The sequence below is a fragment of the Sesamum indicum genome, linkage group LG8 (assembly GCF_026168435.1).
Source record: "Sesamum indicum cultivar Baizhima isolate 11 linkage group LG8, ASM2616843v1, whole genome shotgun sequence".
In the NCBI taxonomy this organism is placed as follows: domain Eukaryota; kingdom Viridiplantae; phylum Streptophyta; class Magnoliopsida; order Lamiales; family Pedaliaceae; genus Sesamum; species Sesamum indicum.
Genome location: NC_142664.1, coordinates 10,788,003 through 10,860,091, shown reverse-complemented (window position 1 = coordinate 10,860,091; position 72,089 = coordinate 10,788,003). Strand labels below are relative to the sequence as shown.

The window sequence follows — 72,089 nt, the reverse complement described above, 5'->3', positions numbered from 1 at the left end:
GTTATGGACGTGCTAGAACTTACATTTCAGCAAAGAATAGAGCAAGATGGAGGATTCCTCTACCACCAAAGGTGCGGCGAGATTGGGTTATTCCAACTTTCATTTGCTGATGATTTGCTCCTTTTTTGTCGAGCTGATGATGGATTCGTCCAGTTGTTCAAAGAGGATTTGGATATGTTTGCTTCATTGTCCGGGCTTCATACTAATGCTGCAAAGAGTCATATTATCTTTTCATGCTTTGCTTATCCATTTTGAGATATACTTCTTGGCATTCTTGGTTTTCAGGAGGGGATACTTCCCATCACTTATCTAGGTTTGCCACTACTTCGTCTAGGCTTACAATCACTAGTTGTAAACCGTTATTGTTGAAGATAGATAAGCGGTTGCAAGGATGGGATGCATTCCAGCTCCCCTTTTCAACAAAGATTCAACTGATAAAATCTGTTCTCATGGCCCTTCAGATCTACTGGTCGATGGCATTTATTTTTCCAAAAGGGATTATCAAGAAAATTGAGATGTTGTTCTGCAACTTTATATGGAAAGGTACATCGACCACTGGTTACCTTAAGATTGTTTGGAGACAAGTGTGTCGACCGATTGAGGAGGGTGGCCAAGTACTTAAAGACCTTACTGGACTTAACTTGGCACTTATGACTCGACACATATGAAAGGTGGTCACCTTGAACCCTGACTCTATTTGGGTTTCATGGATTAACTTGGTGCGACTGCAGGGTAAATCTATATGGATGGTGGACGCTAAGTCGGGAGCTTGGGGTTGGAGGAAGCTACTTCGTTTACATAGTAATTTGCAGCCACATATACGTTATATAGTTGGCGATGGTGAGATGATAGCGCTATGGCACAATCCATGGCATCCCCTAGAGCCTCTTATTCAGCATGTCCCTCGCGGCCCCTAACTTACTCGCACGCGAGAGGATGATCTGCTTCGTGTGGTCATTCAAGATGGGGAGTGGCATTGGCCTTGGATGAGGAATACTTTCATGCTCGATGTCATGCGACATTTACCCCTGATTAGCAATGTTCGAGTTTCTATTCTCCTTGATGGCGGGTCTTATGCCAATAAAATAGTTTATGATATTTGTCGGCATCCAGGCCCAAAGGTAGGCTGGTTTTCACTACTTATGGGCCCTTTAAGATTCCCCGAAACACCTTTATATTATAGTTAGAATTACATGAGAGACTCTCCACCATGGATCGACCATAGCTTTAGCACCTCCATGGTGAGTGTGTATTATGTTCCAGCACTTGTTCTTTTGTTGCCTTTATACTAGACAGTGTGTTCAACTGTTGCGGCGTGAGGTCCGCTTCTCTTCGACTCCTAGATGATGGACCATTGACATATTGATTGCTGCACAGAGATGGAGGGGGAAGCATGTTATTATGCTGCTTATCGCAATCTTTTGGCATCCCTTGTGTATCACATTTGGCAAGAACGGAATCGACGAAGATATCAACAGCTGGATCGTGATGCATTATCCCTTGCTCGGTTTATTCTTGATGAGATTAGACTCCATGTATTGAGTGTTAAATTACCTCATAGTATTAGTACTATTACTTTGTATAGAGTATGGCGAATACCATGGCATACTTCGATCGCTATTTGTTTTGTACACTCTGTACATTTGCTTTACTTTAATAAAATTTACCTTTACCAAAAAAAATGAAGTTAATTGTGTTAGGAGTAGAACTAAGAATAGAAATTTTGATCATAAGTTTAGAAAACTTAGTAAAAGCAGGGGTAGGAGTAAAAGTAAGTTTATGCCTAAATACAGAGAAGACGGACACAGTGAAGAAAGACAAAAAGAAAAAGATGTCATGACTGTGGTGGCAGAGCCATTTTATAAGAGACTGTAAAAAGCCAAAGAAAAATAATACTAAAGAAATTGCAAATGTAACTAAAAATAATTATGATGAAGTTTATATGATTTGTGATATTAATTCTGCTAATCATCTCTGCATATAAATGAATAGCTTATTGATTCTGGCTGTACTTTCCATATGACTCCTTTCAAGGAAATTCTGACAAACTGTAGGTCGGAATAATTAGATTCTGTTTCAATGGAAAATGAAAATTATGTGATGTTCAAGGCCTTGGTGATGTTTGTTTAACATTTGAAAATGGTTTTAAGTTAACATTAAGAAATGTTAGATGTGTCCCTGATTTGTGTTATAATTTAATCTCATATGTTGCCCTTGAAGAAGAGGGGCTAGAAGGGAGATGGGTAAGGGTGTCATGAAAATCATGAAGGGTTCCCTTACTGTGTTTAAGGCCGAAAGAAAAAGGAATCTATATGTTTGCTTTGTTAAATAAGATTTACTTGGTGCATCTATTTCAAAAACTAAAAAAACAGATTTATGGCCAAGGAGGTTAGGACATATCAGCATGAAAGGTCTTCAACTGCTTCATAAAAATGGTGTTTTAAAAGAACAATTCCATGATATGGATTTTTGTGATGACTATGTTCTGGGAAAGCAACCAAAAGTTTATTTTCCTACATCACCTTTCCCAAATCCCTCATCATCTTCCTACATACTTGATTATGTTCATGCTGATGTTTGGGAACATGTTAATATTTCTACACATGGTGGATATAGATATATTCTTCAATAATTGATCATTTTTCCAGGAAAGTTTTTGTTTTCTTAATGAAACAAAAATATAAAGTTTTTAAAAAATTCAAAACTAGAAAGTTTTAGTTGTCTAAACTGGTAAGAAATTGACTACATTAAGACAAACAATGGTCTACAATTTTGCAACCAACAACTTTCTGATGTATGCAAAGAATTTGGTATTAAAAGACATAAAACGACCCCCTATACTCCCCAACAAAATGGTGTTGCTGAATGTATGAATAAAACTTTGTTAAATAAAGTTAGATACTTGTTAACAAGTTCTGACTTGCCTAAATCTTTCCGGAGTGAAGCCATCTTAACTACTGCTTATTTGATTAATATGTCTCCTTTTGTCCTTTGCTTGGTAAATACCTGAATGTGTGTTGTCCAAAAATAACGTTGATCTTTCTACTCTTTGCATTTTCGGATGTTCTGCATTTTCTTTGCAAAATAGTGATAAACTCGATTCGCATTTTTAAAAATATATTTTTATTGGTTATCTTGAGGGAGTTAAAGGATACAGACCCTGGCTTTGAAACCAACTAGGCTTAAAGTTATAATTAGTAGAGATGTCATTTTTAATGAATCTGAAATGCCATGCCTTTCTAAATCACCTAGTAAAGATGACGAATATAACATAAAAAGCACCTTTAATAAGGTGGAGGAAACAATAGAAGATAACCAACAAGAGGAAGAGGTTAGGGAAGAAAATCAACAAAATACTGAAAATGAATCTTCTGAAAATAATGACTCTAGCATTAATCATTATCAACTAGCTAGAGATAGAGAAAGATAAGAATCTAGCATTCCCTCTAAGTATAGAGACTTTCACTTAGCTCGTAATACGGAAAGTTTTGAACCATCCTCTTATGAAGAAGCTTTAAAATTTGTTGATTCTAAACAATGGATAAAAGCTATGAATGAAGATATTCAATCCTATCATAATAACAAAAATTGGGTCCTTGTTCCAAAACCTAATAATACTTCTATTGCTGACTGTAAATGAATTTTCAAAGTCAAACAAGAAAATGATGCAACTCGTTTTAAAGTAAGATTAGTTGCCAAAGGATTCACTTAAAAAGAAGGAATAGATTACATGAAACTTTTTTCTCCTGTTGTGAAGTATACTACCATAAGAATCATTCTTGCTCTTGTTGTACACTTTGATTGGGAACTAAAATAAATGGATGTTAAAACTACTTTCCTGCTTGGTGATTTTAATGAACAAACTTATATGCATCAACCTTGTGGTTTCATTGATAAGAAAAAGTCCAAATTGTGTCTTTTTGCTTAAAAATCCCTTTATCGTTTAAAACATTCACCAAGAAAATGGAATAAAAAATTTGATCTCTTCATGCATTCTTTAAAATTTCAGTGTACTTATGATCGTTGCCTGTACTTCAAATATGATAATCATGTTCCTGTGTTTCTTGTGCTCTATGTTGATGGTATATTAATTGCTAGTCATATCATAAATCTAATTAAAGATTTGCAAAATAATTTATGCAAAAACTTTGAAATGAAAGATTAGGTGATGCTAAGAAAATTTTAGAAATGACCATTGACAAGATAGAAGTAACTCTACAATTTTTCTGAATAAAAAATTCTATGTCAAATCAGTGTTAGAAAAATTTTTAATCGTGAATTCAAAACCTACTTTTGTTCCTTTAGCTGCTCATTTTCAACTTAATAAGAATCAAAGTTCTAAAACTAAATCTGAAAAAGAACAATTGAAAAAAGTTCCTTACTCAAATGTTGTTGGATCTGTAATATACTTAATGGTTAGTACACTGCCTGAGATTGCCTATGTTGTTAGCTGCCTAAGTAGATATATACCAAATGCTGGTCTTCCTCACTAGGAGGCTTTTAAATGGTTACTTCGAACTTGAATGGTTCCATGAATATTGGTATAAAAGATTTTCTAAATGTGCTAAAGGTGCAAATTTAGTTGGATATGTGGACTCTAATTATGCTAAGGATAGGGATCGTAGAAATCTACTACTTCTTATATGTTTACTCTATTTGGCGCATGTGTTAGTTGGAAATCACAACATCAATATATTGTTACATTATCCACAACTGAGGCTGAATATATTGCTACCACTGAAACTTTTAAAGAATGCATTTAGCTTGAAGGATTACTAAAAGAAATTGATTTTTCAAAGCAAAAAGTCACGATTTTCTCTGATAGTCAATCTAGTAACCCACTGTGTAAAACTCCAGTATTTCATGATAGAACTAAACATATTGATGTAAGGTATCACTTTATTAGAGATATTGTAGGCAAAGAAATTATTACATTAGAAAAAATCAGCTCTGAAGAAAATCCTGTTGATTTGGGACTCTAAGTGTCTCCCTATAGATAAATTTAAAAATTGTCTTAAAATACTTAACTTAAATTAATTTAGCTTCATCTTACAGCTGCATAATGGTCTTTCTCTCCTCTGCTTAGCAGGAACTACTTTCAAAGGCCCAGGTGTTTTTTAGCAATGATGTTGCTTGTATCCAGCATCTTAGATTTGTCCATGTAGAGATTGTAAATGAAATCTTGCCCAAATCCACTTTAGGCCCAGTCCATCTCACTGGATGGCTGGATCCGCATAGCCACTTGCTACTTGGCTCATATCTTTTGCCCTGGCCGATTTTCTTTACCCAGTCCACCTGTCCAACCCAATTCATCTTTTAAGTACGATGTCTCTTCCTCTCTCTTAGTCAAAACCCTAACCCTATTTTTCGAGCCTCGATTCTCTTTGTTTTCTCTCTCCCCATTTTTTCTGGTGTTTATTTTACTGCGCCGTTTTCGTTCTCACTTCACCGCTTTTTTTCCTCAATCATCCCTTCCAACAATAAATGGGTTATCACTATATATATATCTGGTTTCAGTTTGGCTTTTCAGGAGAACCAAAAAACATTTTCCTCTCTCTGATCTCCTTCTCTGTATCTTAAAGTTCTTCATAAACAAAACTTTTGTGGTTGACCGATCCTATGTGGATCTTTGCTTTTGTGGCCCTGGATTAATTGATAGCCTTTATGGCACTGTGTTGATAAGAATTTGTGGCTCTGTGTTTCTAAGCAACCGTGAGTTAGTGTTGCAAGCCTTTGTGGCATTTGGGTTTACAGAATCTGGATCTGGCTTTCTGACCCTAACTTCTGTGAACCTATTTTGATATCTATTTCTTCCTTCTTATTCTTTATCTGCTATATTATTTACTGTACATTTCAGTATGTACTTTTTATAGATCTGTAATTCTTTATACTGTAAAAATAATTGTATAAGGGGTTTTTTAGAACCCATTGATATTATGTAATAGTTGATAGGTTTTGTTGGGCTTGGAATTTTCTAGAGAGTGATACCTTACACACATATTCTCAACAAAAATTGCAATAAACATATATTGCAATTATCAATGCATGCATAAATATAATGAGAGCCTCATTATAATAAATTGGTACAAAAAATATTGTAATAAAATGGACATATTGGCATAATTGCAATCAATGCATGCATAAATGTAATAAGAACCTCATTATAATAAATTGAAGAAAAAATATTGCAATAAAATGGACATATTGGCATAATTGCAATCAAAAAATGTTGCAATCAATGCATGCATAAAATGTAAGAACCTCATTATAATAAATTGAAGAAAAAATATTGCAATAAAATGGACATATTGGCATAATTGCAATTACAAAATATTACAATAAATAATTATATGGGCATACTTTAATATAATGAGAGTGCTCATTAGCATATTCATGTCACAAAAAAAATATGCTAGCATAAATTCCAATCATAAGAATATTGCAAATAAAACAATCATATTGACATAAATTGCAATTACAATATATTGCAATAAAAAAATGAAGGCACAAATTGCAATCACAAATATTACAATAATAAATAGTCATAACAGGATATGTAGCAATCACAATATATTGCAATAGAAATAATAATATTATGAATTGCAACGACAAAAATATTGTAATCACAAAATAATTTGTGAATGTAGCCTTTAACCACCAATCTTGGTTTGTAGCGTACGTTATCTTGGCCAAGAAATCCTTCTTTGCATATACTCATTTTCAGCCAATTGCCTTCTTTCCCTTTGAGAGACTGACTAATCTCAATATTTGATTCTTATGAAGAGAACTTATTTCTTCATTCATTTCAATCCTCTACTTATCTTTTTCCAACTTTTAAGCAAGTTTCAGTATCAGTGATAGGAATGTCATTAGTTGCAATTGAAGATGCACAAGCCACCAAATCAGCAAAGCGATCAGGTTTTCTGATAATTCTTTTTGGCTTGCTAATTGCAATCAATTTATGTCACTGTGGGAGGTTATGGGGTCTGGGTTTCCTCTTTATCTGAATCTCCTTCTGATATAGAAGAATTTTCATCAGTTGTTTCATTTGCTAGAGTTACAATATTTTCAAACTCTACCTATTTGGGAGCACCATTTGTTTGCTCAGTATATATCTTATTCAATATAGTAGATTAATTAAAGGTTACATGCCTACTGAAGATTATTTTCTTAGTCTTCGGGCACCATAGACGATAACATTTTATGCCTGAGGTGATCCCCATAAATATTGTCTTGTTTGCTCTTGGATCCAACTTTGATTCCTTAACATGATAGTATGCAGTGGAACCAAACATATGTAAGGAATCATTAGTGCTTACCAAACCATTTCTTCATTGGTTTTTTTTCCATCAATAGCAGTAGATGGTAGACGATTTACGAGATGGCATGCGTATGTCACAGCCTCCTCAGCTTAAAATTTTCTACCCAACCCAGCATTGGATAGCATACATCAAACTTTCTCCAACAAAGTTCGATTCATACGTTCTACCGTTCCATTTTCTTTCGGTATACACCTGACAATGAAATATGTGACAACGCCTTCATTTTTACAACTTTTTCAAATGAATCATCTCTGTATTCTGCATCATTTTCTGTATGGAGATATTTGAACCTTTTTCTTGTATGAGTTTCCATCATCTTTTTTCCATCTAGGAGTACTCCTACACTTCTTCCTTTGTCTTCATGGTGTACACCAAAATTCTCTTGGAGTAATCATCACCAAAGGTGACATAATAGTGTTTACCTCCTAAAGAAATTATTTTCGAGGGACCCCATACATCAGAATGAACATAATCCAGAATACCTTGAGTGTTGTGGATAGTTGTTCCAAATCTCACCCTTATTTGTTTCTCTTTGATGCAATGCTCACAAAAATCCAATTTGGAATATCCCACCCATTTTAATGAACCTTGTTTTATTAGCAAGTTCAAGGATTTTTCATTTGCATGTCCCAAGCGCAGATGCCATAGTTTGATCCTTCTAATTCCCGACCATCTATAGAAGTCGTTGTGGCAATCCCAATAACTGTACTACAAAGATAGTGGTACAAACTGTTGTTTATTTTTAATTCTAATGTTCCCCCGAAAATGAGTTTTTTCTTTAAGTTTGGTACGTACACTTGTTAAGGTTATAACTGGTCCATCTTGATTCTTCAAATGGATAGAACTAATTCCATGTGGTAAGAGGAATATTGTTTGTTGTATAAACAACTCCACCATTTGATTCTTTATAGTCAAAGAACCATTCTTGATGAGGACACATATGATGACTATATGCACAATCCAGCACCCAAAGGTCAGAAGCTCCAATTGACAAAGTAGCTAGTGAGAAATTTGAGTTTTCATCACCCTCAGCGACATTTGGTTCTGCTGTGGACTTTCCTTTATCAGAATTACCTTTACATTTTAACTTCGGGCAATCTTTTTTCCAATGGCCTATTTCATGACAAAAGGCACACTCGTCTCTGCTTGGTCTATACTTTGACAATAGAACTTGTTTTGGTTACTTTTCTTTAGAACTTTTTCTTCCAGTGCTTGTGTTCTCCTGATAGAGACGAACAAATTGTAGCACAAACTAGTTGACTAATGTTGTTCTAATCTTTCTCCTCCATGTTATCTGATTTTATTTCTTCAATGGCAAAATCCAGCACTTACTAACATAAAGCGTCTAGCACTTCACTTTGACACATACTGAAATGAATGGTGCCATTAAAAATCTCCACTACTAATCCTGTCATAGCAGTTCTCATCCAAACAGATGATAAAGTTGTTGTTGACGACGTGGATGTGGAACCCTTTCTGATATCCTCCATTTCGATTACAAATATTTTTTTCAATAGCTCACAGCAGACACCAAATAGCCCAAGGAACTCTTTTCTGATGCGGAAGATCAGATTAAACTGCAACCATAGGGTATACAAAGAATGACCTTAGGCTCCGAGACCATTTGTTGTGATACCAATGTTAGTAACTCTCTCCAATTGCTATTGAAAAATAAATAACACAAATAAATAATACCAAATATAATGAGGTTCGGCCAAAAATATGTCTACATCCTCGAACACCAAAAATATATTTGAGTGGAGAAATATTACAAGAGAGAAGCAAACAAATTGCAAACACATTTGATATACAATTGTTGTGGGATGATAAAACCAATTGCTTTTCTTATGTTGGATAAATAGCCTAATGAGCCACATCCTCACACATAGGGGGCAACGAGTCGAGCTCGAGTCGAGCTTCTGTAATTTTGAGCTCGAGCTCGACGACCTCACCAGTTCGAGCTCGAGTAGGAGTCGAGCTCGAGCTAGAGCTCGAACTCAAGCTCAAGCTGTTTTTTTTTAATTTTATTTATTTATTATTATTATTATTATAAATTATGAAAATCACTAATTTTTTACATAAATTATAAGTAATAAAATAAATTATATAATGCATACTATAGTATTGTTATTATTATTATTAGATTAAATAATTGGAATCACCAATTTTTTACATAAATTTATAAGTAATAAAATAGATTGTATAATGTATACTATATTATAAATATACCAAAATATAGTATGAAATTCTAATTTATTGTTATAAATATAAACTACTGATTAGTTTAGTAGTAATATAATTAGTAAATTGTACAAACAACAAAAATCATTCTGAACAGTTTAAAGTTCATGGGAAAGTATCAATTGTTTGAAATAATGCAATTGAAATGCATAAAAATATTTATAATTAAAATTAATATATGTTCACAATCTGCAAAATTTATATATTTATAAATGTTAGTGTTACATTGATGTAACTATCATCTTATATTGTTGAACAACATGGGTTAATCGGGCCATCAAAATTTGGATCAGACTGTTAGATATGATAAAACTTATAGAAAAATACATTTGGTAAAGTTTTAGACTTATTTAGTCAATTCACAGCCACAACGATACGAAAGGACTTCTATTGAAACCCACACAGTAGTAGGGCAAATGAAATATATGTTTACCTTTCCTATGGAGGGATGCTACAACTGATTAAAAGTGTCTTATCATCTATACCTGTTTACCTACTCCAAGTTCTTAATCCTCCTATAGGAGTCAATAAAAAACTGGAGCAACTTTTTCCCTAATTCTTCTGGGGCTCTTTACCGAATAAAAAAAAAATTCACTAGACATAGTGGCTAATTGTATGCTATCCTACTGAAGAATGAGGACTTGGAATTAGAAACATCAAAGATGTTATTGTAGCTTTCTCTCATAAACGTTGGTGAAAATTGAGACAATATACTTCTTTGTGGCTAAATTTATTCACAGCAAATACTACCGAAAGTCCTCACCTGCTATTACCAAAGCTATCAAAGAGGATTCCAATATTTTGAAAAGGCTTTGTAATATCAGATTATTATCTCAGGACAATGTATTTTGGAGTGTAGGAACTGGTGATGCCTCTATTTGGCACGATTATGGATCCTTGAAGACATCCTTCATAACCTCATGAATTAGCAAACTTTGCTCACTTCCCAATTAAACATTTATGGACTGATTCCCAATGCGACATCAACAAACTATAGCAAGAAGTTCCACAACAGATCATTGACTTCATCATTCTTTTTCCCACTAATCCTAATTACAGAGATTTTATGCATTGGAAACCTTCCTCTACTGGAGCCTTCTACAGCTTCAGCCTAGGACCTTTCAAGAGGCCATAAGCCACCAAATATGTTGCTCAGATCTTTATGGTCTCCACTTGTAAGGAGGAAGAAATTGTTGCTCATCTCTTCTTGCGGAGTAAAGTGGTTGTGGAAGCTTGGGGCTTCTTTGCAGAAAATTCCAGTTGACACTTCCTGATACTGATAATATCTCTACTTTCTTACAAGCTTGGAAAATTAACCATCACTCAAGTTCACATTATAGATATTTTACCTATCTTGATTTTGTGGAATATCTGGACCCTCAGAAATGTTGTAAAAAATGATGGGGCTTCTTTGAAATCTAGTCCTACCATCTTCGAAGCAGTTCACTATATTTATTTCTTCTAAAAGACTAAATTACTTGAGACAACTCATTGGAAAGGGACAGATTCTCCGCCTTTCTACTTAAAATCCCTTTTCTTTCCATAAGCTGGTCAACAAATGCAAATTGTTGTACTGGGAAAAACCGCAAGAAGGTTGGTCAAACTTAATACAGATGGATGCGCATATGAAGGAAGTCCAGGCATCTGAGGAGCTGGAGGGATCATCAGGAATCAACAAGGATAAACTCTTTCGGCATTTTCTGAACCCCTTGAAAACATGTCTAACATAGTGGCTAAGCTCAGAGTTATTCTTAGAGGACTTCAAATCTGCATTGTACAGGACTTTCATAAGATTTGTATTGAAACTGATGCTTTCTTCATTCTTAAACTTCTCTCCTCTTTCCCTCAAGGAGCTTGGTATCTTCAAAATCTCCTTGTTAAAATGAAAATTCTTACATTGCAAGTTGAAACTAAAATCTCATATATCTATAGAAAGGGTAATCAAGTGGCAGATTTCTTTGCTCAAGGTTGTACCTCACAACCACTCCAAATCCTTGAAGTAGAGCAAATATCAGGTATAGCCAAAGGTATGATCAGACTTGATGGTAGCTAGCTCCCTTACATTAGGTTCTAACTATGTTTAACTCTTGGCTGATAATTGTTTTAAGCCTCTCTACAATTTTTTATCTAGAGGAGAAATGTAATGTTTTTACTTTAGGGGCTACCTCCTTCCATTTTGGGAAGCTATTCTCTCTACTGTCTCTTCTCCGAAACTACTGATAATGTGCCTAAATGGCGGGTGTTGGCTTTAGAATGCTGCTACTACTTTATATTTGGGGGAGATGTTCTCCCTCTTTCTTGCTCCAAAAACTGCTTTTTCAGATTTGGGGATGTTGTATCCTTTTTGGCATTCAGTGCTATTTACTCTGAGGTCTTATGATGCTTTATTCCTTAGTAGATTCCTGTCTATTGTGTTATTGTTATACTGTTTCTTTCTTTATGTGCTGCACAATCCCTGTGGAACACTTATTGTTTATATGTCCAAGAGACAAGATCCTTTTGATGCACAAAAAAATGGCTTGCTCATACAGTTTTTCTCTTTTGACCATAGGAGTAGTGCTTCTCATGCTAATATTTTAAACTATGGTACTGAGCTTTTCTTTATGCGATTTCTTACTGCAGGACACAAGTTGGATGATTTTTGTATGATATTAGCAAAGTGGCAGAATATTTTGATTCGCCATATTGACTATTAGAATCAATACGTTTTATTTTTTAATGTAGGGAGTAGTACTCCTTGTTTTTGCTTTCCATGATTATCATTGTAAGGTAGTAATACTCCTCATTTACACTTTTAATTATTGTAAGGGAGTAGTACTTCTCATTTATGCTTTCTTTGGGATATAAGTAGTTGGTACTCCCCATTGTTTGACCAGCTCATGATTCAGTAAAGGACGAGGACCTCGAAAGCTTTTCCGACCCTTGGCTGGTTAAATTTTAAAAAAAAGTAAACTGCTTGAAAAATAGGCCTGAAACTGCTAAAATTTGGACTGTCTGAAAATTTTATGAAACTTGACCAAAAAGTAGCCATAAACCTAAACCAACTTCTCAAAGCTTATTGGACTCTTAGAATTCACTTTGTTCTCTGACACACACTAAACACACTGATAACAACACAAAACACATCTCTAACACTAACGATGGCGGAGGTGATGATGCGTCGGAGGAGGCAGGCGATGAGTTCTTTGAAAGGGAGCGGATCAGGCCCGGGAAGGCAGCGGAAGCATGGAATGCAGTAAATTAAAACAAAAATGAAATTAAAATTGAATTAGAGGTGTGTACCCTTTGATCATTCCGTCCGTTCAGTGCAAATAAAACACAGTAACCATATAAAATAAATATGCATTATCAACTAGCAAAGGATAAAGGAAAGCAAACACAAAAATAACCACGAAAAATACCCTTTCTTCATTTTCTGTTTGGCTACTTGCATTGAATCTTCTCTTTTGTTTAGGACCGTTCACTTAAAGGGTTCATGTGTACAACCCATATAAAGCTAGTCCACACCACACCTTGGGAGATGGATCTAACCCTCTTGCCAGAAAGGATTAGATCTAGCGGAAGAAATTGAAACGTTTTGCACTATCGGTTAGTATAAAGGATTTCTTCTTGTTCTCAACTTGAATCTAATTCAAAGCTGAAAATTTCATGACTTTTCAGCTCCAAGAGAGAGAGAGAGAGAAAGCTTGATGTGGAGAGAGAAAGGCTTTTGACATAGTGTTGTAGTATGTTTAAAAGATCTAATCTTTTAAACTTCCACACACTTAATATTTGGACCGGGCTCCTTTTAATTTGTCCAACAAATTAAATCAAGCCCACTAATAATCTATTGAGCTTATTGTTTAATCTAATTAAATAGAATACTGAATAAAAAACTCATGTGAATATTTAATCCAATTAAATATACATAGGCCGAATAATGCTTAATTAATAAATTTAATTTATTAATCAAGCCCAAACAATTAATTAGTCCAACTAATTATTTTAAGTCTATATCTATTAGTTAACAAATCCAATCCATTAATTAAACAAACACATCTACTAATTAATTAATGAATCCAATCCACAAGTTTATCAGCTCAAGCCTATTTTAAATTAATCTAATTAATTTAAAAAGTTAAGCCCAAAATTTAATTAATTAAATTAATTAAATTCTTGGGCAATCCATCTATTGGATTATTCCAAATAATCGATCCAATAATTTATTTTTCTCAATGAGTTAATTTAATCCAATTAAATTAACTTGCTTCTTTCATAATCAATTTCAAATTAATTCCATCACTTCTACAGTGATTTGTGTATGATTCTTTAGGTTCACCCTCAACTAGATTTTATCTTATGACCAACAAAATTAAATTAAATTAAATTAAATTAATTATTTATGATTATCCTAAAACCAGAAATGCCCATCACCATAGGTGGGCGTTTAGCAATGGTCTATGACACTAGAGACTCGGTGAATGGTGGTGTGGATATTAAGACTCTAAATTCATGCGAGTAAAGTCTTTCTACCGATCGTCTCCCGGTTTTAGTCTAAAGACATGGAATTTAACGTCGGTTCCCATCCTAGACTAGGCATCGATACTTATAACTCGAGTCCTCGTTTATTCTATTGATTGAACCGAGAAACCTATTATGTTCATTCAGTCACCGTGGCCATAGATGTTTAGGGCATAAATAGGTCTCAGAGTGTGTAGGAGACAATGTTGTCACAATACAGACAGGGGACAGATTCTATCTTGGAATCCACCATACTCGCTACATCCGACTGCACTAGATAAAGCTTATGATGATCATGCCTCGTGAGGCAACCACTGCTCACCATATCCAAGATACAGTCTTCGTATGCACGCGACTACCATGATTCCTCAAGTTCGAGGACTGACTCGTACTATCAGAATTGATTATCCTAATCATACCGGTCAAGACCTTAAGACTTTCATATGAAAATTGGCGCGAGTTAGTTTAGTCATTCGATTACCTTACAAACTAACCAAAAGAAACTACAAAGAAGACCTATGTCTCATGCTGACAAAACACGACTACAGTACTTAGTGCAAGTCTTAATAGGACCCTGATGCCCTGTCTCGAGATCCTCGACTAGGAACATTTCAGACTGATGCTTAAAAGTTGGTTTTGCTACACCTATGCGCAACTCAACTCCATGGGTTTAACCTTTTGGTCTGTGGACATTTTGTTGTGAGATTGAAACCCCGCTTAATGCATGTAGTAAGCACAACAAAATACTATGTGAATTTGATGAATTCTTACCGTATTTATCAATTCAAAATTATTCTAATAAAGATAGTTTAATAGAAATCAATCAATCCAATTGGCTTTTGGTCACCTATTCCAACTTTCTTTATGTTGGTTAGGGAATGTTTTAACTTCATGGAATTCTGTAACTCAGCTTCTCGTGTTTTAGACGATGATACTTCCTTCATGGAAGCATTGGTTTCACTAAAGGGTCGTTGGACCATTAAGTTCGTAGATGTTGGTACACGTCTATCTACGCCAACAACATTAAAACCAATGATGGAGAATATTGTTACCCCTTTTAGGGAGGGCCACACCTACCTAGGATTTTTTCTAATCTGAATATTATCCCAATCAAGCCATCAAGGCAGGTGGATACTAGGGTTTCAAAATCAAGAGATGAGGGTTGTTGGGGATAAGACCTCGAATCAGGATGGCAACCACTACTCCTTTTTAGTGATTGAAAATTCTAACTCTTCGTAGCATGGTTTGCATGCCATTGATAAGCAAAAAGACATGAGTTCAAATACGGACAATGAATGTGATGTTTTCATTGGTAATGTTAAGATGAACACAACACATGAATAAAAATTTGTAGATGTTCTTGTTGATGCCTTTCAATAATTTTCTCATAAGACTTTGCATTATTTTCCACTATAATGCAACATGGTGAGATTCGGGTTAGGCCTTCAGTGGGAATAGTGGAAGAGGGATCCAAATAGCGGCAATCTACTGCTGTTGGATATTTGATAGGTAAGAAACCGTATTCCCATCACATGGAAGCCTTTATGAAATCCAGTTAGCTATGGTGAGACAACTTATAGCAATGTCTAATGGCTTCTTTTTCTTCCAATTTAAAACAATAGCTACTAAGGAAGAACTGATTGAAGGAGAGCCATTGTCATTTCGGTGTCAACCCATTGTGCTCCAATTCTAGGAACTAGGTATGATACTTTGCAAAACTAAACATACTCAAATGCCAGTTTGGGTACATTTGAAGCATTTGCTGGTGGAATACTAGACGGATGATGGTTTGAGTAGTGTGCCAAGTGGGGTTGGCAAACTATTATACATTGATCCAGTAACAAAGGAATGCTTGTGCTTAGATTATGCTCGCGTTTGTGTGATGTTAGCCTACAATTTTGTTTTATAGAAACATCTAGTGATAATTCATCCACGCCTATGTTATGGCAAGAAAATTCCTTCTCGAGTTGATGTAGAATATGATCGGCTTCCCCAACATTGCAAGCAATGTAAATCTTTGGGTCATATTGCTTCGAATTGTCCTAAAAGCAACAAGTAGTCAATGCCTCTTGTTTCAAGTTTTGTTAAAAATTCCAGGTCAACTACTACAATTGACCCAAGTGCTAAAGTGGGTGATGACAAGGAGATTGAAGTGGCACCCATGGAGTCAAATTGTGGGATTGACTATCTTGGTCAATTGAGACAAAAAAGTTCAAATGCTAGTGCTTTGTCAAAAGAGCAAAAACATGAAGCTCTAGTTGCCATTTCTTAGCCCTCCTCCAAGGGCAAAGAGATCGTTATCTAAATCCCTTTCTCTATTTTGGAGTATGATAGTTGCGTCGAAGATGCGAGGGATTTGGTAGCCATAGATGACTTTATTTTGGGCCCTAAAACATGCAACCCAGTTATCGATGTTCCATGATTAAGGTCACGATTTGGAATATGAGGGGGCTCAACAGCATTGGGCATTAGCTTGTAGCTGAGAAATTAGTTAAGGAGTTCAATCTGAAATTGATGGGGTTGGTTAAGATCAGGGTTGGGTAACTAAAACTAAAGCAAGTGCAAGTGAATGTGTTGCCTAATTAGGTCTTGTTTTCATAATACAACAAGCTAGGTAATCACATTTGGCATGTGTGGTGTAAAGATGAGGTTCAGGTCGAAGTTTTGCAGGTGGAGAATCAATTTATTCACTTTAGGTGCTGAATCTAAAATTGCATGCCAAGTGCTTGTTCACTGTCCTCTTTTGGGATAATCAACATATGAGAAGAAGGGATCTTTAGCAAGGTATTTTTTGTTTGTCTAACTACATTTTAGAGAATCCTAGGATTCTTTTAGGATATTCAATATGGTAATGGATTCCAGTGAATGGAATCGCCAGGCAGGGAAAAAGCTAAATGGTCCAACCGTAAATTTCCTTCACCATCATTACATGTAGATGGTGGTTATCTAAGAATTTTCATAGATCTTATGAGATTTCAAGCCCAAAGCTTTTCCCAAACCTTGTTGTTTGCATCCAAAGCTACAACAACCTCGACCATGCTAGGCACCACATCCCTCCAATGGATACGGTTTTTCGATCCAAACTACTTTCCAAGATTGACTTGCAAAAGTCGTCATACACTCGACTTGTAAGATGGGTCGGCCACTTGAAATCCCTTCAAGTTACCACACTCTCCATCAAGTCCGAACATGCCTATACTTTGAGGACTTATTTATTGTTTATATAAACCTGGATGCTAGTACCACTTAGCCTTCATTAAATTAACTCTCCACAAATCGTCAAGAACACCTCTTTGTTGAAGCAAGAAATCATCTTGCAGCTACAGAGATAGAAGACTGAAGAAGAAGTCTAGTGCAATGAAGAACTGAAGAAGAGATCACGAGGAAGAAAGAATGGAAATTGCTGTTTGCTTAAAGAAACGTGTTTTTTGTACTAGCAACTCTTAGTATCCGTTAGTTAGTTATTTCTAATATTGGTCTCTTTCTCTTTATAAATAGCTTGTACGTACAGTTGCAGAGTATTGAATAGAGAAGTGTTCTCTTTCTTGATTCTTGAATAATAAAGTTTCTGACGGCTTTCTTGTTCTCTTTTTCTGTGCTTCAAGAACGGGTAAATTATATTTTTGGTCCCATAAGTGGACCCGATTCCAATTTTAGTCCCATACTAAGGGCAATTCGCACATTTGGTCCTATAAGTAGATTTTTTTTTCAATTTCAGTCCAGGTTGGGGATTTCCATTAAAACTTAACGACAGCTGCTGAAATCCGTTAGGTGCTGTTAAATATGGAGGGAAAGCATGTAGAATTGGAGGGAAAACATGGAGAATTGGAGGGAAAATCAACAACTTGGTGGAAATTATACTATACCCTCTTCCTTCTATTTAAATGAAGAAATGGGATTTAAATTACACAAGTTACACACATTTTCAAAAAATTACACAAAATTAAATTCCAATTTTTTCCCCTAATATTCATAAGATTATAGAAAAACTAAAATAAAATTTAAAAAATACATAAATATATAATTATAGAAATTACCAAAAAAAAATTCAGAAAAATAAATTCAAATTTTTTTCAGAAATTACACATATTTTCTTAAATTAACACAAATTATAAAACAACACAAATTACACATATTCATAAAATTTACACAAGTTATACATATGCATAAAATTACACAAATTACACATACTTTCTAGAAATTACGTAAATATAATCCCAACTTTTTTACCTAATATTCATAGGATTACAGAAAAAATAAATAAATTTAAAAAATTTTAGAAATAATTTAAAAAATTTAGGAATTTCAGAAGAAATGAAATAAATTGCAGAAATTTCATAAATTTTCAGAAAAAATTCAGAAAAATAAATTTAAAAAAATTTCAGAAACTCTTTTCAACAATTTTCCATAAAATATAAATTTTTAGAATTGCATCATTACAGAAAAAATTTCACATTAAGTTCAGACATTTCAAAAGTATTCAGAATATCATATTTTTTATTATTTTCAGATATTAAATATCACATTAAACTATATTTTTCATAAATTATAGAAATTAAATAAAATTAACACTGATTACATAAATTTAACATACATTACAAAAATCGAAACATATTTTCAGACATTACACATAGCTTCAAAAATAAAATTGCACAAATTACATAAAAATAGATCCCAATATTTCTTTTGAAAAATTACATTTAAATAGAAGAAAAAGGGTATAATGTAATTTCCACCAAGTTGTTGATTTTCCCTCCAATGCTCCATGCTTTCCCTCCAATTCTACATGCTTTCCCTTCATATTTAACAGCACCTAACGAATTTCAGCAGCTGCCGTTAAGTTTTAACGGAAATCCCCAACCGGGACTGAAATTGGAAAAAAAAATCCACTTACGGGACCAAATGTGCGAATTACCCTTAGTATGGGATTAAAATTGGAATCGGGTCCACTTATGGGACCAAAAATGTAATTTACCCCTTCAAGAACTTCAACATGGCATCAGAGCCATGAAAACCCTTTGAAAATTTTCTCCCTTCTTCTATCTCCCTGACATACCAAGAAAAAGAAACTTACACGTACCAAAATGGCAGAAAAGAATGCCATTGAAACAAGCAACACAGATGACTACAAAATTCTAGAAAACTGGAAATTTCAAGGGAACGATCACCTTGGCATAAGTCTTGTTAAAGTCCCATTGAACGAAAACAATTATCTCTCATGGGCAAGATCCATAAGACTTGCTTTGGGGGCCAAACAAAAGGTTGGCTTCATTGATCGATCTTGCCAAGAACCTGTTGAAGACAAAGCAGCGACAGAGCTATGGAAAAAGAATGATTCTATGATAGCTTCTTGGATCTTGAATTCCATATCCAAGGACATTGCATAGGCCTTCTTGTACGCATATTCTGCTAGAGACTTATGGCTAGAACTTGAAGTTAGATTTGGTGAGAGCAATGGACCATTGCTCTACCAAATACAAAGAGTGATCTCCTCAATATCTCAAGGAAATCTCTTTGTAGCTGTGTATTTTACAAAACTAAAGAAATTATGGGATGAGTTTTCTAGTCTCGACCCACTGCCTCCATGTACAGGTCGAACAAGCAAGAGAATGGTTGAAAAGGCATCATCCAATCAGCTTATCCAGTTCCTTATGGGTTTAAGTGATGCATATGATCATGTGAGGAGTCAAAATTCTCCTTATGGATCCCTTACCTTCTGTGGGAAAAGCCTACTTGAGGATATTGAGGGTGGAGAAGCAAAGGGAAGCTTACTCTGGGACAATTGGCTTAGATAAAGAAGGTATTATGGTTGCGCAAACAAGAGATCCAAGAAAGCAGTTATTGAACAAACATTCCAACAAGAGAACAGGATTTCTTGATAAAAGGATGATGACTTGTGATCATTGCAAGAAGACAGGCCATCTGAAGGATACATGTTTTGAGATTAAAGGTTTTCCAGAATGGTATAAAGTTCTTGCAGATCAAAGAAAGAAAGCTAGAAAATTCCCAATCTGAAAGCCTTGAATGTTGATCTCAAGAAAAAAGACAGTGACCTGCAATCATCTCTATCAGATTTCATTAAAATGAAAATACAAAGGGCCCTCCATACCCCAGACCACAGTCAACATAGCTCAAATTTAGCTGACCTTGAAGACTATGCAGGTACTGCCCTCATTTCTATTGGTATTATGAATGAATGCAACCATCATGGATCATTGACAGTGGGGCTTCTGCCCACATTTGTGCTAATACTACAGCTTTCGCATATATGAAACCTATTAATGATGAAATAACCATCAGGTTACCTAATGGAAATACACAGAAAGTTGATTTTGTGGGAAATGTTCCACTATCTAATAACATCATCCTTAAACATGTTCTTTATGTACCTGCTTTCAAATATAATTTACTATCTGTTAGCAAACTCTGTAGAGATGAAAACTTCCATATAACATTCACCAAAAATGACTGTGTTTGTGCAAGCCTTTCACAATAATGAAATAATGGATGTAGGTAAGCAACAAGGGAGACTATATGCACTTAGTAAAGACTCGTATGTCAAGAACAAGAATCACACTTCAGCTATTGTGAACAACACAGAAGGATCAGTTTTTGTAAATAATTCTCCAGGAATAAAATTGAAGGACATGAAGAACAGCCAACTATGGCACCATAGGCTAGGACATCCTAGCAAAGATGCAATAAGACACTTGCACTTACGTAACAATGAATCACTAGATGACATGCTATGTGAAATTTGCCCTTTCGCTAAACAGCAAAGATTTCCTTTTCCAGCATGTGATTTGAAAAGTAATGCTTCTTTTGAATTGATACATGTGGATGTTTGGGGGCCATACAGAGAGTATTCTTTATCTCATTGTTATTACATGCTCATTATTGTGGATGACTACACTAGGGCTACATGGACTTATATGATGATCCATAAATCTCAATCATGCCAAAAACTGGAACAGTTTTACAATATGATCCTTACTCAGTTTAATAAGAAAATTAAACAAATCAAAACTGATAATGGCACTGAGTTTGTTAATAAAACAAAATTGAGAATAAATGAATCATACACCAAAGAACATGCCCCCACACACCACAACAAAATGGAAAAGTAGAAAGGAAACATCAACACCTACTCCAAGTGGCAAGATCATTAATGTTTGTGTCAAAGTTACCTTCAAAATTCTGGACTGAGGCTCTGTTAACTGCCACCTATTTGATCAATAGACTTCCTACACAAACCTTAAAGTGGAAAACTCCTTATGAAGCCCTTTTTAACAAAATTCCTAATTATGATCACTTAAAAATCTTTGGTTGTCTATGTTTTGCTACTAATGTCACTCCCTTTAAAAGAAAATTTGAACCTAGAGCTCTAAGGTGATTATTCCTAGGCTATGCTCATAATAGGGGAGGGTACAAAGTCATGGACTTAGAAACTGAAAAGATTCTCATAAGCAGGGATGTAGTGTTCCATGAACATATTTTCCCTTTATCTGATACTCCAAAACCTATGTCTGTTTGTCCCATGCCTAAACCTGATCCCACCATTAATTTAGAAGAAGAAAGGGTTGTTACTGACATTCAGAGTGATCTAGAAAATACTACAGAACCTCAAGAGAATACACAAACCAGAAGGTCCAGTAGGATCAAAACTAAGCCTACTTGGATGAAGGATTTCATCTGCGGAAATACACATGATACTTGTTCACCTACTAATGTTGTTTTAACTCACAAGTATGGTTGTTTTGTGGATAGTCTATCTTCTATTTAGGAACCAAAAAGTTTCTCTGAAGCTCAAAAAAAGGCTGAATGGAGAGAAGCTATGCAGCAGGAAATCAACGCTCTTGAGAGGAATCAAACCTGGGAAATCTCATCATTGCCTCAAGGAAAGAACACAGTGGGTTGTAAGTGGATTTATAAGCTTAAACTTAAACATGATGGCTCACTAGAAAGGTGTAAAGCTAGGCTTGTTGCCAAGGGCTATAGCTAAGTTGAAGGAGAAGATTACAGTGATTGCTTTGCAGCTGTGGCAAAAGCAGTCACTGTAAGACTCTTCCTAGCCTTGGCTGCAGCTAAAAATTGGTCCTTACACCGTTTTGATGTTAATAATGCCCTCCTCCATGGGACATTAGATGAATAAATTTATATGGATGCTCCTGATGGATATGAAATTCCAATTAACAAAGTCTGCAAGCTAAAGAAATCTTTGTATGGATTAAAACAAGCACCAAGACAATGGAATTATGAATTCACTAATAAAATCACTGATTATGGTTTTACACAATCTGAACATGACCATTGTCTTTTTATTAAAAGGGAAAATTTGGAATTCATTGCACTCTTAGTGTATGTTGATGACATTCTTGTCACAGCATCCACTGAAGAGTTGATTTAACATCTTAAGGGATATCTTCATGAACTTTTTACTATAAAAGATTTAGGAAGTGCTACCTACTTCCTAGGCCTAGAGATTGCAAGATCTCAAGAAGGTCTGATTATTACTCAGAATAAGTACATCTTTGATATAATAAAAGATACAGGCCTTGAAAAAGGCAAAATTGTTGTCACCCCTTTACCTGCTGGTCTTAAACTTAGTCCAAGAACAGGAGGGAAACTCAAGGATCCTGCTGTCTACAGAAGATTAATAGGCAGATTGCTTTATCTTGGGTTCACCAGACCTGATATCTGCTATGCAGCCCAACAACTGTCAACACCTTCAACAACCTAGCCAACAACATCTTGAAGTTACAATGCACCTGGTGAGGTACTTGAAGGCCAATCGCTCATCATGTCTATTCTTTCCCTCCAGTAACAATCTCAAGCTGAAGGCATATGCAATGCAGACTGGGGGACTTGTCAGACAACAAGAAAATCTTTAACTGGATTTTGTATATTCATGGGTGATAGCCTCATCTCTTGGAAGACCAAGAAACAGACGACTATAGCTAGATCATCTGTAGAGGCAGAATACAGGAGTATGGCCTCTACTACGTGTGAGGTGACTTGGATAATGTATCTGCTTAGTGATTTAGGAATTCCAGTAAAAAAACCTACTCCTTTCTTCTGTGACAAGAGGATTGCTATGCATATTGTAGTCAATCCGATTTATTACGAAAGAACGAAGCATCTTGAAATTGACTGCCATATAGTGAGGAACAAGTATAAAGATGGCACAATTCTACCAACATATGTTGTGTCCAAACAGTAGGTAGCTGACATTTTCACAAAGAATCTAACTGGTTCTAGTTTTAGTTTCCTAAGGTCCAAGTTAGGCTTGGTTGCTGTCAACCTAAGCTTAACTTGTGGGGGGAGTGTTGAAGCAAGAAATCATTTTGCAGCTATAGAGATTGAAGACTGAAGAAGAAGTCTAGTGCAGTGAAGAAACAAAGAAGACATCAGGAGGAAAAAAGAATGGAAGTTGCTATTTACTTAAAGAAACGTGTTTTTTGTAATAGCAACTCTTAGTATCAGTTAGTTAGTTATTTCTAATATTGGTCTCTTTCTCTTTATAAATAGCTTGTACGTACAGTTGCAGAGTATTGAACAGAGAAGTGTTCTCTTTCTTGATTCTTGAATAATACAGTTTTTGATGACTTTCTTGTTTTCTCTTCTTCTGTGCTTCAAGAACTTCAACACTTTAATCCTTATTCAGGTAGTAAGAATTGTTCTTAAAACTGTCTACTGCATCATCAGTGTATTCCTTATATCTATTGTGTCATGCCCAAAGCAGTCACAACATCAGGTCTAACACAATGAACTAACACTTTCGTGTTGCCTATGGAAAAGACATAGGAATGTTAGAGACATCTAAACTTTCTCATCAGTTAAACGCAACTGAGTCTTCAACAGCTTAACCTTTCTTATCAGTCAACCATGACTGAGTCTCCAACAGCTTGAGCTTTCTCATTAATCACCCATGACTGAGTCTTGAACAGTTTATCCCTTTTGTTTAGGAATCTAGTTCCTTTTATGGAGAATTTTCTTTAACCATTATGCTTGTGTCTTAGTGTTTCCCAAACATCTTAACCTCATTCTAAATGGGAAAGATGTTTATGCACTATCCTAACATGATCACCACTAAGCCTAACTCAATCCCTAGTCTTTGAGCAACAGCCCCGCTATCGCTTAGCTTAGGACCTTCTCGTTTTGGTTTTTTCTACTCCTCATCACCACTTGCCAACTATTTTCAGATTATGAATTATTGGTATCGATTACCAAGAGTAGAATAGTGATCATGTTAATACTCAATTTAAGATTTACCTTTATCAGAGAGGAGCTCACTACCTCTTCCAATGGCCTTTTTCTCAGTAATAAAGGCAAACATTATTTGGAATATTTTACTGGCAAACCCTCTTCCTCTTTCCTTTACCCCCGCCTGGCGGTTACCCGCAACACTTGAAGTGTTAGCAACAGTTAATGATGTTTCATCTTTCTTCCTCTTCCCGCATCCGGCATCCTTGCGCTTTGCTTTAAAGGTTAAAACCTCTCCCACTAGTACCAACAACACAGATTTTTCAATCATTGCCTCATACTAGATCAACACATTAATCGACTAATGAAGACTTTTTTTCAAACCCATTCATGTTGTAGTTGATAATAAACTGATCAAAAGAGGGAGGTAGAGATTATAGGATCATGTCAATATATGTTTCTTCCTTCTCGAAATCAGCCTGGAGGTTTTTGAGCTTTCCCACTAAGGATAGCATCATTACTCCTTACTCTCGTACAGACGATCCTTCAACCATTCTGGCACCAAAAAATGCTTTTGTCATAGCATATCTATATGACAGTCCGGCACTGCATAAAGCTCTTTCATGCGAAGCATTATTGACCAGACATCATCATACCTCTCGTACTGTTTCTAGATCTCATTAGTCATCAAGCCCAATAAGATAGGGGTACTTTTTGGTTGTCCTCATGCCACTGTGTAAATTTCTTGAACATCAAACGTTCTCCAAATATGGACCTTTCCGACAAGTCCAAGGTAGAGACTTAGCCAGAATATAAGTCTGGTTCTCGAAATCGATGACTTTCCTCAAATTTCTCAGTCAATTAGCATAGTTGGTTCCATCAAATTAATTTGCCTCAAGGATTAAAGTTAGTGGATTCTTAGATATCTATAATTAAGAGAAAAAGATTTAGTAGATTACCATAATATTGTGTTTAAGTTAAGGACTTGGACTTCAGTCATTAACCCTTCCACTATTTCTATGATAGCCCATCACTCTCTAATGGGGTTTCATGAAATCTTTTCCCAGTGAGTTTGAGGTCCTTAAGCGAAATTCTCCACGCCCCACTTTTACGATTCATATGAAAATAACCTCGTGGGAGGTATCTAATACCATTCTCGACTTACGAGATCCCCAAGATATTTTGCTTCACCTTTTTCACGTGATTCCGAGGATTCCAAACGAATTACATTACTTGGCATTAGACCCGACCCATCAACCGAATCAGAGTGCAAATTATCGCCTCCCCCCCCCCCCCACCATGACTCGCGAGATAGGAAAATAGAAGTGTATTCACTTTGTTCATAATAATAGTGTACCTTCATTTTGGTCTAGACGTGCTACAACTCGTGAGGCCACGTATGGGTGAAATCAGCTTCCTCACTACATTACTGTAGATGGAAGGCATGGAAAAACAACCTTTTGTTTGGATTCTATTTTAGGGTCTAATATTTTAACTTGGTCCAACCAAGTGAGTGTTATTAGATTTTGACCGAGACCTCATCACATAATCAATATCTTGCATGCTAAATATTCAAAATATTTAAACGCATTAATTAAAATGCATCTCATGTAAAATAAAAGTCTAGCACACCCCTATTGGATGATCACAAGTCCAAAACCTATGTGACCAACTTAGCCCGCAGTGGATCTATGGTCAATTGAAGGGTAGGCCTACACTATTACAAGTTAACAACCCATTAACACATCATGGGCCTTTTAACACCTCTATTTATTTTCTTGATCTCCATCCTGGGCTCCGTCCTTTGGGCCTCTTCTCCATGGATCTCCGTGGGCCAATCCATGACCTCTTCCAAAGGCCTCCATCGTCTGGGCTAGCTCTTTACAGTTTGCTTTACAACAAAATAAACATCTCCAACCTATCTACTCTCATTACAACTTAAAAGAAACCTCAATCAGAAGTTAAGGGGAATACATAAATAGGGAGAAAGTAAGCCTTAAAACACTTAGGCTAAAAAACAAAGAGATGAGAAAAAAAGGGGCACATAGGTCCCCAACCCAACAAAAAGAAACCATCCATACAGTCCAAGGGCTTTATGATCATCCCATGCTAATTCAATTAATAATATAGCACATTTGTTTCCAAAACAAACATGCACCACATATAACGCAAGTCAGGCATTATAAAAGTGATCTTTAATATCATAAATATTAATTGACACAATTATATGCAGAAAAATACACATTTAATATTGCAATTAAAAAAATGAATATACCCCGTACATCCAATGTACAAATTTTTTTATTTGAAAATAATTTCCAGATTAATTAGGCACATTTAATTATGTAAAAAATCCAACTTCAACCAAAATAATAATTCAAAAAAATCATAAATTTCAGAAAATACAGAAAAACAAAAAATCAATTTTTTTCGGGAAAAGCGGACCAAAATAATCAGTCAACTGCCCTATTCTGACAAAAACCCTGTTTTTTTTTTCTTTTTCCTACAAAAAATTGAAATCATATATTTTCAAAAAAATATAAACATCCAAAATTTTAATTTACAAAATTAAACTACGTTTAAAAACACATAGCCATGCAATTAACAAATCATACTTTCCAAAAGCAATCAAACATGTAAAACATGTTGCAAACACATAATACATGTTAAATATAATGCCACAAGAACCAACTGAGCTCTGATACCTCTAAAATGGAGCAGATTGGACAAGGAACACGGCGAAAATACTACTTTGACGTCACAACAGATGCCCACAAACCACTTAATGATCAATGTAGTTGGACTGCACATTGGATGGCGGCTATAAAACCAACTTTTGAGGGCTAGTCTAAAATGTTCCAAGTTGACGAACTCGAGATAGGGTATCGTGAGTCCTACTAAGACTTGCATTGAGTATTGCATTCATTGGATGTGTGCCGTGTTTCATCGGCGACAAACTTTGGACGCCCATTCAATTTCAGTAGGTTAGTTGAAAAAATGGTCAACTAATTAAATTGACCAGCGGAGGTCATCATATGAAAGCCTTGGAGGCTTGATTGGTACGACTAGAATCCTCGGCTCTCAGATTATAGGAGTAGCCCTCAGACTTGAGGAATCATGGCAGTCACGTCCATATGCGAGAGGTGATTGTGTCACAGACATGATCATCATAAACCTTGTCAAATATAGTAGGAAAATGTGGCGAGGATGGTGAATTCCAAGCAGAGGATCCGTCCCCTCTCAGTATGTAGCAGAGGTATCTCCTACGCACTTGGAGATGCGTTCAAACTTTATGAACCTGTGACCACAGTGGTTGATCGAATAGGAAAAGGAGGTTTCTATGTCGAGAAACTTGATGGAACGCGATCTCATGTATTAAGCATAGACGCCTAGTCGAGGATGGTACACCTAATTCAATGCCCTAGATTAAGACCGAGAGACAGTAGATGGAAGGACCGTACCCGTATGCACTCGGGAGCCTAAACGCTCACACAAAAACTTACCTAGTCTTTAGTGCCATGGACCCTTGCTAGACGGCCACCCATGGTGATAATTTCATAAGGTGTAAGTAATTGAATTACTCACACATGAGGGTCTATTGGACGGATAAACCCAAGTTTAAATTAATTGAATTAATTTAATTGGGCTTGTCTTTATTTAATTAATGAATTGAATTTCATTAACTAATAAAAAATAATTTTGGGCTGAGTATTTAATTGGATTAAATTCCCAGTGTGCTCAATTAAATGGATTTTATTAAATTAGATTTAATTAAAATTCATTGGGCCTTGAATTTATTTTACATAAAATCGGCCTAATCATTAAGGCCCACTAGCAAAATTGATGGAGGGAAAGTTGACCAAAGAATTGCATTTTTTGGAAAGTGCTAGCTTGGTCATAATTAGACTCTTCTCTATTTGGAATGGATTGAATAGTTGTCTTATAGATAATAGAATGGATTCTTTTATATTCTAACTTGAATCAAGTTCAATAAATAACAAAAGCAGAATAATTTTGAGAGAGAAATGTGATCAAATCCGTGGCTTGTGTGTTTAGTTAGGTAGGATGTGTATTGTTTTGTATATTGCATACAATAGAATTCAGAATTCAATAACTATCAAGTTTGCCTCCAATGCAACCTATACACATAAATGCATATAACCTTCAGCCATGATGAAATAACCACTCCATCATGTTCATCATGAGTGGTTATTTCATCATGGTGAGTAGTTTCAACTATTTATTAACTTCCCCCAACTTTCCTCAAATGGGCTTGAACTTTAAGTATGCACCGGGGTTGATATAACCAAATTAAATCAAGCCCAACCAAAGTCCATTGGACAATAATTAATTAAATTAATTTTAGCCTAACTAAGTCCAAGGATTCATTTAATTCAATTAAATAAATCTAAGCTCAAAAACTAATTAATTGATCCAATCACTTAATTAAGTCAAACCTAATAAATTAATCCAATTAATTTAAAGATGTTAAGTCTAAAAATTAACTAATTCAATTAATTAATTCTTGAGTCATCCGTTAAATGAATTATTGATAAATGATCCAATCATTTATATATTCTACTTGAATTAATTTAACCCCATTAAACTAATTCGTTTCGAATCGAATTAATTCCAAATTAACTCCACCAATTCCATAGTGATTTGTGTGTGATTATTTAGGTTCACACTCAGCTAGAATTGGGTATTCTATCCAACATAAATAATTAATTTAATTTAATTTAATTAAATATTTTCAATTAACCATTAATCGAAAACGCCCATCACCATGGGTGACCGTCTAGCAACGGTCCATAGCACTAGAGACTAAGTGAATGTTGGGGTCCATATTTAGGCTCTCGAGTTCCATACAGATACGGTCTCTCCATTGACCATCTCCCGGCCTTAGTCTAAGGCATCGAATTTGACGTTGGTTCCCATCCTGAACTAGACACTATGCTCGATAACTTGGGATACGTTAACTCTATTGATCGACAAAGGAAACAATTTCCTATTCAACCAATAGTTGTAGCCATAGCCTTAGAGAGTTTAAACCATCTCAAAGCGCATAAGAGATATATCCATCATGTACTGATAGGGGACGGATTCTATCTTAAAATATATCGTCCTCACTCCATACTCCGACTATACTGGACAAGGCTTATAACGACCACATCAGAGACACAGTCATCTCTCGCCAGATCCAAAATATAGCCATCATATGCATGCGACTGTCATGATTCCTCAAGTACAAGGACTAATCATGTATTATCGGAGTTAGAAATTCAAGTCATACCGACCAAGCCTCCACGGCTTCCATATGACGATTCCCACGAGTCAGTTCAATCAGTTAACAATATTGTCAACTAATCCACCAAAATTGCGTAAACATCCCATGTCTGTAGCTGATGAAACACGACACTCATCCAATGAATGCATTACTTAGTGCAAGTCTCTATAGAACTCTCGATGCCCAATCTCCAGATCCTCAACTTGGAAATGTTTCAAACCAACCCTCAGAAATTGATTCCATAGTTTTTATCCAATGCACAACCGAACTACATGGGTTATTCAATTGGTCTGTGGGCATTTGTTGTGACGTTAAAACACAATTCAACGTAAACAGTAAGCACAACAAACACATGGTGCCACAGATGAATGCTTACACATTCATCAAGATAATATCATATTCATAAAGATTGTTAAATGGTTTCCAAAACCTCCAATCCAATTGACTTTCTAGTCGCCTATCCTAATAGAGGCACGCGGAGACCAGCCTCAAAATCAGCAAAAATTAAAGTTCTACACTTGAACGAAGGAAGGTGTATACAATCATGGGGCAAAGAATTAATGATTTCATAATCATCATAATATGAAACCTAGAACTTAAAAGATCAACATCTGCACCACTTAGAACAGAAGACAAAGTGAGAAAGGGATATTCAGATTCATTACAAAATAAATCCATATTCTCACGATTTATGAACGAAAACTCATACATGGCTTCTCTACTCTATCAGGACCAAATAAACCTCCGGGACCACTGGTAATTGTTCTCTCACTCGAAGAACTAGATTGCGACATAGCTAAGGATGAACCAGAAATTCAAAGAATGGACAAAGATGGAATTGAACTGATTAAAGGAAAGGAGTAAAGGGTGGCCCCCGAAAGCTAAAGTTTTCACGAACAGAAGAAATTTGAAAGACAAAGGGTTACTTAACATGAAAGAATTGGTATGTATAGCATTGGATGGGCGCGGAAACCCAAAAACATATGTCGCTTCGCATTGGGCACGACTCTGCAGAAAAGAGACCACAACAGTGGCACCTGTTGACAAACGAGTGGACTGTAGAACCCAGTACTCAGTAAGTGAGAAAAACCTACTGAACACTTTTCTTGAATTTTGCCGCCTAAGGGCAAAAACTCGCGACAAAGGACACGACTGGAAAAATAGAGCTTGAAGGTCTCATAGCTTCACTTACCCAACTTTAGTATGTCCACTTGGTAAGTTAGGGGACTTCTGATGTGGGGATATTTCCAACATCCCTCATGGGACCTTCCTATTACTGGACGGGACCTATAAAAGGTTAGGACCTGCAATAACTCAAGAAGGTATCCACGAGATAAGGAAAAACCTTGGAGAAGTTGAAGTAAGAAGGTACTTGAAGGTCTCTAGGGACCTTCGCACACCAAGGACAGAATGTCAGAAAAGGAACTGTTAACGCCACAAGCATTGTTTTGCATGCACAGTCCTGTCCCCTGGACCACCTTCTGTCGTTATCAACCAAAATATGTCTGGACTATTATCATCAGTTAGATCAAAACATAATCCAATAGATCACCTGAATCCGTGCAATCTACCCTTACATATAAATATGGCGCCCAGTTTCCAATACCAGGTCCGGACATTCACACACATAGTGACTAAAACTTCACTTGGGATTCTTACTAACCTGGCTGTTGGAGGGCCATCGCCGGAATCCCTTCGCTTTAATGAGTTCTCCTTTGCAGTTCATCCTAGTTCCCTTAAACTTCAGCTTGACACACCACTCAGATACTTTCAAAGTCCTTCTGTATAGCAGCAGTACCTTCGGCACTTCAAAGGTACAACAATTTAAATAGTAAAGTAAATTTTAAAACTTAAAATTGTTTTTAATTATTTAATAGTCGGACAATTTATTTCTAAGAAAGATATTCTAAAATTTTTATATTCAAGGAATATAATCATTGATACAATTATAATGAACTTTAAATTTAAAATTTAAAATTGTACTGTTGTCAATTTATTGAATTATTATTCTAATAAAAGTATTCTTGAAATAATATGAAACTCTTATACTTATTTGATTTTAAACATTCACTATAAGTGAATGTGTATATGTTATTGAAAAAAATAAAAAAGTAAAACTGCATGATTGTTTGTTTTAATAAATTTTTTGGAAGTACATGCCAAATTGCAGAATCCATCCGAATAGTTTTGAGTTCTGAAAATTATTTCGTAATCTAAAATTTATATTTTAAATAAAAATAAATGAGTATAGCAAAGAGATGAAGCGAGTACAAAAATCTATTCTGCAAATAAAAGTATGAATCTCTCATATATTTGTTTTTATTGTAAAAAGATATTTATATTCTTATTTAAATAAATTTTTTAAATGATAGATTAAAATTAGTTCTAAAAGATAAAATTGTATCAAAAGAAGACTATTTAAGAGTCTTAAATCTTCTAAACTACTTGGACATTAATAATATATATATATATATATATCCAACTAAAAATAAATGAAAAGGCTAATACTATTTCTATATGATTAATTTTTGGAAGCTATTTTTAAGGGTAAATTACGACTACCTTTCCTAAGGCTTGGCATAAGACGAATATCCCCTCGTTGTTTGAAAAATTACATACACCCCATCATATGAAAAATAACTATGTAGTCCCTAGATGGTAAAATGGACATTACTATTTTACTCTGGTTGTTTTCTCTAAACATAAAAAAATATTTAAAAAATATAAAAAAATTGAGGGTATGTGAAATAAATAACTTATAGGGAATACTAATTCATAAAAATATTTTAAAAAATAATAAAATATATATAAAATTATAATTTATAATTCAAAATGGCATTTTGGTAAATTTATTATAAAAGTTGGATGAAAAGATAACGGAAATAGGCTAGTTGTAGACGGACGTTAAAATCAATGGGGTATTTGTAATTTTTCAAACAACGAGGTGGTACTTGTAATTTTGCTCAACCTCAAGGGAGGTGGTTGTAATTTATCCTATTTTAAAATATTAAAAATATTAATTTAGGCAGAGTAAAATTTAAAATGATTAGCATTAAAATAATATATAAAGTCCTATTATAAACTTCAAAAATTAAATATATAGATATATAAGAAAGAATAAGTATCATGAAATTTTAAATAAAAATTATCAATCCAATTAATTTAGAAATACTTTTGAATAATTTAAAGTAGGTGACTTTTAACTAATTGATTTTAGAAAAGAATACATTTTTTATCGCATATGTTAGAGTCTTTTTTAATTTAATCCTATTTGTTATGATTTTTTCATATTGCATCTCATAAGTTGAAAGTTTCTCAATTTTAGTCCTCACGTATATTTTTCGGCCAATTATTAGAGGAGTGGTTAGCATTGTTCGTCCATTTTTTCATTAATCATTTGGGCCTTTTCAATTTAGTTCCATTTATTGCCATTTTCTCACATTACATCCCATAAGTTGAAACCTTTATTAATGTTTTATTAGCATTTTTTGTACATTTTATTTATATTTTTCGTTAATTATTGGATAAAAAATGCACGTGAGAACTAATATTGAGAAAAATTTTCAATTTATGAGATGCAGTTTTCTCATAAAATCATTACAAAAGGGACTAAATCGAAAAAAGCTCTAACATATGCGACCAAAATACGATTTTCCCTTGAATTTATTTTAATATGAATAGTAGAAATTTATTTTGAAATTGTACTTGAATTCACATACTTTTGATTTTTATCATAGTATAATACAAGTAAAATAATACTAATAAGTGCAACTTATCTTTAAATATAAATACTGAGAATTTCTTACGCGTTTATTTTTATTGTGAGAAAACATTCGTACACTCAATGGGGTATTCGTCTAGATTTTGATACTTCCATTATATATATTAGTAATCATTACATAACTGTATCAATATTATCCCATACTAACATATCACACAATATATATTAACAATCATTACAAAATTTCACTCCTTATTATTAAAATATATTACTTTTCAATTTCTTATCAAGGAAACAAATAACCCAACATAATAAGCATAATATAAGTTGACTATTTTTCCCTTGGAATATACATTCAAATGAATTATCCCAATCACATTGTATCATGAGAGTATCGTGTATAGAAAAGTTTTAATTTAAAATATGAACCAATTACACTGCAAATATAATATATTTGTCATGTAATTGATTTTACAATTTACGAAGAGTGATCCATTATATGTCAAATATATTATATTTATTGTATGATCTGTGGCATTTTGACCGAACCTGATTTAAATAAAATCTTTTTTGTTGTACATATGTACAAATTTGAGTTCTTAAATCTATAACAAATCATCATTCTATGAATCTAATTTTTCCTGCTTGTAGTGGCACTAACTCAAAGTTGACAACTTAGAAATTTAGGGATAAAAGTGAGGAAAAAGAAATCTAAGCTTATCATTTTACCCTCAATTATAATATGATCAGAGGGATCAATTTGAGACAAAGATAAAGCTTAGAGATGTTAAAGTCAAGAAATTAACTTGAAAAATTAAAGTGTAACTAAATAAAAACTTAAGGAATAAACTATAAGAAAATGAATTACTAGGGCATAGTAAAATTTAAAATGAATAACATATGAGTAACATCTAAATACTAATCCAAACTTTTAAAAAATAAAATTATAATATAGAATAAATATCCTCAATTTTATTAAATTAAAAATATTGTTGAAAAATTAAAATCAAGTGGGTTTCGGCTAATTAATTTTATTTTAATATTAATATTATATAATTATTTTTAGATTATAAATTTTTTCCATAATATAATGGACGTATCATGTTGCAAATACTAATAAGTGTAACTTATGATTAAATATAAAGTAGTGAGAATATCCAAAAAATTTATTCTTATCATGAGAAAACATTCATACTTTTATCTCAGTACATTTTCTTATTGTACCCTTACTATATTTATATTGTTGATCTTTTATTAAATGAAACTTCTTATTAAAATAATCCAAATTGAGTTTTGACTAATTATTTTTATTTTACTATTGAACTTTTGAATGTCATTATTTTTATTTTTATATTAATTGATTTGGTACAAGGTAATGAAATATAATTATCAGCGAATACGAAATATAAAATTTTAATTTTGAGAAATACTTTTTATTTAATAGCTCCAATTAAATTTACAAGTAAATGAATTCCGTATCAATTAAAATAATTATTATTAATTCATTTTGAAAATATAATTATATAATACTAATATTTCAACGACAAACACATAAATAATATCATAAACTAACTATAGATAATATATTTACTATTAAAAATATATTTGTACCCGTGCATCGCGCTCCAATAAAAGTATTACATTCTGTAAAATTCGTGGAACCAATCAAGTAGACTTTACAAAATTATATTTTGAATCAAATTGCAATCGAGACATTTATGAGGGTACAGATCAAGTGATGCACCAAGGGTAAAACAAGACAAGGCTAGAAGAAGGTGGTAATTTACCCTATATTTGGATGAAATGATTTGGAAAAATATTTTCTAATAACTCAGACATCAAATAAGTTTGACATTCATTACAAAATAAAATTCAAAAAGACAAAAATTTGATACCATCTGTAACATGAAATTTACCATGTTCAAAAGATTTATTATTATGAATCTGAATTTCGTCACTCCAACATTATCAATCTAAATACAGTCCCAACTTCTACACTGTACATGATGTGGAATACTCGAGACCGGTTGCCCCGATACGCCACTGAGAATTTTGCCAATATGATTGGTAATTTTAGCGGATACCTGCTGCTGCATGCACCATTGTTTAGGAGGGCAAGCTGTACTTTACCCTAAAGCTCGACGGCAGATGAACCATACCACAGAAGAAAATACATCAGCCATCAACAAGTACTGTTACTTGGAAAAATTAATTGGAGCAGGCAAATAATTCCCAGGAGTTGCGATGACAGATTATCAGCCTCCACCTGATGAAAGTTAATATGTATTCTACAAGTTTTTTTCCTTTCCTTACAGGGTATAACAGTTAATCTTTTGAGAAACATTAACATAAGAACTGCTCACTAATCATTCAGCCAATAAAGGCAGCTATCTAAGTAAGACAAAAACTTGGCTCGGAATTCAATCATGTAAGAGATTGGAAGCAAAGAGGGAATCAGTTCTCAAACATATAATTAGATACTGGATTTAGTTTGTCATGTCTCCATCAACGCTCATTGCTTTTGCATTTAAAGTATATGGTACTGCTGGACCTGTGGGCTCTGCGAACTGGGGTCCAGAGGACTTGGGTTCGCCTTCAACAAATGGATTTCTTGATGGAGGAGCTGGGCGGTCCACTTCCATAGCAGCTGTCCTTGGCGGTGACGAGGGCTGCACATCATCATCAGGGTAGGCTGCCTTAAATCTTGCTCGTAGCCCTTCATCTACCAACCGTACTCCTTGCAACTGATTACCAAGTGATAACCACCTGACAACCAAGACTGATCTTTTGAGAAGCTACATATAAAGGAAATAATTTAAACTTAAAGCTCCAGTGAAGCTTGTAACCACGCCTATTTGAAGATCACTTTTTTGAGAAAGCCTCCAACGTATCCTTCTTAGATATATCTCAATTCACATGTGTGTATCACATAGGAATCAAACAGGAGATAGAGCCAAGAAAGAGTGGACAGAAGCAGTGGTGATAAACACTTTCCAACAGTTGAAGTGCCAATGAATATTTAGCAAAAGAAATATATCAATAAATGGACTTCTGGTAAGTGACACGGAAGAAATGAATGTGAAAAAAGAAGGAAGAGAATGGGATTTCCAAATAAGACCATGTTACTGGACTCTAGGGTGATATGCATAAGTTTGTCAGACATAACATGCCTATTGATCCAACAAAATAAGTATGGAGACAACTGAATCACACATGGGCAAGTTGTCAAGTATGAGCACCAGTACAGCAAACGGATCAACAAAATGCCTAAGTTCGTACTTCTGCTAAGATGTAATTAATTTTAGAAGACCAGCTTTACTTTTCCCTTTGCATATTTCCCTTAACCAAATTTAGAACAAACTGAATAATTATGATATAAAGCGAGTCAAACACCTAAGTCAATAACCACTATGACCAAATTCCAAGGCCTAGGTTTACAGTCAACCTGTCTAATGGGAGCCATACGTCAGGAGCCTGATTATAGTAGGTTTCCCATTGGTAGAAAAAGTTATGTTGATGGAAACAAATAGTCAAAAGAGCAGCAATATGTCCAGGCCCTCGAGATCAGGTCAGTTTATGCACAACAGAACAATACAGAACAAAATCAAGTTCACGGTAAACTAGATGTTTAAAGATATGAGGCTTAGGTTCTAGTAAAAATTTTGTTAAGCAAATATATAAAGTTCAGAATATTATGTCATTTTTTCAGTAGTTATTATCAAGTGATATTGATAGTAGCAACACCATGATTTTCCCTCCAAAGGGAGCTTTAGGGTTGAAGTTGAAAAGTCAAGGGCTCTGTTTGGAGCTATTTTCGAGGAGGTTTGGTTTATAAAAGCAAATTTGAGTTTGAGATATTTTGGGTAGTATATGGGAATATTAGTAATGCTTTGTACTGTTTTCTGATATTGCTGAAAAGTGCTAAAAATGGATGAAGATGTGTTTGATATTGCTTTCAGAATAGACAAAAGTCGCAATATATGCCAAACCATGTTGCAGTAGTGCATATGTGATTGTAATTATATATAATATACAGATTATCATCACGAGAACTAGAAGCCTAAGCTTAGCTCCCAAACATTTAGTCATTAAGAACCAAACAACGTATTTTTTCTCAAGATAAAGTCAATTAGCAAATTGAGCTGTCACTTGCAGAGCAATGTGGTGTTCATGCCCTTGTTTCTGTAGAGTTAGCTAGATCAGTTTATAGGCGTATATCTTCATCTTGTTTCAAATCTTCGATCACCATAACACATGGATTCCTGCTCCAGTAAATATAACCCAGATATTGACTCGGATAGCTAATTGGGATTGGTGGGGACTTTCAACACGGTAAATTCGGGTTTTTGCCAATAGGAATTGATTACGTTAATACACGTCTAAACGAAACTACACCCCTTTAATAATATAATTTTGGGGAAGGAAAGGAGAGCTAGACGACATTTCTCAACCCAGTAGAAATACACAAGTAGGTTTTACCAGAAAGCAAATTTTAACATCTCTCAAGCCGCTTTGGCTCTACCTCCAATTTCCTGTTCTCCACTATTCTATAGTACCCTCGCAAACTGATTCGATTGTAACAGTTAATAAATCTGGAATGAACTCAGTTTGTTTGACTGTTTGTTTGTCATTTAAGATTATTCCCATACTGAAGACCTGCTGATTGAGTTTGTAGATAAGATATGAAGGAAAGAACAAAGGACATCAACATAACTTGTGATTTTCCCTTAATATATATGTAAGCTTTGAGGTGTCCAAGCCCATAATTCGTCAACCCCCATGATGATACACTATATAAATCCTTTCAAATCCTAAAGAACAACTCTCTTGGTCAGAGTAATTAGTAAAATCGTATTCCGGTAATTTTCAAAAGGCATAGAAATCAAGTTCAGATTAATAAACAGTTTAACGACCTTTAGTTATCTTCACTAAACAAATACTTCCCATAGTTGGAGCTTGGAAGAGTAATCAAGAGAGCATACCCAGCCTGTACGTTGTGCATCCTTGCAAATAACTCCAGCTTTCTTGTCCTGGGACTTATCCTTTCCAGCATGGGATACATCTATAACACATCAAGCAAGTGTTAGGCACAAATGTATTCGGAAAACCCAGTATACTCTAAATTGGAGAACTATGACAAAAGGGTACTTTAACTGATCGCTCTGGAAAATAGGCAGTTCAAACCCCCACCCAAAGTCAAATAATATCAAGTTAGTTTGTTGTACTCAGGCGATGAATGGTTTAAATACCGTTTTCAGTGTTGGGATTGAGAGAATGCTCACAAGCATTTTATAACAGGTTATGTAAATTTTCAATTAACAGAAGCCAATTCCCCTTCTTACATCAAGGATGTGAATAACTAGAAAAAAAGAGTACCAAGCTTTTCCTTCATTTTCTATTTCAACTTTTTCCCTACTCTTGTTTTTTGACTAGTTCATTTTTGGTGATTTTTCGATTGTCATCATGTTGTCTTGCTCCAATCAAGAAGGCAAATTCCACCTGTTTAGTAAGACATGATCCTTTGCTATAAAACCTTATTACCTAATTTAATTTCGTAAAAATTTTGGAAATTGAAAAAAGGATTCAAAAAATAAGATTAATGCAATTAAAAAGGAGGAACCAAGTTCTTCTGTGGCTTTGATACAACCTATGAGTTGAAAATTAAAAATGAAAATAACAAAATTTGTTTATGTCAGCACATATCCAATGGGTGTATTTTACATTCAAATGATGCTGAATTTATTCTGACGTGGATGAGTACCTGTATATGTTTACATCTAATGTTGATATTCCACAATGAATATTAGACATGTTAAGTACATATAATATATCATATTATAACTAAAACCTTACTTCTTCAATAGATTTCTTTATATATGTATATACACACACGTATACTGTATGTAAACACCATAGCTTTAACATAGAACCTAAAATACAGAATTGTTCTAAGTATATCAACCATTTTCAGATATTTGATTATAAAGTAATAAAAGTGAAGGGGGTCAAATAGTACACATTAGCGCAATCCAGCGGACAGAAGGAAGTTAGGTTAGTTAAGGAGGTTAAGAGTGAGTGGTCAGTTAAGGAGGTTAAGAGTGTGACTTGAGGAATAGTTGATGGGATTTCATTCCAAAGGATGTTCCCGATCCATGTACTTTAAGAACTGGCGTATCAGCTCTATAAGAGGAAAGATACATATTAAGAAATAATCAAATGCAAGCAAAGAAATGTTGAGAGATGAGCTTCGTCAGTTCCCTAACTGTACTATGAATAGTAGCATGTCCACTAACCTCATCTGGTTTACGACTTGTTTCACGAACTTCGGCAACAATGACATCAGTGTCGATATTTCTATTTACTTCAGGATTACCCTTTACTCCAACAAGGCAATGCTCCTTGCTGTGGTTGAGCCAATGGCCAGTGCGACCTGTTCTGATGATTCGCTGAAGTTGATTGGTCTTCACCCAGATGATCTCCTCTACGCGCTTGTACCCCCAAAGTTCCAGACTGCTCAAGTGTAAAATTCGAACAAACCAGACATGAATTTACTCTCTATGCAAGAGAATAGAACAAGCAACAGCACCATTCTTTAATCACTGTGAATATGAACACTCCCACATCATGCAATAGTCTAACTATTCCAAAAATTTACATGATAGAGATCCTACTGCTTAAAGTTTTACATTAATGAATCTACTAATAAACACAGTGGCATAGATTTTATCAGACATCCATCAATTTTCAGCCAGATAACTTTTTCCTAGTAAAAGAAGCAGCTGGGGCTGCTTTGATGGTTGAAGGTAAATCATCCAGTAATCTAATTCTTGTTAAGTTAATAACATAGATCCTCCAACCAGTAGCATTAAGGCCATTCAGTAAAAAGTACATCATTTTAAGATAAAGAAGAATCAATATAAAAAGAGGCATACCATTCCCGTCCAAGTTCCATTGCACGTCCAGTAACCCAAAGAAATATCAGACCATCAGTTTGTAATGCAGGAACATTAAGAGTGCGCATCTCATCATCAGCCATAGTTCCATAAGGCAATTCCATATGAATATCCCAAGGAGGATCAGCCATTATAACTCCAAATTGCCCTAAAATATCCATTCGAAATGAACGTATGTCACAGTTAATCCATTGTGGCTCTCCAAGCTCTACTTCCGAGCAATAGTGAGCACTTTGAGGCTTCAATGGCTTGGGAGGGGGTAAAGTAGCTTGACCCATCATCATAGGTGATACGTCCGGAGTTGAATCCAGCTCATAATGGACATACTTGCATGTCTATCATCAACACAAGTATCAGTAATTTGGTTTCAACATGTAGCCAAATAAATCTCAATAGGAAATGAAATAACAATATAAGCGTACCTTCATGTGACGGCAGGTATCAAGAAATGAACAATCCCCCAAATTCACATCAGTATGTGCAGCAATTATACGCCGAAAATGAACCTAAATCAAGTGAAAGATTTAGTAGATACAATATAATCGAAGTCACTTCTAGAATCTTTGTAGTGAAAAGGGTTCCAGGGTATTCTATAATTTTATACTGAAAATAAACAAATGATTGACTTCATCTACAGTAATAAGAGAGATTTCCTCCAGATAAACCCCCTTCACCAATAGAGACAGAAAAATAGCTCTACACTCACCTTTTCACAAGCAATGAAGGAACCTGATTGACGTCGGCAATCTTCTTTTGTTAATGCGGAGCAGTATTCTTTCACTTGAGATCCACCTTTGCTTTTGAACTAATACAAAATCAGCAGAATTTATATTGATAGTTAGATTGATACCTGATAGACCAGCAACAAGTGGCTTCAAGAATGGCAAACAGTATGTATATGCTCCGTATAGAAAAGAAAATGCGGAAGATAAAGATCCCTCTCTATGCGCATTCTAGTTATCATAAACACGCTATGCAAGTGAATTAAGTAGAAATAAATGAAAAGCACAATTAAATAGATCACTTTCTTCAAACAAACACATACTTTAGCAGCGACAGCAGTTTCTTTAGCAGTAGGCCGGTGGATGAGGTCCAAAAGCTCCTCTCCCGTTTTTGACTTCTGCATTTCCTTAAAACTCTTCTTATTCAATAAAGCCTCAAGATCCTTCATATCATCCTCCTCCGTCCTCGGTTTTAACGCAAGGGCATTTCCTCCCACACCTTGCAGCCCACTGGGGGCCATTGGAGATGGCCTATGCATTGGGGGCGGCACCCCCACACCTCTTGGCACCCCTATCATCCCCATCCCTCTCGGCCCAACACCCCTTGGCCCCATCATCATTGGTCCTCCCATCCACATATCCTGCATTCCCCTCCCAACACCAAATCCACCTCCACCAAACATATTCTCCCCACTCTTTCCTGCTTCAGTTATCCTATTCCCATCATTGGAGTTCCCCTCATTCAACTGCTTAGTTTCAGGCAACTCTTTCAAAAGCCTAGTCCTATCAATGTTCATAACTATCACTCTTGACTTCCCACTCACAACAAACTCCTCCAAGTCCACTCCACCATTATCCTCCACCATGGACCTTAGCGCCATCTCCACTGCAAGGATTGCCCCCGACTCCCCACCCAACTCCCTCAGTGCTGCCCTCTCAGCCACCGTAGCTGATGAATCATTCTCCAATTTCCTCAACACTGTCGAGGAATCAATCGGATTAAACGGCACCCTCTCTAACAAACAGACCGCCACCATCGACCTAACAACAGAAAGTGGGCCACCATTCTCCTCAACCAAAGCCCTCTCAGTCTCTCTAGGTGAAGGCCTCGAGAGAGCGGCAGAAGAAGAGACTTTGGAGTTCTCTAACGGAAATTTGGATACAAGGGCTTTGCTTAAATTGGGTTTGGATGGGAGAATTTGAGCGAGGGGGGTAAAAGGTTTGTCGTTAATACCGGAAATAGCTTTAAGAGAGAGGTCGAGAGAGGAAACGAGGTCCGGGACCAGGGATTGGAGGGAGGCAATGAGGTCTACCTGCGTCGTGTGGAGGGTATCCATACGGGATTCAAGCTGCCGCCTCATCTCCTTTATTGCTGAAATTGAATCTTCATTCTCTTCTAAACCTTGACCCTCCATCCCTTGTTACTTCTTTCAACTTGCAATCTATAACAAGTGTTGTATTTCTGGACCATGAAAAAGATGTGCGTGTGAGGGTTCGTGGAGGTTTTGTGTATGTTTGCCTGAAATCGAAGACGGTAGAACTGAACAAGAAAAGAAAAGAGTGATTACTTACACAGCCCTCCCCTTCTAGTTATGGAAAATTACGAATTACCCCCATCTTATTATTATATTGCTCACATATGTTGATGCCCGTCCACTTCCAATAATTTTGTAAAAAAACATGCAATCAATCTCTTGTGATATTTCAGAGTAGGGGTGGCAACGAGTTGAACTCGACCATTTTTGTCGAGCTCGAGCTCGAGTCTGTGATTTCGAGCTCGAGATCAAGAATTTGTTCCAGAAAATTGTAGCAGAAAATTTGTTCCAGAAAATTTGAATAAAATTGCAGCAGAATGGAGGTGGGAAGGAGAGAAGAAAGAGATGAGAGGAAATTCAGAAATTTTACTTCTTCCTTACAACATTACAACCCTTTTACAAACAATTCTCAAAGCAAACAAAAGTGTAAGGAACTAAGGCTGGAAAGTAATCCAACAACAAGAATTAAACAAATCATAGTCCCCTAAAAACACACCCAAACCCAAGAAAAAGAAGAACAAGTAAAATGCAACAGAGAAAGAAGGATTGCCTTAAAGCCGTACTCGTCGCCGTCCTCGTTGCCGACTTACCGTTCTTGTTGCCGTGAGTTTGGGACTAGGGTTCTAAGAGATGGGTTTGGGGAAGAAATGAGAGGAGAAAGATGGAAGCCGTACTCGTTGCCGTCCTCGTCGCCGACCTGCCGTCCTTGTTGCCGTGAGCTTGGGGTTAGGATCTAAGAGATGGATTAAAGGAGAGAGGAGAAAGAATGGAGAAGAAACAGAAAGAGAGAAAGAAAGAGGAAGAAGAAACGAGAACAAGAGAGAGAGAGTGATGGGTTTTTGATTTTTGAATTTTTGTATTACTATTATTATTATTATTACTACTACTATTATTATTATTGTTATTATTATTATTATTATTATTATTATTTTAAATCATGAGATCATAAAATTTTTACATAGATATAGTTGAAATTAATAAATGTTCACAATCTATAAAATTTATATATTTATAAATGTTAGTATAACATTGATATAATTATCATCTTACATTGTTGAACAACATGGGTTAATCGGGCCATCAAAATTCAGATCAGACTATTAGATACGATAAAACTTATAAAAAAATACATTTGGTAAAGTTTTAGACTTATTGGATATACAGATGTCGAGATATCGTACTGAAAACATAAGAGTAATTATTCAAGACGGTGTACCGTTGAATCGGGCCATGTGATTTTAAATTATACCGTCTGATATGATCTAACGAACACAATCTTATATATATTTAAATTTCGTATGAATCAGGAGCCCGAGTTTTAAGATATCTAATTATTGATTAAAATTTTTAATCTCATTATATATATAATAAAATAATAATTAGAAGTTCAACCATCATCATCATCGTCGTCGTCGTCGTCGTCATCATCATTATTATTATTATTATTATTATTATTAGATTAATTAATAGAAATTACTAAATTTTGGCATAAATTTATAAATAATAAAAAATCATAAGTGAATTACTTATCAATTTAAAAAATATTTAATGTAATACAAATATATATTAAAATATAACATAAAGTTCTATATATCATATTAAATAATAATTGTAATTATAAAAAATATTATAATTTACTAAGTTGTTGATTAAATTTATTTTTGTATAAAGATTCAATGTATAAATAAAAGTACCATGATTTATTATTATCCAAAATAAAATATATGATACTGATTAATAATTATAATATATGGTCAATTTAGATTATAAAACTGATCAAACATTAATATAAAATTAAATATACAAAAAATTTAAAAATAAAAATATATATATATATAAAAATATTCACCAGCTCGAACAACTAAAAATGAGCTTGAGCTAGAGCTTAAAATCTCGCAAGCCGGCTCGACTCATATGCCACCCCTATTTCAGAGCGCTAAATTTATTGTGTTTGAAAAATTAAAATACAAAAAAATATAGTAAATAAAATATTTGGATTAAAATACTAAAATTAATTTGCCTACAAATGCCCCCCACCCCCCGTGAGACTCGTTCATAAATATATGCTTAAAATTTAATTTCAAAGTAAATAAGTCATGAAAATGTGAATCAATTTTATTAAGTCGCAATTATCATATATATCTATATCTATATCTATACCTATATCATATATAAAAGTACGAAAGTCTCGTTGTAAGAAAAGACATTTTTATCCTTATTTAAATAATCTTTTAAATAATAAATTCAAATTAGTTCTAGAAGATAAAATTCTCTCTAAAGAATTACTAAGAGTCCTAATTCTTCTAAACTACTTGGATATTAATAATAAATATATTCAACTAAAATAAATAAATAGACAAATACTATTTCTAATTAGTTTTTAGAAGCTACTTTTAAATATTAAAAATATTAATTTAAGCACAGTAAAATATAAAATGAATAACATTAGAATAATATATAAAATACTGATATAAACTTCAACAACTATATATATATGGAAGAATAAATATCATGAAATTTAAATAAAAATTATCAATCTTATTAAATTAGAATTGCTTTTGAAAAATTTAAAATGGGTTACTTTAACTAATCTATTTTAGAAACAATTATATTAAATTTTCGTTCCATATGTTATTATCCTTTTTAATTTAGTCGTATTTATTATAATTTTCTCATATTGCATTCTGAAAGTTGAAAGTTTCTCAATTTTAGTTATCATGTGCATTTTTTGACCAATTATTAAAGGAGTCGTTAGCATTTTTCATTAATTATTGGGGCTTCTTCAATTTAGTCCTATTTGTTGCGATTTTCTCATACTGCATCCCATAAGTTGAAAACTTTCTTAACGTTACTTTAGCATTTTTTGTACACCAATTACATGACAAAACCCGATTTAAATAATTTTTTTTTTGTACATATATAAAAATTGGATTCTTAAATGTGAATGAATCATCATTCTATGAATCTAAACTTTTTCTGTTTGTAGTGGCACACTCCATGTCGACGACTTATAAATTTAGGGACAAAAGTGAGAAAAAAATCTAAACTTATCATTTTATCCGCAATTATAACATAATTACAAGGATCAATTTGAGACAAAACTAAATTTTCGAGATGTTATCGTCAAAAAATGAACTTGAGAAATACAAGTTATTCTAAATAAAAATTTAAGAAATCAACTATAATATTAATTCTAACAAAGAAGAAAAATATATGGTACTTCTAATTCCTCTAAACTACTTAGAAGATGAATGATATATCTAACTAAAAGATAAATAAACTAATAATATTTTAACACGCTTAATTTGCTAGGAAAGATTTTAAATATTTATTTTAAAAAAAAGAATTACTAGGGCAGAAATTTTAAAATGAATAGTATATGAGTAACATGTAGATACTAATTCAAACTTCAAAAAATAAAAATATAATAATATAAAGTAAATATCCTCAATTTTATCAAATTAAAAGTATTGTTGAAAATTTAAAACAAGTGTCTTCCAACTAAGTAATTTTATCTTAATATTAGTATTAGATAATTATTTTTAGATTGTAATTTTTTTCATAATGTAACCGGCATGCATGCAAGGTGTTTGTGTTGATGGCTCAATGAATCTTTTTTGTTGAATTTCTTTGGTTTGGGTTAAAGCATTAATTTGTGATGACTCACTTGTTAATCTTATAATTTATATTTTTAGAAAAATGCAAGCAATCTCTTTGTAATATCGTAAATGAGCAAAATATCCCCTTATAAAAAAATATATAGCGATTTACCTCTCTATATTTTTTAATATACAACAATTTACCCCCCTATAATTTTTAAAATGAAGCAATTCACTGGTAAATGGTTTCATTTTAAAAAGTTCAGCGGAGTAAATTGCTATAATTTTTTCATAGGGGGTAATATGCTTATTTTCAATATAAATTGCTATTCACCCCTTTATATTAAGTGAGGAAAATTTAAATTAGAAGGTGGCATTCTTTATCCTATACGAATTATTTTTCACAATTTAATTCTGTAATGTTTAATTGAATCATATATAAGTTACATGCAATTTTTTCCTTCAAATTGACCAAAAAATTTAAAAGTAAAATTACCAAAATTTTAAAATTACATGACTAAAATACGAAAATTCATTTATTCAAGAAAAAAAATACGACACTCTTAAATTACATGATTGAAATTATAATTTTTTTCATATTAAGTTTAAAACCTCTATAGCAATTAATTTGGTGTGGTAAATGTGAAAATTTTAAAATACTTTTACACTCTTAACGATTTACTAACACCAATTCGGTGTGAACAAATGTAGAATTCCTAAATATTTCACTTCTTACTGTATCTCTACATTTTCTAACTTCCATAGTCTTATAAATGTTTACGCTACTTTGCGATATGCATGAAATGTGCCCCATTTGCATGGATGGAGGTCTCTGAAGCAGTTAAAACACTTTCTCATAATGGTTGTTTGTTGAAGCAACTGAATACTCACAAAAAAAAAAGTATTTAATTTAGATGAAAATTTGGGACGGTAAAAAACGATCGCAAAATTCATCTCAAATTCGACAGTTTTGTAAGGAATTTTATTATTTTTTGATGGATACTTTCGATCGACTGATGAGTTGCACAATCCATTTAAAAAAAAAATAAGTGGTCGCAAATTTCATTTAAAAATAGGATGTGAAAGTATATCCGTCACTAGTTGTTTGAAAATTAGTCGGAAATTGTTTTTTTTGAAATCTTCAGATGGAATTTCTCACAACATGTCGACCCAAGGAAATTTCATATAGAAATTTTCTCAATTTGACAGTTTTTTGCAACAGTAATTAGGCGCAAAAAAAGAATTTTCGATGGCTTGGCGTCGGAAAATTCATTCCAAAATATAATTTGGGGTGGATTTTCTGACACCAAATGATGATCACAAACTACAACAATTATTTTGAAGCCGAATTTGTGATTGAAGTATCATAAAGGCAGTTCCAAAATTATTCAGATGGGCGGGAGAAGGAAAAAGAAGGTGGGTTTTAAATTTTAAATAAATTCAAAAATTTTGTCCAAAATTTTATTTCTTAGAGGGATTTTTTAAAAAATTTCGAAACTTTTGTGACCGTGAGGATACTAATCCCAAAATGACGCCTGTATTCATCCCAAAAGAATAGCCGAATTTTGCAGATACGATATATTTACATCGGCAAATTGGATTTGCCTAAAATTTAAAGCAAAGTAATATAGAATCAAGATTGTTCAGTCGAATTTCAAATTGGATGGTTCAATTGAATAATGCAGTGTAACGATAATTGATTGTAAGTAGTAACATTCAATTTTTGTATTTTTTTTATAAAAGTATGAAAAAAGAAATATTATTTTGTATATGCCATTCAATTGTATTGTAATAACAGTTTAATTCTCAATGATGAATAATTAGGGGTGCAAACATAGTTTCTTTTAATATTTAAAATAATTAATAAAATATTTACCGACCATTTTTGGAACGAAATTCTAATGAACTTAGAACAGATTCACAATGTCCGTTGTAAAACAATTAGAAAATGTAGTTCGTGTTTGTTGCGAAAAAATAACATAATTTTTAAGATATATCTACATCGACAAATCAAAATTTGTGTGAAACTTAAAGAAAAATAATATGAGATCAAGATGATCATATCTAAAGTGAAATGATAATTGATTACAACATATATGTAAGCATAGTAACATTCAGTTGTATTTTTTTTTTATTTTGTATATATCATTCAACTATATTATAATATCAATGTATTATTCAATGAAAACTATTTAAGTATTCTAAGTATATATATATATATTTTTAAAAATAAATTACTTAAATATTTTTTGACTAATTTTACGATAAAATTAAACTTAATTTTTAAAATAATTTTTTCCTCCTAATTTTTGTATTTTTTTTCCTCTTTTCTTCTCGTGACTTTCTTTCTCTCTTCTTGTCTTTTCCTTCTCTCCTTCCTCTCTCTTCCTCTAATTCCCTCTTTCTCTCTTCTCCTCTTTTTTCGCCCGCCGCCGTCCGTACTTTCGAGGTTCTTGATGTCTTGATCTCGAAGATATTCATATGCGATAGTGCAAATTAGTGGCCTTGTTAAGTTCTTGAAGTTGATACCACAAAAGAAAAAACAAAATTTGGAGCAGATAAAATAATTTGGAATGACTTTTTGACCAGTTGAGGAATAGAATCAGGTCACTAGCGTCATAATCCTCTTGTTCAATTCTTTATTTTTGGAACGTCCAGGACCATTATAATAACTGTTCCAATCATTGTTTTACAAGTTGTGTTCCTACCATGGTGCCAAAAAACGAAATGCTAAAATATTGTATCACTGCATGGAATACTTTTGAAATCATTGGAATGACCTGCCAATGGAAGATGGATACCGTTCACCGTTCCAGAATGCGGTCCAAAGGCCCTTGAAATATAGGACAGTGAAAAAAATATTCCAAAATGAGGTACAACTTGAACGATTTCAGTGCTTAGAAATACTTGTATTACAATACCCGATCCTAAATATGGTATTAGTGTGAAATAGCTTGTGTTCCAAGTACAATTCCAACATGAGTTACAATTTGGCACGGCTTTAATAGATAGAGAATCTTTCTGTGGCACATCAACAGGAACCAAGTATATCCCCCTCAGCAAATGGTGAAACTGATGATAAAGATGAGAAGATAGCTTTGAGGATTATAGATTGAAAAAGACCATGATTGAGTGTCTAGTTATTGTTCCTATTTGTAATGAAAATTTAAGTTTCTAGATTCTATTAACTATACATTTTTTTTAAAAAAACTGTTGAAACGATTATGAACGTAAACAATATGATTATAGAAACCGTTCCAAATTGTATGGTATTTTGGTGAAATTTGCAATAGAAAAGGCTTTTTCAACATTACCATTCAATAGCAGTTCCACAAATAAATTAGATATTGCAATCCAAATAATTTTGGAATGGTTATGAATGTAAATAATATGATTATATAAATCGTTCCAAACTGTACGGTATTTTGGTGAAATTTACAATTGGAAAGCACTACAAAAAGTGCGGGATTTGTACTAGATTTAGGAATGATTTTTTCAATTTTTGCAACGGCCTGTTATTAGTTGAACTAATTTAAACCAGTATTTAGAATGATTGCACTTCCGTCCTTATAAACGGCGTTTTTAATAATTAGGAACGGTTGTGCATGGACCGTTCCAATTGTGGAACGGTATTTGTACCGCACTACAAAAAAGGAAAAGTGGGATTGATGCGGATTCACTACAAAAAAATATAGGATTTATAACGGCTTTTTAGAAAGGCCATAATACACAAGTGTTATAAAGGTAGAACCAATATGGACGGTTTTTTTTCCTTGTGTATTACAAAGGTTATTTCAAATGCAAAAATTATAACGGTTATAATTCACGGATAATGAGAGTGGTGGTTTGCGGATTGGGGCGGTGCTTGGTTTTATGGCCGTCGAGTTCTTGGTGTGATGGAAAAAGTTTACCATAGATGTCACACTGGTGAGAATTTGAGGGGTCGACGGTAGTGGGACTCGTGGTGGTCGTATCACTGGATTCATCCAGGGTCGTGCTTTTGCCGGCTACAGAACTGGAGGTTGTGATGGTTGCGGGATCAATGGGGTACGAAGGTTCTTGATCTTTCTTGGTATTAATCAACAGCAAATTGATTCCCCTCAATACTTAATGCGACAGAAGTGAAATCAACGTCAGTGGATGACGATGAAATGCAGAACCTATCGCCACTTTGAGCGAGCATGAGTAGGCACTCCTCCACAATCTCTTCCTCCTCTGACAAACAATCATCCATTATCTTGCCCCTAAGCTGATCAACATCATCAAAGAAGTGGCGGCAACAACGGTGGCAGTAGCGACGCTATGTGGGCAGCACGATCACTACTGGAGTAGGCATGACACTCATAGTCTCAGAACCCATATCATCAAAATCGAAAGACAATTACAACAATAATTTTGGTAAAAGCGTGAAGTGATTATGAGAGATTAGAAAGGGTTTATATAAATCCAAACTCCTAATCTATTTCAAATAAACAAAAACAATGTCATTTTCCTCTCCTCGTTCATAAAGCAGCCCCTAAAATAATTAACTATTTTTCATTAAAATGTACAAAAATAAAAATATCCATACTAAGCAATGTAATGTTGTAGAAAAGCATATATTATGTGGAATAATGCAATTAAACTGCATAAAAATATTTTATACTTGAGATTGATGTATGTTTACAACTTAACATACGTTTGTATGTTTGTAAATATTAGTATTACATTGATGTAACTATCATCTTACATTGTTGAACTGCATGGGTTAATTGGACTATCAAAATTCAAATTAAACCGTTATATTTGATCATACATACAAAAAAATACATTTGCCAAAATGTTTTGACTTATCGTGCATACGGGCGTCGAGATATCGTACTTTGAATATAGGAGTAATCATTTGAGATGGTGTATTGTTGAGTCAAGCCGTGATTTTAAAGCATACCATCTGATACGATCTAATGGACAAGAATTTTAATATATATTTAAATTTGGTGTGGTGCCCGAATTTTAAGATTTCGTACTTCCAAAATAAGTTTTGCAATTAGAACAATATTTGTAAGGTCGTTATACACGATTTTATATTTTTCTTAGTTGGACCGATTTTGGTATAGCTTTTATAAAGGCTATTTAATTCGAAATAATCTCCCTAAATTTTATGTTTTTGCTGCCAAAAGCATTCGGTGGACTGGTTTTTGTAACGGCCAATAAATTATGGTCGTTCCAATTATTGAGTTCCCCGCATCTTTTTTAGATGGCACCAAAAATTTACCGTTGTATTTTGTAAGGCCTATTGTTTACGATTTTGATTATTTTGGCCCTTCCAAATATTTTTTTGATAAAAAAATAATTTTTTTTATAAAAAATTTCAAATCTTAAATATTTCATTACAAAACATTAGATTATGAAGCCTTATATTCATCGTAGTCCTCGAAGTTATCTTTATCATCCTCGTCTTCTTCAATATCAGTTTTACTATATTGCGTCCTTGATGTACCTATACCCTACTATTGTGCAACCGAAAGATCAACAAAGATTTGTATACCATCAGGATCATGGAGGTCGTATGTCTGATTGTCCGGAGCAACTTTAAGGACTGGTATTACTTCCTTTGCTTAATATGCGATATCAATCTAACAAGACTCATCAATTACTCTTTGTTTTGCAAATAAACCATCCAATCCGCTTTGTCTCTTTTCATACTTGGGTACTTGTACTGCATGTTGTGTCAGTATACATGGTTTATCCTTTTGATACACCTTTTTGAAGTTTGTATCCACGAGGTGATAATTAGGGTGTACCTTCATACCTCTTAGTGGATCAATCAAACGGTACTTGAGCAAAACGACGTGCAAGGGAATACGTGAGTATGTCAATTGAATTATCTCTTCGATTATCCTATAGAAGTCATTGTCATCGTTTGTATACGATGAACTTTTCACACACCCCACATTCATGGTTAACTTGCCGAAGTTGTGATATTCTGTGTGAAAATTATATCCATTCACAAAGTACCAAGAGCACATTGTCACCTTTGACTGGAACTCCAATAATCACACTTTGAGAGCTCATTACCCGTGTAGTTCAATTCAGGATGACGAGAAGGATGTGGTTTGTGGTTTAGGCTAGTGGCTGGTTTTGTGGCTGCTGAATGCTTGGTTTGATGGACAAAGCTTACCACAAACGTTGAACTGGTGAGAATTTTTCGGGCCGATAGTCGTGGGACTAGTGGTGGTCGTATTACAGGATTCATCCACAGTCGTGCTTCTGTCAGCGGCAGAACTAGAGGCCATGATGGTGGCGGGATTGACGGAGTACGAGGGTTCTTGATCTTTCTTTGTATCAAAGGCGGCAGCAGAGTGGTTCCCCTCCATACTTCCAACAATAGAAGCATAATTGGCGTCAGTGGATGACGATGAAATGCAGAACCCGTTGCCGCTTCGAGCGAGCATGAGTAGGCGCTCCGCCACAATCTCATCAACCAAAGCACTCCGGCCACCATTCTCCTCAACCAAAACCCTCTCACTCTCTCTAGGTGAAGGCCTCGAGAGAGCGGTAGAACAAGAAACTTTGGAGTTCTCTAACGGAAATTTGGATACATGGGCTTTGCTTAAATTGAGTTTGGATGGGATAATTTGAGCAAGGGGGGTAAAAAGTTTGTCGTTAATACCAAAAATGACTTTAAGAGAGAGGTCGAGAGAGGAAACAAAGTCTGGGACCAAAGATTGGAGGGAGGCAATGAGGTCTAGCTGCGTCGTGTGGAGGGTATCCATACGGGATTCAAGCTGCTGCCTTATCTCCTTTATTGCTGAAATTGAATCTTCATTCCCTCCTAAACCTTGACCCTCCATCCCTTGTTAATTCTTTCAACTTGCAATCTCTAACAAGTGTTGTGTTTCTGGACCATGAAAAAGATGTGTGTGTGAGGGTTCGTGGAGGTTTTGTGTATGTTTACCTGAAATCAAAGATGGTAGAACTGAACAAGAAAAGAAAAGAGTGATTACTTATACAGCCCTCCCCTTCTAATTATGAAAAATTACGAATTACCCCCCTCCACTTCCAATAATTTTGGAAAAACATGCAATCAATCTCTTGTGATATTTCAGATTGTATTCGATGAACTTTTCACACGCCCCACAATTCATAGTTATCTTGCAGAAGTTGTGATATTCTGTGTGGAAATTATATCCATTCACAAAGTATAAAGAGCAAATTGCCACCTTTGACTGGAACTCCAATAATCACACTTTGGGAGCTCGTTACCCGTGTAGTTATCAGCAATTTGGTTTCAACATGTAGCCAAATAAATCTCAATAGGAAATGAAATAACAATATAAGTTTACCTTCATGTGACGGCAGGTATCAAGAAATGAACAATGCACCAAATTCACGTGAAAGATTTAGTAGATACAATATAATCGAAGTTACTTCTAGAATCTTTGTAGTGAAAAGGGTATGTATAAGAAACAAATCATCCAGGGTACTCTATAATTTTATACTGAAAATAAACAAATGATTGACTTCATCTACAGTAAAAAGAGAGATTTCCTCCAGATAAACCCCCTTCACCAATAGAGACAGAAAAATAACTCTACACTCACCTTTTCACAAGCAATGAAGACACGCGATTGATGTCGACAATCTTCTTTTGTTAATGCGGTGCAGTATTCTTTCACTTGAGATCCACCTTTGCTTCTGAACTAATACAAAATCAGCAGAATTTATAGTGATAGTTAGATTGATACCTGATAGACCAGCAACAATTGGCTTCAAGAAAGGGAAACAGTATGTATATGCTCCGTATAGACAAGAAAATGCGGAAGATAAAGATCCCTCTCTATGCGCATTCTAGTTATCATAAACACGCTATGCAAGTGAATTAAATAGAAATAAATGAAAAGCACAATAAAATAGATCACTTTCTTCAAACAAACACATACTTTAGCAGCGACAACAGTTTCTTTAGCAGTAGGCCGGTGGATGAGGTCCAAAAGCTCCTCTCTCGTTTTTGACTTCTGCATTTCCTTAAAACTCTTCTTATTCAATAAAGCCTCAAGATCCTTCATATCATCCTCCTCCATCCTTGGTTTTAACACAAGGTCATTTCCTCCCACACCTTGCAGCCCACTGGGGGCCATTGGAGATGGCCTATGCATTGGGGGCAGCACCCCCACACCTCTTGGCACCCCTATCATCCCCATCCCTCTCGGCCCAACACCCCTTGACCCCATCATCATTGGTCCTCCCACCCACATATCCTGCATTCCCCTCCCAACACCAAATCCTCCTCCACCAATCATATTCTCCCCACTCTTTCCTACTTTAGTTATCCTATTCCCATCATTGGAGTTCCCCTCATTCAACTGCTTAGTTTCCGACAACTCTTTTGAAAGCTTAGTTCTATCAATGTTCACAACTATCACTCTTGACTTCCCACTCACAACAAACTCCTCCAAGTCCACCGCACCATTATCCTCTGCCATGGACCTTAGCGCCATCTCCACTGCAAGGATTGCTCCCGACTCCCCACCCAACTCCCTCACTGCTGCCCTCTTAGCCACCGTAGCTTATGAATCATTCTCCAATTTCCTCAACACTGTCGAGGAATCAATCGGATTAAACGGCACCCTCTCTAACAAACAGACTGCCACCATCGACCTAACAATAGAAAGTAGGCCACCATTCTCCTCAACCAAAGCCCTCTCACTCTCTCTAGGTGAAGTCCTCGAGAGAGCGGCAGAAGAAGAGACTTTGGAGTTCTCTAACGAAAATTTGGATACATGGGATTTGCTTAAATTGTGTTTGGATGGGAGAATTTGAGCAAGGGGGTTAAAAGGTTTGTCGTTAATTTCAAAATGACTTTAAGAGAGAGGTCGAGAGAGGAAACGAGGTTTGGGACCAGGGATTGGAGGGAGGCAATGAGGTCTAGCGGTGTCGTGTGGAGAGTATCCATACAGGATTCAAGTTGCCGCCTCTTCTCCTTTATTGCTGAAATTGAATCTTCATTCCCTTCTAAACCTTGACATGCCATCCCTTTTTACTTCTTTCAACTTGCAATCTCTAATAAGTGTTGTATTTCTGGACCACGAAAAAGATGTGTGTGTGTTTGTGTGTGTGAGGGTTCGTGGAGGTTTTGTGTATGTTTGCCTGAAATCGAAGACGGTAGAACTGAACAAGAAAAGAAAAGAGTGATTACTTACACAGCCCTCCCCTTCTAGTTATGAAAAATTACGAATTACCCCCATCTTATTATTATATTGCTCACATATGTTGATGCCCGTCCACTTCCAATAATATTGTAAATCAATCTCTTGTGATATTTCAGACTGTATTCGATGAACTTTTCACACACCCCACAATTCATGGTTAACTCGCCGAAGTTGTGATATTCTGTGTGGAAATTATATCCATTCACAAAGTATAAAGAGCACATTGTCACATTTGACTGGAACTCCAATAATAACACTTTGGGAGCTCGTTACCCGTGTAGTTCAATTCGGGATGACGAGAAGGATGTGGTTTGTAGCTTAGGTCGGTGGTTGGTTTTGTGGCTGCAAAGTGCTTGGTGTGATGGACAAAGCTTACCAAAGACGTTGCGCTGGTGAGAACTTTTTGGGGCCGATAGTGGTGGTACTAGTGGTGATCGTATTACTTTCATCCATAATCGTGCTTCTATCAACGACAGAACAAGAGGCTATGATGGTGGCAGGATTGACGGAGTACGAGGGTTCTTGATCTTTCTTTGTATGAAATGCGACAATAGGGTGATTCCCCTCCATAATTCCAATAATAGAAGCATAATTGGCGTCAGTGGATGACGATGAAATGAAGAACCCGCTGCCCCTTCGAGCGAGCATGAGTAGGCACACCGCTACAATCTCTTCCTCTTATGACTCACAATTGTCCATTATCTTGCATGTTTGCTTCAGGCCATGAACTAACACCCCAAGGCCGATGAACATCGTCTAAGAAGCAGCGGTGACGATGACAGTGGTGGCAGCGTTGAGTGGAATCACCGTCCGAGTAGGCATGGCACTAATAGTCTCAGAACCTATATCATCAAAACTGAAAGAATTACAACACTAGTTTTGGTAAAAGTGTGAAGTCATCATGAGAGATTGGGAGAGGTTTATATAAACCAACTCCTAATCAAATCCTATTCCGATGCATGTTTAGTGATTCGGATTTTATCGTATTACGATAAAGCCATTACAAAAGGTATTTCAAATAAACAAAACGAAATTGTTTTGCTCTCCTCGTTCATAAAGTCGTCCCTGAAATGAGGTGAAAACAAGGATGTATCCTTATACCTCTCACAGGATCAACCGAACGGCACTTGAACAAAACGATGTGCATGTTCAGAGTAAGTGAGTAATCTTACTGAATTATCTCTTTGAGTATCCCATAGAAGTCAATGTCCGTCTGTACATGATGAGCTTTGAACACACACACCACAATTCATAGTTAACTTGCCTACAATGTGACGTTTAATATGGAAATTGTAACAATTCACAAAGTAACACAGGAATATTGTGGCCTCAGCGATTGGACCCCAATAATGCAACTTCAACAGCTCATTGTCCATGTAGTTCCATTCAGATTTCACCAGCAATGCACATAGTAGACAAAATTAACGACTGACCATTTCATAGTTTTAACGAGATTTATAAAGCACTACTAAAATGACTTTTGAACCAATCCTTGAATTCAGTTGCTACTAGTAGATCTGTAAAGATGTACGTCTCGATTATATGATGCTCTGAACCACTAAGAAGCCTCTTCTTTAAGACACCACTTGCTCGGCTAGGATGGTTGAACATAGACTATTGAAAATAATTTTCATTCATCATGTGGTCATCATTTCTACAGGGTCTGTTCGCTTGCAAAGAATATATTGCTCGATGTAGTAAGAAGTGAATAACCCGATTTCATCTACAAGGTATGCCTCTATAATTGACGCCTTGATGTGTTCTTTGTTTCACCTTATTCTTCAAGTCCTGAAAACGAATATTTATTTGAGAACAAATGACACTAAAAAATAGAGGTAAATATCTCGTGTATTTATCTCTCAAATGGGTACATCCACCTATATTGTGTGGGTCCTCCCATGTGCGCCTCATATGGCAGGTGAACAATTATGTGATCCATTGAGTTAAAAAAAACCAGCGTAAAAAATATTTTCTCGAGGATGCACAGATGGTCGCATTGATTAATCATCTGCTTCCGGTGGAAGTCGATGAATTTCTTGGAACTTCCAATTCTTGTAGCTTGTTGATATCTAGCGTCGTCGAAAGTAGAATCTGGAATATAAGGATGACCTCCGTCAACACACTCCACACATCTCAGAAAGCATTTCACGGAAGGCAATCAGGATCTATTTTTGCATGAATACATGAAAATCGTGGCTCTTCAAGTAGTGCATCCTAAACTCCTTTATGTCGATACAACGGGCCAAATTAGATGTGTAACCATCAAGAAACTTAAATTGACAAATCCATTCACATACCCTCCTCTTCTACTCCTTCTTCAGGGTATATACGGCTTTGGCATCAGGTTTGGTCTTCTTTCGGCCATCTCAAGCTCTGGCAGATTATATATGATCTTCAAGTAATTCCATGAATTAAGATTAGCCTTTGTTTTTTCCATTGTGTCCATCACGGTATTGAGAATATGGTCAAATACATTCTTCTCCATATGCATGAAATAAATGCTGTGTCGTATCAGATGTGTCCCTGTAATCAAGCTCCAAGAAGATACTTTTCTTTGTCTACTTATGCTCGCTATCGTAGCAGGATGGGAACGTAAACGATACTTCAACTGTAAGACTGAACTCTGCAACCCAATCGCATATCTCTTCTCCTGTCAATCTCGGACGTGCAATTTTCCTTTCTACTCGATTCTTAGTGAATGCTTTCTTGTTCCTGTGGTACAAATGATCCTGGAAGAGGAACTACCTGTGGCAGTCAAAGTAGCACGCCTTCCTACCGTTCTGCAAATGGAGTGGACGTGTATCGTACATAGAAATTGGACACCCCATAACACCAGTGATACTCCATCCAGACGTCATCCTATAAGCGGGTAGTTTGTTCACAATCCACATCAATACGGCGCATCGTGAATGTCTTGTTATTTTTGTTATCGTGCATCAGTATACCCATATGCCATAAATTCTGCAACTCCTTGATCAACGGCTCCAGATAAACATCGATGAGACTTTTTGGACTGAAAGGGCTAGGGATCACCATTCTTAGGAACATATACTCAAAAGTTGTAAGTATAACTGGCCAACATGAATACGTATGACCGTAGTGCCTGTGCTGTGTGAATCCATCCGTGTACAAACCTAGTCTAACATTACGAGGCTCTGCTGCAAAATCAAGGATATTTCCATTCAAAATGCCTCCATGCCTCTACACAAGACAGAGGCATATGGATCCCTCCCCTTTCTGATAGTTGGCATGCCACGTCATATGCTCAACAATTGCTTTTCAAGCGTGCAACCTCAGCAGGTATGGGATAAGCGGCAAGTACCTCGTCCGCTTGTACCTAGATTCTCATAAAACTTAAAGTTCTAGATCATATCTCTTTTTCAATACAACATGCAACCGTTCTTACAAACATCAATATTCTCAATAGGTAAACCTAAGTCTCCTATCAATTTATAGTATTGGAAGGGCAGGGTGTGATCATGAGGCAATATATTATTCGCTAAGTTGGACATTTGATCATATGTTCGCTCAAAAAAATTATCCTCGGCCTTGATATGTCACCAAACCAGCAACCAATGCCAATTGAGATTGGGTACAACCGTGGCATAACGGCTGGTCGGCAGCATGCATTACATCGTGAAAACGATTTGATAATCTAGACACATAATCCTAAGGGCCCCGCCGTAACATGAACTATGCCTGACATCAGTAAGACAAGACCTAATGTCATCATCAGGCGCACCCTTCTTGTCATAATTAGACTATAAAGTTTTTCCAATGACATTGAAATCATCCTTTGTGCTTGATGCACATGTGCCGCATCACTTTAGTGCGTATTGGTACCCTGCTCCTCATGAGCAACGGAAGTTGCTCCTCCTGCATGGACGAATTTTTTGAAATGCAAAGGTTGTTTGAAATGCAAAAATTATAACAGTTATATTTCACAGATAATGAGGGTGGTGGTTTGCGGATTGGGACTGTGCCTAGTTTTGTGGCCGTCGATTCTTGATGTGATGGAAAAAGTTTACCATAGATGTCGCACTGGTGAGAATTTGAGGGGTCGAAGGTAGTGCGACCGTGGTGGTCGTATCACTGGATTCATCCAGGATCGTGCTTTTGCCTGCTACGATACTGGAGGCTGTGATGGTTGCGGGATCAATGGAGTACGAGGGTTCTTGACATTTCTTGGTATAAATGGAAATAACAAGTTGATTCCCCTCCATACTTCCTACAACAGAAGTGAAATCAGCGTCAGTGGACGACGATGAAATGCAGAACTTGCTGCCACTTCGAGCGAGCATGAGTAGGCACTCCGCCACAATCTCTTCCCCCTCCGACAAACAATGGTCCATTATCTTGCCCCTAGGCTGATCAACATCATCAAAGAAGTGGCGGCAGTAGCGATGCTGTGTGGTCAGCACGACCACTGCTAGAGTAGGCATGGCACTCATAGTCTCAGAACCCATATCATCAAACTTGAAAGACAATTACAAAAATAATTTTGGTAAAAGTGTGAAGTGATCATGAGAGATTACAAGGGGTTTATATAAACCCAAACTCCTAATCAAATCCTAATCATATGCATGTTTAGTAATTCAGATTATCGTATTGGGGACCGTATATAAAGCCATTCTAAAAGGTATTTTAAATAAATAAAATAATGTCGTTTTCCTCTCCTCGTTCATAAAGCAGTCCCTAAACGTATTCCAAATAATTAATTATTTTTCATTAAAATGTACAAAAATTAAAAATATCCATACTAAGCAATGTAATGTTGTAGAAAAGCATACATTATGTGGGATAATGCAATTAAAATGCATAACAATATTTCATAGTTGAGATTGATATATGTTTACAACTTAACATAAGTTTGTTTGTTTGTAAATATTAGTATTACATTGATGTCCGAATTAAAATCATAGTATCTGATACGATCTAATGGACACATTTTAATATATATTTAAATTTGGTGTGGTGCCCGAATTTTAAGATATCGTACTTGCAAATATAAGTTTTGCAATTAGAACAATGTTGTAATGTTGTTATAGACGATTTTTTGTATTTTTCTTAGGTGGACCGATTTTGGTATAGCTTTTATAAAGGCTATTCAATTTGGAGGAATCTCCCTTAATTCTATGATTTTGCAGCCAAAAGCATTCGGTGGGCTGGTTTTTGTAACGACCAATAAATTATGGCCATTCCAATTGTTGAGTTCCCCTGCATCTTTTTTAGATGGCACCAAAAATTTACCATTACATTTTGTATGGCCTATTGTTTACAATATTGATTATTTTTGCCCATCCAAATATTTTTTTGATAAAAAAATAATTGTTTTTATAAAATATTTTAATTCTTAAATATTTCATTATAAAACATTAGATTATGAAGCCTTGTATTCATCGTAGTCCTCAAAGTTATTTTTATCATCCTCGTCTTCTTCAATATCAGTTTTACTATATTGCGTCCCTGATGTACCTGCACTCTATTGTTGTGCAATCGAAAGATCAACAAAGATTTGTATACAATGAGGATCATGGAAGTCGTATGTCTGATTGTCCGTAGCAACTTCAAGGACTGATATGACTTCCTTCGATTGATATGCGATATCAGTCTAAGAAGAGTCATCAATTACTCTTTGTTTTGAAAATAAACCATCCAATCCGCTTTGTCTCTTTTCATACTTGGGTACATGTACTGCTTGTTGTGTCAGTATGCATGGTTTATCCTTTTGATACACCTTTCTGAAGTTTATATACACGAGGTGATAATGAGGGTGTACCTTCATACCTCTTACTGGATCAATCCAACGGCACTTGAGCAAAACGACGTGCAAGTTTGGAATACGTGAGTATGCCAATTGAATTATCTCTTCGATTATCCTATAGAAGTCATTTTCATCGTCTGTATATGATGAACTTTTAACACACCCCATAATTCATGGTTAACTTGCCGAAGTTGTGATATTCTGTGTGGAAATTATATCCATTCAAAAAGTATATAGAGCACATTGTCACTTATGATTATAACTCCAATAATCACACTTTGGGAGCTCGTTATCCGTGTTGTTCAATTCGGGATGACGAGAAGGATGTGGTTTGTGGCTTAGGCCGGTAGCTGGTTTTGTGGCTGCTGAGTGCTTGGTGTGATGAACAAAGCTTACCACAGACATTGCATTGGTGAGAATTTTTTAGGGCCGATAGTGGTGGGACTAGTGGTGATCGTTTCACTGGATTCATCCACAGTCGTGGTTCTATCGACAATAGAACTAGAGGCTGTGATGGTGGCGAGATTGATGGAGTACGAGGGTTCTTGTTCTTCCTTTGTATGAAAGGCGGCAATAGGGTGGTTCCCCTCCATACTTCCAGAACCCGCTGCCGCTTCGAGCGAGCATGAGTAGGCACTCCGCCACAATCTCTTCCTCTTCTGACACAGAATCGTCCATTATCTTGCACGTTTGCTTTAGGCCATGAACCAACACCCCAAGGCCGATGAACATCATCTAAGAAGCAACGGTGAAGATGACGGTGGTGGCGGCGTTGAGTGGGCGATACAATCGCCGCCGGAGTAAGCATGGCACTCATAGTCTCAAAACCTATATCATCAAAACCGAAAGGCAATTACAACACTAATTTTGGTAAAAGTGTGAAGTCATCATGAGAGATTGGAAGGGGTTTATGTAAACCCAAACTCCTAATCAAATCCTATTCCGATGCATGTTCAGTAATTCAGATTTATCGTATTATGAACAGTACATAAAGACGTTACAAAAGGTATTTCAAATAAACAAAACAACGTTGTTTTGCTCTCCTCATTCATAAAGTCGTCCCTAAAATGAGGTGAAAACAAGAATGTATCCTTATACCTCTCACAGGATCAATCGAACGGCACTTGAACAAAATGATGTACACGTTTAGAATAAGTGAGTGATCTAACTGAATTATCTCTTTGAGTATCCCATAGAAGTCAATGTCCGTGTCCGTACATGATGAGCTTTGAACACACACACCATAATTCATAGTTGACTTGCTTAACATTTAATATGAAAATTGTAACCATTCACAAAGTAACACAGGAATATTGTGGCCTCAGCGATAGGACCGCAATAATGCAACTTCAATAGTTCATTGTCCATGTAGTTCCATTCGGATTTCACCCGCAATGCACATAGTAAATAAAATTGGCGACTGACCATTTCATAGTTTTAACGAAATTCATAAAGCACTACTTAAATGACGTTTGAACCAATCCTTGAATTCAGTTGCTACTAGTAGATCTGTAAAGATGTACGTCTCGATTATATGATGCTCTGAATCATTAAGAAGCCTCTTCTTTGAGACACCACTTGCTCAACCAGGATGGTTGAACATAGACTATTGGAAATGATTTTCATTCATCATGTGGTCATCATTTCTACAGGGTCTTTTCGCTTGCAAAGAATCTATGGCTCGAAGTAGTAAGAAGTGAATAACCCGATTTCATCTACAAGGGATGCCTCTATAATTGACGCCTTGATGTGTTCTTTGTTTCACCTTATTCTTCAAGTCCTGAAAACGAATATTTATTAGAAAACAAATGACACTAAAATATAGAGGTAAATATCTCGTGTATTTATCTCTCAAATGGGTATATCCACCTATATTGTGTGGGTCCTCCCATGTTGCGTCTCATATGGCAAGTGAACAATTACGTGATCCATTGAGTCGAAAAAAACTGGCGAAAATATTTTCTCGAGGATGCACAGATGGTCGTATTTATTAAACATTTGCTTCCAGAGGAAGTCAAAGAATTTCTTAGAACTTCCAATTCTTGTAGCTTGTTGATATCTAGCGTCGTCGAAAGTAGAATCTAGAATATAAGCATGACCTCCATCAACACACTCCGCACATCTTAGAAAGCATTTCACGGAAGGCAATCAGGATTTTTTGTATGAATACATGAAAATCGTGGCTCTTCAAGTAGTGCATACTCAACTCCTTTATGACGATACAACGGGCTAAATTAGATGTGTAACCATCAAGAAACTTAAATTGACAAATCTATTCACATACCCTCCTCTTTTGTTCCTTCTTCAGGGTATATACGGCTTTAGCATCACGTTTGGTCTTCTTTCGGCCATCTCAAACTCTGGCCAATTATATATGATCTTCAAGTAATTCCATGCATTAAGATTAACCCTTGTTTTTTCCTTTGTGTCCATCACGGTATTGAGAATAAGGTCAAGTACATTCTTCTCAATATGCATGAAATCAATGTTGTGCCGTATCAGATTTGTCCCCAGTAATCAAGCTCCAAGAAGATACTTTTCTTTCTCCACTTATGCTCGCTATCGTAGCAAGATGGGAGTGTCAACGATACTTCAACTGTAGGACTGAACTCTGCAACCCAATCGCGGATCTCTTCTCCTTCAATCTGGGACGTACAACCTTCCTTTCTACTCGATTCTTAGTGAATGCTTTCTTGTTCCTGTGGTACAGATGATCCTGGAAGAGGAACTACCTGTGGCAGTCAAAGTAGCACGCCTTCCTATCATTCTCTAAATGGAGTGGATGTGTATCGTCCATACAAGTTGGACACCCCAAAACACCAGCGATACTCCATCCAGACGTCATCCTATAAGCGGGTAGTTTGTTCCCAATCCACATCAATGCGGCGCATCATGAATGTCTCGTTATTTTTGTTTTCGTGCATCAGTATGCCCATATGCCATAAATTCTGCAACTCCTTGATCAACGGCTAATGGTAAATATCGATTAGACTTTTCACAGTGAAAGGGCTTGGGAGCACCATTCTCAAGAATATACTCAAAAGTTGTAAGTATAATTGGCCAACATGAGTAGGTATGACCGTACTGCCTGTGCTGTGTGAACCCATCGTGCACAAACCTAGTCTAATATTACGAGGCTCTACTGCAAAATCGGGATATGTTCATTCAGAATGTCTCCATGCCTCTACATAAGATAGATGGCATATGGATCCCTCCTCCTTCTGATGGTTGGCATGCCACGTCATGTGCTCAACAATTGCTTTTCAAGCGTGCAACCTCAGCAAGTATGGGATAAGCGGCAAGTACCTCGTCCGCTTCTACCTAGATGCTCATAAAAATTACAGTTCTAGATCACCTTTTCCAATACAACATGCAACCATTTTTACAAGAATTAATATTCTCAATAGGTAAACCTAAGTTTCTTATCAATTTATAGTATTGGAAGGGTAGGGTGTGATCATGAGGCAAAATATTATCAGTTAAGTTGGATATTTGATCATATGTTCGCTCAAAAAAATTATTCTCGGCCTTGATATGTCCCCAAACCAGCAACCCATGCGAATTGAGATTGGGTGCAACCGTGCCACAACGGCTAGTCGGCAACTTACACTTCATCGTGAAAACGATTTAATAGTTTAGACACACAATCCTAAGGGCCCCTCCGTAACATGAATTATGCCTGACATCAGTAAGACAAGATCTAGTGTCATCATGAGGCGCACCTTTCTGGTTATAATTAGACTATAAAGTTTTTCCAATGACATTGAAATCATCCTTTGCGCTTGATGCATATGCGCCGCATCACTTCAGTGCGTATTAGTACCTTGCTCCTCATGAGCAACGGGAGTTGCTCTTAATGCATGGATGATTTATTTTCCTTGTGTATTACAAAGGTTGCTTCAAATGCAAAAATTATAACATTTATATTTCACAGATAGTGAGGGTGGTGGTTTGCGGATTGGCACTGTGCCTAGTTTTGTGGCCGTCGAGTTCTTGGTGTGATGAAAAAAGTTTACCATAGATGTCGCACTGGTGAGAATTTGAGGGGTCGATGGTAGTGGGACCGTGGTGGTCGTATCACTAGATTCAGCCAGGATCGTGCTTTTGCCTGCTACGATACTGGAGGCTGTGATGGTTGCGGGATCAATGGAGTACGAGGGTTCTTGATCTTTCTTGGTATAAATGAAAACAGCATGTTGATTCCCCTCCATACTTCCTACAACAGAAGTGAAATCAGCGTCAGTGGACGACGATGAAATGCAGAACTTGCTGCCACTTCGAGCGAGCATGAGTAGGCACTCCGCCACAATCTCTTCCCCCTCCGACAAACAATGGTCCATTATCTTGCCCCTAGGCTGATCAACATCATCAAAGAAGTGGCGGCAGTAGCGATGCTGTGTGGTCAGCACGACCACTGCTAGAGTAGGCATGGCACTCATAGTCTCAGAACCCATATCATCAAACTTGAAAGACAATTACAAAAATAATTTTGGTAAAAGTGTGAAGTGATCATGAGAGATTACAAGGGGTTTATATAAACCCAAACTCCTAATCAAATCCTAATCATATGCATGTTTAGTAATTCAGATTATCGTATTGGGGACCGTATATAAAGCCATTCTAAAAGGTATTTTAAATAAATAAAATAATGTCATTTTCCTCTCCTCGTTCATAAAGCAGTCCCTAAACGTATTCCAAATAATTAATTATTTTTCATTAAAATGTACAAAAATTAAAAATATCCATACTAAGCAATGTAATGTTGTAGAAAAGCATACATTATGTGGAATAATAAAATTAAAATACATAAAAATATTTTATAGTTGAGATTGATATATGTTTACAACTTAACATAAGTTAGTATGTTTGTAAATATTAGTATTACATTGATGTAACTATAATCTTACATTGTTGAATTGCATTGGTTAATTGAGCTGTCAAAATTCAAATTAAACCGTTATATTTGATCAAACATGAAAAAAAATACACTTGCGAAAACGTTTTGACTTATCATGCATACGGGCGTCGAGATATCGTACTTTGAATATAGGAGTAAAAATTTGGAAAGGTGTATTGTTGAATCAAGCCATGATTTTAAATCATACTATCTGATACGATCCAATAGACACATTTTGATATATATTTAAATTTGGTGTGGTGCCTGAATTTTAAGATATCGTACTTGCAAATATAAGTTTTGCAATTAGAACAATGTTTGTAATGCTGTTATACACGATTTTTTGTATTTTTCATAGTTGGACCGATTTTGGTATAACTTTAATAAAGGTAATAACAATTTGGAGGAATCTCCCTAAATTTTATGATTTTGCAGCCAAAAGCATTCGGTGGACTGGTTTTTGTAACGGCCAATAAATTATGGTCATTTCAATTGTTGAGTTCCCTGCATCTTTTTTAGATGGCACCAAAAGTTTACCATTGTATTTTGTAAGGCCTATTGTTTACGATTTTGATTATTTTTGCCCTTCCAAATATTTTTTTTGATAAAAAAATAATTTTTTTTATAAAATATTTCAATTCTTAAATATTTCATTACAAAATATTAGATTATGAAGCCTTATATTCATCATAGTCCTCAAAGTTATCTTTATTATCCTCGTCTCTTCAATATCAGTTTTACTATATTACGTCCTTGATGTACCTGCACCCTACTGTTGTGCAACCGAAAGATCAACAAAGATTTGTATACCATCAGGATCATGGAGGTCGTATGTTTGATTGTCTGTAGCAACTTCAAGGACTGGTATGACTTCCTTCGATTGATATGCGATATCAGTCTAAGAAGACTCATCAATTACCCTTTATTTTTCAAATAAACCATCCAATCCGCTTTGTCTCTTTTCATACTTGGGTACTTGTACTGCTTGTTGTGTCAGTATGCATGGTTTATCCTTTTGATACACCTTTTTAAAGTTTATATCCATGAGGTGATAATGAGGGTGTACCTTCATTCCTCCTACTAGATCAATCCAATGGCACTTGAGCAAAGCGATGTGCAAGTTTGGAATATGTGAGCATGTCAATTGATTTATCTCTTCGATTATCCTATATAATTCATTTGCATCATCTGTATACGATGAACTTTTAACACAGCTCATATTTCATGGTTAACTTGCCGAAGTTGTGATATTATGTGTGGAAATTATATCCATTCACAAAGTATATAGAGCACATTGTCACCTATGACTATAACTCTAATAATCACACTTTGGGAGCTCGTTATCCATGTTGTTCAATTCGGGATGACGAGAAGGATGTGGTTTGTGGAGTAGGCCGGTGGCTGGTTTTGTGGCTATCGAGTGCTTGGTGTGGTGGAAAAAGCTTACCACAGACGTTGCGCTGGTGAGAATTTTTTGGGGCCAACAGTGGTGGGACTAGTGGTGATCGTTTTATTGTATTCATCCACAGTCGTGGTTCTATCGACGACAGAACTAGAGGCTGTAATGATGGCAGGATTTACGAAATACGAGGGTTCTTGATCTTTCTTTGTATGAAAGGCGGCAACAAGGTGGTTCCCCTCCATACTTCAAACAATAGAAGCATAATTGGCGTTAGTGGATGACGATGAAATGCAGAACCCACTGCCACTTCGAGCGAGCATGAGTAGGTACTCCGCCACAATCTCTTCCTCTTCTGACACACAATCGTCCATTATCTTGCACGCTTGCATTAGGCCATGAACCAACACCCCAAGGCCGATGAACATCATCTAAGAAACAGCAGTGACGATGACGGTGGTGGCGGCACTAAGTGGGCTACACAATTGCCATCGGAGTAGGCATGGCACTCATAGTCTCAGAACCTATATCATCAAAACTGAAAGAGAATTACAACACTAGTTTTGGTAAAAGTGTGAAGTGATCATGAGAGATTGGAGGGGGTTTATGTAAACCCAAACTCCTAATCAAATCCTATTCCGATGCATGTTCAGTAATTCAGATTTATCGTATTACAGACAGTATATAAAGCCGTTACAAAATGTATTCCAAATAAACAAAACGACATTGTTTTTCTCTCCTCTTTCATAAAGTCGTCCCTGAAATGAGGTGAAAATAAGAATGTATCCTTATACTCCTCACAGGATCAACCGAATGGCACTTGAACAAAACGATGTGCATGTTTAGAATAAGTGAGTTGATCTAACTGAATTATCTCTTTGAGTATCCCATAGAAGTCAATGTCCGTGTCCGTACATGTTGAGCTTTGAACACACAAAACACAATTCATATTTGACTTGCTTAACATTTAATATGAAAATTGTAACCATTCACAAAGTAACACAGGAATATTGTGGCCTCAAAGATAGAACCCCAATGATGCAACTTCAACAGCTCATTATCCATGTAGTTCCATTCGAATTTCACCCGCAATGCACATAGAAGATAAAATTGACGACTAACTATTTCATAGTTTTAACGAAATTCATAAAGCACTACTTAAATGACATTTGAACCAATCCTTGAATTTAGTTGCTACTAGTAGATCTGTAAAGATGTACGTCTCGATTATGTGATGCTCTGAACCACTTAGAAGCCTCTTCTTTAAGACACCACTTGCTCGGCCAGGATGGTTGAACATAGACTATTGGAAACGATTTTCATTCATCGTGTGGTAATCATTTCTACAGGGTCTGTTCGCTTGCAAAGAATCTTTGGCTCGAAGTAGTAAGAAGTGAATAACCCGATTTCATCTACAAGGTATGCCTCTATAATTGACGCCCTGATGTGTTTGTTTCACCTTATTCTTCAAGTCCTGAAAATGAATATTTATCAGAAAACAAATGACACTAAAAAATAGAGGTAAATATCTCGTGTATTTATCTCTCAAATGGGTACATCCACCGATATTGTCTGGGCCCTCCCATGTGGCCTCATATGGTAGGTGAACAATTATGTGATCCATTGAGTCGAAAAAAACTAGCGAAAATATTTTCTCGAGCATGCACAGATGGCTACATTGATTAATCATCTGCTTCCAGAGGAAGTCAAAGAATTTCTTGGAACTTCCAATTCTTGTAGCTTGTTGATATCTAGCGTCGTCGAAAGCAGAATCTGGAATATAAGGATGACCTCCGTCAACACACTCCACACATCTCAGAAAGCATTTCACAGAAGGCAATCAGGATCTATTTTTGCATGAATACATGAAAATCGTGGCTCTTCAAGTAGTGCATCCTCAACTCCTTTATGTCGATACAACGGGCCAAATTAGATGTGTAACCATCAAGAAACTTAAATTGACAAATCCATTCACATAACCTCCTCTTCTACTCCTTCTTCAGGGTATATATGGCTTTGGCATCACGTTCGGTCTTCTTTCGGCCATCTCAAGCTCTGGCCGATTATATATGATCTTCAAGTAATTCCATGCATTCAGATTAACCTTTGTTTTTCCCTTTGTGTCCATCACGGTATTGAGAATATGGTCAAATACATTCTTCTCAATATGCATGAAATCAATGTTGTGCCGTATCAGATGTGTCCCCAGTAATCAAGCTCCAACAAGATACTTTTCTTGGTCCACTTATGCTCGCTATCGTAGCAGGATGGGAGTGTCAACGATACTTCAACTGTAGGATTGAGCTCTGCAACCCAATCGCGGATCTCTTCTCCTGTTAATCTCGGATGTGCAATCTTCCTTTCTACTCGATTCTTAGTGAATGATTTCTTATTCCTGTGGTACAGATGATCCTGGAAGAGGAACTACCTATGGAGTGAAAGGGCTAGGGATCACCATTCTTAGGAACATATAGTCAAAAGTTGTAAGTATAACTGGCCAACATCAATACGTATGATCGTACTGCCTGTGCTGTGTGAATCCATCCGTGTACAAACCCAGTCTAACATTACGAGGCTCTGCTGCAAAATCAGGATATGTCCATTCAAAATGCCTCCATGCCTCTACATAAGACAGATGGCATATGGATCCCTCCTCTTTCTGATAGTTGGCATGTCACGTCATGTGCTCAATAATTGCTTTTCAAGCGTGCAACCTCAGCAGACATGGGATAAGCGGCAAGTACCTCGTCGGCTTGTACCTTGATTCTCATAAAACTTACAGTTCTAGATCATATCGCTTTTCCAATACAATATGCAATCATTTTTACAAGCATCAATGTTCTCAATAGGTAAACCCAAGTCTCTTATCAACTTCTTCGTACTATATATTGGAAGGGCAGGGTGTGATCATGAGGCAATATATTATTAGCCGACTTGGATATTTGATCATATGTTCGCTCAAAAAAATTATCCTCGGCCTTGATACGTCACCAAACCAGCAACCAATGCCAATTGAGATTGGGTGCAATCATGCCACAACGGCTGTCGGCAACATGCACTACATCGTGAAAATGATTTGATAGCCCAGATACATAATCGTACGAGCCACACCATAACATGAACTAGGCCTGACATTAGTAAGACAAGACCTCGTGTTTTCATCTGTCGCATCCTTCTGGTTGTAATTAGAATAGAAAGTTGGCCCAATGACATAGAAATATTCCTATGCGCTTGATGTATATGCACCGCATCACTTCAGTGCGTATTAGTACCCTGCTCCTCATGAGCAACGGGAGTTGCTCCTCCTGCAAAAGGGGTGTGGTGATGGCCTCAAAGTACTCATGCACCCTCTCCTCATCATGGGAAGTCCAATTATAATTATACTCCAGCATAAAACCTTTCATATACAAGTCAAAATTTACATCGTCTGGTATTTTGAAAACTTCATTTTTGCATTTTTGACATAGCCACTTAATTTAATCACCATCCATATATGCATGTTGAGACTTGAACTCATTCTATAAATGGAGTAACACTCTCCTCAAACTCTAGCATAAGACCTGCCTTCCTCAACAGGTTCTTCTCATACATCCATCTCCTAAACTGTCTTAACATGATGAGTCCTACACACACATATATACATATATATATATATATATTATAAGATTAAATTTAATTGACAAAAGTACAACAAATATGATCAATTGACAAAAAAGGGTTCAAATTGTTACCTGATCAAAATAACTTAAAAAATAAACAAAAATTCGAGAGAGATTGACGAACGAGAGTATACAAATATTAAAGGGATAGTGAGAGATCAATGAAAATTTGAGATAGATTGAGAAAAATAGAAACAATATAAGAAAAATAAAAGAAGATTGTGAGATTAAATGCAAATAAATGAACATATATATAGGAATATTTGGAAAAATCGTTGGAACAGTCTCTCGAACACAAAAGTAGTTGTTATAAAATAGTCGTTGATGCATAATCAGGAACGATCGTAGGAATACATTAAGGAATGGTAAAGTAGCCGTTAAACTATAGATGTTGTATCGTTGTTGCAACGGTTGTTCTAATATCATCTATTAATATATGAAAATCATTCCAAGTTGTAAGAGTCTTTGCCATGGTACTTGTAACATATTAAATTTGCACATCTCATTTAGGAACGGTTATTGCAATACTCGTTCTCCTAAGTACTAAAAGTGTCTCAAATTGTACCTCAATTTGGAATGAATTCACCAACTCTCAGCTTATTATCACGTTTTGGATCACGTTTAGGAACGGTAATTTCTTGAATTTTCCTATTATTTGCAGACTGTTCTATCAGGAGTTACAAAAAAACCTTTACAAGTATGGGACGGGATTAAGAACACAACCTAAAATTGAAATAGTAATGGTAACAGTCATTCCGTCCCAAAAATAAATAATGTAAAAAGTGAGGATCCTTACTTCAGCAATCTCTTTCCGTTAGTCAAGAGTTTCAATATCTGTTACAATGACATACGGTGTTTGGAACGTTCCCAATTTGCCCCAAATCACACTTTTTTGTGGTGATGATTTTATTCAATATTACCATTCGTCAATACCCGCTCCACAAACAAATTAGATATTGCATTTTAAATAATTTTGGCATCGTTATAAAAGTCATCAATATGATTAAAAAAATCTTTCCAAACTGTACAGTATTTTGGTGAAATTTCCAATAGAAATGATTTTTTCAATTTATCATTCCACAAGTAAATTAGTTAT

The 72,089-nt window shown here is 35.5% G+C and overlaps 1 protein-coding gene and 1 pseudogene across 4 annotated transcripts; both read right to left on the bottom strand.

Annotated features, from left to right (window-relative positions):
- Positions 1 to 35,469: 35,469 nt before the first annotated feature.
- Positions 35,470 to 43,321, bottom strand: LOC105167810 (N(6)-adenosine-methyltransferase MT-A70-like). 4 transcript variants are annotated; one of them, XM_011087623.3, is made up of 8 exons: positions 43,075 to 43,321; positions 41,273 to 42,411; positions 40,934 to 41,032; positions 40,650 to 40,733; positions 40,207 to 40,562; positions 39,568 to 39,784; positions 38,257 to 38,336; positions 35,470 to 36,040 (listed from the first exon to the last, which is right to left on the bottom strand). In XM_011087623.3, the coding sequence occupies exons 2-8, from the start codon at positions 42,362 to 42,364 to the stop codon at positions 35,761 to 35,763; spliced, it is 2,208 nt and encodes a 735-aa protein (XP_011085925.2). In that variant the 5' UTR covers positions 42,365 to 42,411; positions 43,075 to 43,321; the 3' UTR covers positions 35,470 to 35,760. The 4 variants fall into 4 exon arrangements, with proteins under 4 accessions (XP_011085925.2, XP_088739981.1, XP_011085924.2 ...); XM_088883855.1 differs by having other exon boundaries at positions 41,273 to 42,489; positions 43,035 to 43,320; XM_011087622.3 differs by having other exon boundaries at positions 43,035 to 43,320.
- A 10,215-nt stretch (positions 43,322 to 53,536) lies between these two features.
- LOC148787200 (N(6)-adenosine-methyltransferase MT-A70-like pseudogene) lies at positions 53,537 to 55,096 on the bottom strand (annotated as a pseudogene).
- Between the last annotated feature and the right edge of the window lie 16,993 nt (positions 55,097 to 72,089).

Coding starts and splice junctions, on each gene's coding strand:
- LOC105167810 (XM_011087623.3), bottom strand. CDS start 42,364: ATGGAGGGTCAAGGTTTAGAAGAGAATGAAGATTCAATTTCAGCAATA. Junction 41,033..41,272: donor AAACTGCTGTCGCTGCTAAA/GTATGTGTTTGT, acceptor ATTTTGTATTAG/TTCAAAAGCAAAGGTGGATC. Junction 40,563..40,649: donor ATACCTGCCGTCACATGAAG/GTACGCTTATAT, acceptor TGTTGATGATAG/ACATGCAAGTATGTCCATTA.